The 72,089-nt window shown below is 37.7% G+C and overlaps 1 long non-coding RNA gene across 1 annotated transcript; it reads left to right on the forward strand.

The window, feature by feature from the left end:
• Positions 1-12,120: 12,120 nt before the first annotated feature.
• On the forward strand, positions 12,121-22,273 carry LOC134299115 (uncharacterized). Its single transcript, XR_010006251.1, has 3 exons — positions 12,121-15,599; positions 16,522-16,663; positions 21,211-22,273. It is a non-coding gene; the product is annotated as an uncharacterized LOC134299115 (long non-coding RNA).
• The last annotated feature ends 49,816 nt before the right edge of the window (positions 22,274-72,089 follow it).

Raw genomic sequence — 72,089 nt, forward strand, 5'->3', positions numbered from 1 at the left:
CCACTGAGCTGCTGAAATGCTGACTGAAAGGTCAGAAATTCAAATCCAGGAAGCGGGGTGAGCTCCCACTATTAGCCCTAGCTTCTGCCAACCTAGCAGTTCGAAAACATGAAAAATGTGAATAGATCTACAGGTACTGCTCCAGTGGAAGGTAATGGCGCTCCATGCAGTCATGTCAGCCACATGACCTTGGTGGTGTCTACGGACAATGTGGGGTCTTCGGCTTAGAAACTGATATGATCACCAACCCACAGAGTCGGACATGACTAAACTTAATGTCAGGAGAAAACCTTTACCTTTACTATGTTTTTTTCAGAGAGCTTGTGTGGTATAGTAGTTTAAGTTTTGGACTATGGTGACTAGTAGGGTTGGGCAAAAAATTCGAATCCTTTTCATGTCGTATCCAATTCATATGTTTTGTCACTTTTGAACGGTGTTTTGAAAAAGGTTATCCTGTCGTATGTATCCCACGATATCGAACCCTTGATTGCCAATTTTTCGAATGGTGTCGAATGTTTCGGAGGGGGCAAGCATTTGCAAAGGGCTCCTGGACTACTTGACTGCTTATGGGGCACTTTAATCCGGTTTTCAGAACGAGCGGCGGGAGGTCTGGGCGTCCTGGAGTGCTTGGCTGCTTGCAATGGGGCGCTTTAATCCGGTTTTCAGAACGAGCGGCGGGAGGTCTGGGCGTCCTGGAGTGCTTGGCTGCTTGCTATTGGAGCACTTTAAACCTATATCCCAGGATCTAGTTTCAGATTATCTGATTTAAACTGGATTATATGAGTCCACTCTGCAGATAATCTGGGATAAGAAGAAAAGTGATGGATCTGGACCAAGCTTGGCACACACCAGCTGTGAATCCTGGGGGGGGGGGGGGGGTTGGATGGTTGACCCAAGACTTTTGGGAATTGTAGTTCACCCATACATTTTCTCATGGGAGCATTCATAAAAAAAGAGAGAGAGAGAGAGAGACCATGGTGTAATGTAGTGCAGGGATTCATAGTCCCTCAGACTGTTGAGGGGCCAGACTGTGGTGAAATAGTCCAAAATTAGGATTGTTGTTGTTGTGTGCCTTCAAGTCATTTCAGACTTAAGTCAACCCTAAGTGTAAAGTTTAGGACAGGGGCCAGGTCAATGGCATTGGAAGGCCGCATCTGGCCAACGGCCCTTAGTTTGGGGACTCCTGGTGTAGTGGTTTGATAGTTGTCCAATCATTGTGGCTTCATTCCCCAGTCAGCCATGAAAACCCACTGAGTGATCTTGGGCAAGTCACATACTCTCAGTCCCAGAAAACCCAAACACTTTCAAACCAGGAACAGATTTCCTTATTCAAAGGCTGATGACCATCTGTCAGGAATGATTTGATGGTGTACTATGATTTCTGTTCCTGGGTGATAAATGTCATTTCCTAATTGGTTCTGTCATAGAAACATGGCAAAATCTATGACACTGCCTGAACTTTGTCTTTGTGCAAGGGACATGGAGCACATTATGGTTTCCTGAGTCCACCAATTTAACAAAGTTTTAGCCACAAAAACAAAGTTTCTGAAGTAGAACAATGACTTTCAAAGTAAAGACAACCCAATGAAACAGGAAATAAGACTTCCAAACCAGGAACAGATTTCTGCAATTATTATAAAATGGTTTATTATAAAAACTATAAAAATTCGCCAAAAATCAGAGGATAAGGGAAATGTTCTGAATTTTGGTGAGCTATCAGTGTTAAATGTGTTCTACCACTGTACCAAATTTGAAGAAGATAGCTCAAAAATGAGGGCAGTAGAGTCCTGTAATTCAATTCTCCCCCGGTGCTGTTTTTTCAGCCACTGCACATGCGCGTCTGCCATTAATGAATTACTTTTGAAATTAACGAATTTTTGTTAAATATCGAAATTTTTGAGGGCAAAATTCAGAAATGACATCAGAAACGAAACGCTAGCGCCCCCTACTTTTGAAGCGAGTTTAGAATCAATTTTTTCAGGGATCGCTCAAGCCTAGTGACTAGGGTTCGAAATCCTACCCTACTATGCAACTCATTGAGTGACCTTGGTGTAGTCACACTTGTCAACCTCAGAGGAAGTCAAAGGCAACACCCCTCTTGACATAAATCCCTGTGGTGTGTTCACTTAAGGGTAGCTCCTGTCATTCTTCTTCCTGAACTTTTATTTTAAATTATTTTTATTGGGGAAAAATACATATGTTATGGTGTCATTGGTATATGATCTGTCAGGCATAATAGGAAACATCTTCAATTATATTAAAACTCATCCTTCTGAGACAACAGCACAGAGACAACAATCTGTGCTTGTTGCTAGCTGCGGTTGTCTTACATAGTCATTGGACACATCTACACTGATTACTTAAATCAGTGTGATGACTGGACAGAATGTTTCTGGATTTAAATGGAAGTGAAATTACAATAAGATCCTTGTATCTGTGGGGATATATTTTTGGACTTTGTTTCGGTACACAAACCTGCAATGAACCATATTGAAATGAAGGACATCTAGTTCACAAATACCATAGTGGTTATCAACCTGTGGGTCCCCAGATATTTTGGCCTTCAGCTCCCAGAAATCCTAAGAGCTGATAAACTGTCTGGGATTTTCGGGTGTTGTAGGCCAGAATACCTGGGGACCCACCGGTTGAGAACCACTGCCATAGGATCTAGAGAATACCCTGAGAGTACATATTTTGTTAAATGTGGTTAAATGAAATAATAGAAACAGTTACCCTTATCATCCTTTTCTACAACATTTCAATCACCATCGTAATCAACAACATCATTATCCATCATTTGTAATTATATTGCCAGATATGTATCCCATATGTTTTAAATGGAATTATATGGTCGGTGCAGCTTATAATGCAGTTTAACTGCATTATGTGTGTCTACACTGACTAGATAAGTCACTTTCAACCTGCATCATATGGCACTGTAGATGGATCTCCAGTAATTCTAAACTAAATTTTGTGAGTTTCCCTTGAAATGCTGTCATTTCAGCCTGTGCAGTTGTATTCAAATTTTATGCTCCTAATTTTTTAATGAAGCGTTTTCATCTGTCACAGTGATTAATCGATTACTACTTTCAGGTCTAAAGTAAACAGATTACAAGAATCCAACAGAGCTCCATCCCTCCTTTTTGAGTAAAGCTGCCTTACAAATGTCTCAACTCACAAGGGGAAATAAAGTATTTCACAACACATTTTAAATTAAAAACAAATTCTCCCCACATGTCCTTTCTCTTCTCTAACCATACCAAATTTCCCTGGAGAGGCAAAAAACCCAAAACATTTTGACTTTTTAAGGAACCCTGGAACCACTATCTTTTTTTAAAAAAAATGACACAACACAAGGAAAAGCACAAAGAAAAGACATTATGAAATGAGGAATGAAAATAACTATAGGCCAAAAGAGACTTCACTGTGAGCAAACAGTGAAGAGATAGAGGATGTTTATAATTTAAAGTGGAGACAAAGAAAGGAACGGAAGGAAAACGGGGGTCAGGGCAGAGAAATGAAGCATAATGAATCAAATAGATGAGGTAAATTGAGTGCTCCTATTTACCTTATCTCTTAATGGGAGAAGAAGAAATAATTTAGAGGAACCAAAAGGCAGTAAATCTGCAAAGTAATAAAAAGAAAACCATTTTTACATATCATATAATTATACCTGTGCCAAATATCATGAAATAGCAAGGTCAGGAAGATTCCAGAAATGATTAGCCATTTAAAGCAAAGTCAAGTGTCAGGAATGAAAAGATTAATATGGCTGGATCCAAACATGCAGAAGAATGAAGTGGATGAACCACTTCTAAAGACACTCAGTTATCATCTCATTTATTTTTCTTTCAAAAAAATGTTCTACAGATAAAGTAAAAACTCCTGCAGGTAAAAATTAGTTTAGGACAGAGAAGGATAAACTATAGCTTTTCAACAAAATATATGGTTTTTTTTTTTTGCTTTAGTAAAGGGATATCCCAACAATGGTGTTAATCACCAGCAAACTGAAATGGCAGTTCCTCAGAATTAAGCCGTGCAGAGGTTGCTGGATTTGCCATGGTGTGTGGTGTTTCTGGCAGCCCATGTGGAGAGGTTGCAAGTCACCCACCAATTCTTCACCTCTACCTCTTTAGAGAGAAGCAAAATAAATAAATAAATATCTACAAACTCATTCTATAGAATCTTGTCTGTGTTAAGCAGTGATCTAGTGCCATATTCAAATTATCAGAAGGGAGAGAACAAAAAGCAATCTCACTATAAGAACCAAAGTTGCAAATATTGTTGCAAAGTCACTTGAGATCCAGGAGGGTTATGGTGGATACACTGGATTTTCCTGAGAGCCAGAAGGCCATTGCTGGAAGCTTGAGGCTGGATTCCAGAAAGCCACAAAGGTCATACAAAATGTACCCTCCCCTGCACAATTGTTTGCTGGGCAGGTCCAGGCACATATTATTGTATACCACTTTTAGATCCACATATGTAGAGTGGAATATAAATATTTGCATTAAAATAATAAATGTTTGTTTATTTATTTATTTATTTATTTATTAGACTTGTATACTGCTACTCCCAGTTTGGCTCAGAGCGGTTTACAGAAATAGATTAAAACAATACACTTAGCTTTAAAATAACAATAAAGACAATAAAAACAACAATAAAAACAACAATAAAAACAGACATAGCCCTGAGTTTTTCACCCATTGAAAGCTTGTTGGAAGAACAAGGTTTTGCAGGCTTTCCGAAAGCCAAGTAGGTCTCGGATAGTTCGAGTTTCAACTGGCAAGGCATTCCATAAATGAGGGGCTACAATCGAGAATTGTTGATGGTCCTACTCTCTTCTTGACTTTTACACTTCATACTTCACATTTCTCATATTCCAGTCAAATATCTCAGAAGTTAAACGTTCACCTTCAATCATTTATGAAGACTCATATGAAGAACTGCAAGCATCCATCTTTTAATTAGAATCATGGGCTATTCTGGTTATGAATTTATGACCTGGTGTCCTATATCTAGTACATTTTGCTTTGCCGATTTAGCCAATGAGCATAGACCAGTAGTACAAGCTAAGAATGATGTTATAACAAAACTTAAGATGTTCTTTGGATAAAATACTTAGAGTTGCCTGAGCCTGACACTGACGCTTTTTCATCCTGTCACTGATTGTTGGGAGAATTGTGTATGATAATTCCAATTCTGTGTTGATGAACACAATTCTGCACTGAAACAAACATCAAATAGAATAAATGCTGTAGCATATATCTGGAACTACTATGAAATAATGGTGATCAATTTGTACTGTTGCAGTCACATTGAAATGTTTTGCTTTGACCTATTGATTTTTGATGAAATAAAATAAATATGAATGTATTGCAAATCCCCAGTTATTTTTTTAATTCAAAAGCAAAGAGGTCTGTTACATGTTTTGGTTGGGAGGGGTGAGAAATCAACAATGCCAGTTAATGCACATCTAATTAGATGAGTTCATTAGGACTTCTCCTGAAGTAAACATACTGAATGATCAATGAAATGAATCAGTGAAACACAAAACTGTTCCTTCCGCAGTTATGAGATCCACTTAATGCTTTTTGGTTGAATCATTGACTTGCTGCCAGATCTATTTTATATCTTATGCAAAATAAAAGAGGTCTATTTTCAGGATATCTCTTATTTTGATTTTACCACTGCATTACTAAATAGGATAAAAGACAGGTAATTGGTGCTATATCTTTTAAAATAAACACAATAGACAAGAAAGTGCAATGGGTGTTATACATAAACATCATCACCATCATTGTTGTTGTATTTGATTAATTGAAATCCTATTTCTCACAATTAAAATGTATCCTAACATGATTTACTGCTTGTTGTAAAGTGGATGTCCCTAAATAAACTTTGATCCCATGCTTGGTCTCCCACTTTAATATTCAGTTTGGGAGTTGGTGATGTTGTTTTTGATAGGTTGGGTTCTCTCACATATGTGTATGCATAAAAATACTTATGCATCTTGAGCCTGATGAACCAATTAAACTACTTTATGTAATTATGATTTTTCCCTATCTCGGTTTACTAAAAATAAATGCTCAATGTCATTTTTGTTTTTGCTGCCTTTAAAACTCATAGAAGATTCAGTGAATGTAGCATGAAAACAGGAAATGAAAAGCTGGTGATAGGAAAGCCCATAATCGGTGTCAGGGATCTAAAATGTATTTTATCAAAAAGCGGTAGTAGTTTTGCACTTTCAAGAAGAAAATTATTTTCTTAGTCAAACTTTTATTCACTGTGCCCAGCAGTGCAATTTCCATCACATTGTGCATAGTCAACATCTCACATGCATGATGAGCACTGAAGAAGATTTGTAGGCGGTGCAGAATGAAACTGTAGTCATTTACTGAAGGCCCCTCTGATGAATGGACACAATCATCTTGCTGACTACTTTGTTGCAGCAAGCAAGGAATCCTACAGATCTGAAGAGGATGTATGTGTTTCCAGGAAACCACCAGTGTCTGCAAGCGTGAACTTGATAAAAAAAAAGATACTACCTTTGAAGTGGGAGCTTAGGATGCAGAACAAGAGCCTGGAATGCTCTGATCTTGCTGTTGGGCTCTAGGGTCTTAGTTCACAAGGCAGGTAGTCTTACCAACTTATATATTTGTAAATGAACAAGTAAATAAATGTCAGTACACTCCTCTTTGTTCTGGAAGGAGATAACAGATGATTTGAGCTCTCCTCTTTTCCAGGGAAAAGAGGCAGAAGAAGAATATATATTGTTGTATTTATGTTTTAGCAATATGCAATCAGGGCATGTTTCAAACAGTTAATATTTAAAATGTAATTATTTTTCACTGGATAGCATTATGTAAGATTTCAGATAATTTCAAATATAAATTCCAGTGGTTATCTGTTTCAGCTTTGGATTCTTGTTGTTTCCAATGACATCTGTAGTATTGGTTATCCTAGGTGAAAGCATTTCTAAACATTTAGACTACACTTTTAGAACAACGATAGCACATTCTTCCAGGGTTATGAACAAAAAAATTAAATTGCTGTTAAAGCTAAGAGAGATGTATAAATACTAATTAAAAATGCAAGATTGAAAAGAAAGGTCAAATGAATTTTAACTTAATATATTGTAATTCTTTGGGATGAGTACATCTGAGTATAAAAATAATACCTTTTCTAAGAAATGAATTATTTTATTTAAAGGTACTTGAGGGAAAGTTATTGTAACACAAGTGTAATACCTTTCTTCTGAGAAGAAAGAAATCCTCTCATCTGCACAGAAAATGTTTAGTTTCACCATACATTCTAGTACCCTTTGTGTTTCCTTTGGTATATGGAGTGATGGCATTCTAAGAGTGGTCAGATCCAGATGGCTTGAGACATAGATAAACAGGCAGAATTAAAATGTGATTTATTAAATGTTAACACTGTCATATCTATAGATTAATTACTGAAGAAACTGTGCCAGCAATTTGACCACCATTCAACCCTGAGTATACTAGATCTCATATGATTTCTGAAGCTAAGAAGGTGGGCCACATCTATATGGACACTTTATTCCAAAGGGATGGTGAATCAGCTCTGTTATGGCTACATGACACTTTGAGCTGATTCAGGTTAATATGGCCATGAACCATATCAACGAAAGTTATGCATTGCTCTGGTGTTTCCCTGAGAATCCAGAACAAACAGCATCTTTGGTTCTATGTAAAGTTGAGCTGGTTCCAAAATGGAACCAGTCATAACTGTTTACATGGACATCCCATATTCTCTTGTCTCTCATTAAAGAATTAACACAGTGATTGAAGAAGGAGATGGAGCAATTCTTCCTTTCCCCCCTCCCCTTTCAACCATCATTTTGGCACCATGGTCAGTGTCACTCTAGTCAACGAGCAACAGCCATCAACCATCAGTCATTTTGTGTCACGTGATCACCACTACAATGAGAATCAAAGGCAATGACATTGTGCCATGCCTTTGTTCAGGAGGTTCCTGGATTGCTAGTGGCAGCGGCGGCGGCGGTGGTGGGGGGTATGGTGGCTACTGGCTCAGAAGACCAGAATATAAGGAAGTGGTTTTGCTCAGTGCCCCCTGGGAAAGCATGTGCATGATATGTACTGCCCAGTTAATTTTATTCAAAGAGATAGAATTGCCTGGAGGCATTTATTTAGTTACTCTTCCTCCCTCATCTTATATTAAAAGCATAAGCTGGGGACACTTATTGAATAAACATAATGCAGATTAACCTTGATCTCGATGTATGTAAGTCATTCTGAAGTAGGTCCATTAATAACATGTTAGTGGTAGACTGGGAATGGATTTAATAATTAGTCATTTGGCTGTAATTTAACAGATATCCTTGTGAATCATTAGAGTGACCAACCAGGCTTTTTGATATTTTTTTAAATTATAGCACAACATCATTTATGTATGTATCTTGGGGAACATTAAATTTATCTGCAGTAGAGGGAAACACAAATGCAATGATATTAAGTAATTGAAAGATACATAGCATTTCCAATCAGTAAGCGGATGGATGATCTGGATAATGATTTTCCTGTAATTACAGAAAAGCAATTACATTCTTTCTTCTCTGGTGCTAATAATAAAATATTAGGTTGAAGTTCTTAAATCACTTATGCTACAATAGTTATGTTTTCCTTGTTACCACTGCCATGTATCAAAAGAATAGTAAAATATAGCTAAAAGTTACCAATCAGCTGATTTGCAATGCATATTAATAAATGTTATTATAATAACATTAATTGTAAATATTTAGAGGTTTTATTTGATATGTGTTAGCCTCTTCAAAAGCAATAACTTGACATGGTGGAACTTAAATAACCTTGAGTAATATTTAAGCATAATCCTTAACTGACCTTGAAAATATATCTTCCTAGTCATTTCAAATACTCCTTCATTCACACACACACCCTCTATCCTTCCTTTTGCATTCAATTTCATAGTCTGGCCCTTTCAGGAGAAAAAAAGGTAAAGGCAGTAGAGCTATAAAAATCTGTTTCAAAGATTGGGAAACCAGCTGCTTGTCCAATTTGACAATCGCTGCTCTGTCAGCTCACTTCATTAACATTGATTCATATAGCGGTTAGCGTGAACCTCAGCTTCTGTCAAAACATATCTGACCTATTCTCCATCACAGAAAACTACAATCATTCTAATGCTTTTTCCCCTCTCCTGTTTAAACCAATTGCTGCTACTCTTCAGAAATAAATCTAAGGCTTTTTTTTGCTTGGTTTGCTTTCATTGAACTCAGAAGGACATGCTTCTGAGCAGTTTTTTTGGCTAGGTCTTTCCTGTAAAGGTTCACTCCTATGTACTCAAGTGGTCCTGACAATCTGTTTTGTTATTCCTCTTGCTGGGAAATGTAGGCTCAAGAATATTTGGTGTCACTTCCTTCTGTCAAAGGTGGCCCAAGATGTTTTCCTGTCTGAGACAGAGAAGAAAATAAAATTTATCACTTCATTTATCACTTCATTCCACCACCCACAGTAAGCTCTCACCAGTTATCCGACACCCAGACACTGAAAAATCTGAGCCCTGAGATCAGAGCTCAGATTGATGAATTCTCTATATCCCAGTTGGCTTGGGAAGCAGGAAACATCTCCCTGCGTGGAAGCCCTGTCTGATTCTTTTTCTCCTCATTAAAACACAATAGGCACAAATTACCAAAATACACATGAAGATTTTCAGCAGCCAAGCCAGTAGGCTCAGTAATAAGATCAGACTGCAGTGCAGATGGTCAACCAGTCAGCAGCTGATCATGCAGGGGCACAATGAATTCCACCAAAAGTAACCTTGAAGTCCATCACTGCAGCTATGCTCCCCATTGTTTCATCAAACAAGTTGGAGTTGCAAATCCCATCGCCAGTCATGATAGCAATCAATGCCAATATTCTCTCCAGCCTAGCACTCTTTTTTCTCATGGGAAGCCCTTTCCAGCCTAAATGGGGCAGACTCGGATAGACTCTTGTTTTCCTCTAATGAAAACTTTATTAAAGTTCCCCCCATACACAATCTACAAATGACAAGCTGTAAAACATCACATCAATAAATATACATCAAACCAATAAAACAACAGATCGTAATTTGTACCAAGCAGAACAATATCATTTTTGAATGTCCATAAAATACCGGCGTCTGTAAATGGAGGGCATGTCAGATCTGGGATTATCTCCTGGCAACTTTTTTTGGCCATTAAAACAATAAAGTGATATCTGACTTTAACCTCATTTTTGCACGTCTTGGTTGGAACACATTGAAGCTGGCACACTGGGAATGGACCCCTGAAATTCCAGACAATAATATTGGCATGTCCAATGATAACACAAATTACATCACCTTATATCCAGTTTTATTTTTGGCTAAAATTCTTCACATTTCATTTGGGGTTTATTTTTATTTATATTTTTGAGGTATGTGGAGAACTTGTGGAGACAAAGCTACTGCATTTTGCAGGAATCTTCAGCCATTTGGGCAACAAGATTTAGTAATAAGCAACTGGTGTGAAGGTTTTCAGAACTTTTGACCATTTTTTCATGGGCAGCCCTATGTACAGTTCTATGTTCAAAGTAGCCAAATCCACTTTCTCATGAGGGGAAGCTGAGCAAATGTATTTTTATTCTTCACCACAACACTCACCTAGCCATTTTAAGGAGATTTAAGTATATGGGAATTTTAAGTATATGGGAATACCTCTAAACTGCACCCTTGGTCCTTCAGAGAAAGTGCAATGTCTGAACTGACCTTCAATTGATTGGACTACAACCTATTATTTCCTATAGTCAGACAGGACCTTTACATCCCTCATATTATCAGAGCCTTCCTGGGCACCTGAAAATAGTATATACTCTTTTTTTACTTGTGCCCATTGATATCTTATAAAGATGTGTTTAAATTTTAGCTATGAGTCCCAACTTGAGTAGGCTCATTGAATCAACATATAAGCATTGACTTATCAAGTTCTCATTAATTCTAAATGAGATTCATATTTGAAATTGGGGTTTGTATATATTTGATGGGTGGAAAAATAAGTTTCTTCTCATAAAATATCAATTGTTCATGAAATTTAGTGTAAATTGTATGTTGTTGTTTTGCTGAAAGAACGATATATCATAAAAACAAACTGTCTTAAAATCTCCCAACAATCACCTTCATTGTGTGATACTGGGTTCTAATATCTGAATATAGCTATGCACTTTCTCCACCATGTATTAATTTATGATTTTTTTAACACCCACATTGAAATAAATTGTACTTGTTTATCTAAATGAATATATATATATATTGGATGTTGTAGAGGAAGTGTGAATTTGCAGAGGAGGTGCTGGTTGTAAGAACTAAAGCTATTACAGTAAGATACTACAACTATTTGGCCAAGTTCTTTTTTTTAACTCTGTAAACTGTTGTTAAAATAAACAATTCCTCCGTCTTGTCACAGTTTAAATCTGTCACTGCAAAGGATCCTCAAAAGAGTAGAGATGTGGGAGTTTTATGAGTAAACATGGCTTTCATTCTCTATCTGAAGACACTTGAAACTATAGTCTGCAGATGGAAGAAACTGCACTAATATCTCTAGAGTCTTGGAAGTGTCCTTCATAGTTCCATGGTGGTTTAAAGCTATTGCCATTTTTATCTCAAAAGCTCTTCAATAATTCTCTGAAGAGTACAAGTGGGATATTTCAGCCTATCATCTTCCTATTAGTAGAAATGCAAGGAATGTTTTCATGGCAATTTAATGCATGTCTTTCACATTTTCAGCATGTTTTCCTAGTATGCTAATCTGGCCAGATTCCTATGCAACATTTTTCTTACAGAAAGAATGCCTGTGTAAAAGTCACATGTATGAAAGAAAAGACCAAGAAAGAAGAAAGAAAGTACAAAAGGCAAGGTTTTTGTAACACAAACACTACACATTTTTATTTTTGTAACATGAACCTCTCAACACCAACATCTTTATCTTCCCCCTCCCAAATCACACAATACTATGAAATATTTTTTTGGAAATTTCTTCTATATAGCAGGGTCCTTTTATTCTCTGTGTCATTCTGACATGTTACAATTCAAAGACATTATCTAAATAATGTTAGCTATCCATGGGCATCAAGAAGAGAGCAACCCTTTTCTTCTTGTAATGCTAGCGGATGGATTACTGAATGTTGAGGATACAAATATTTTCCCCACAACAGTGGCTTCATCAATCCCTGATAGGATTATTTTGCTAAAAGTGTGGTTTACATTAGACTGCATTATGCATATTGTATCCAGAGACAAGGCAGAGAAAATTGTTTCACTGTTTATATTCTGCATCAGTAGCTTAGGACTGTATTACTGCTAGAAATGGTAACTATCTATTTAAATATTTTGATTGAATTGTCTTTTCATTAAAAAACCAATAATAATAATAATAATAATAATAATAATAATAATAATAATAATAATAATAATAATAATGAATTAATAAGGTTTACAGGAGCTGCAGTGGGTTAAATGCTTGTGCCAGCTGAACTGCTGATCTGAAGATTGGGTTGCTGACCTGAAGGTTGCTGGTTTGGATCCACAAGATGGGGTGAGCTCCCATCTGTCAGCTCTAGCTTGCAGGAACATGAGAGAAGCCTCCCAGTTATCACATCCAGGCGTTCCCTGGGCAACATCTCTGCAGACGGCCAATTCTCTCACACCAGAAGCAACTTGCAGTATGTTCTTGAGTCACTTTTGACATGATAAAGAGGGGACCTTATCCAGAAAAATTCTCAATAACCTAATTTGCTTAATATATATGTGTGGTAATATTTGATAAAAAAAATCATGAAATAGAAGCATATATTTCTCAGGGAGGTTAAAGTATACTCCTATGAAATCATGATCATAAAGGGTAGCTGAATGACATGCTAAACCTGCATTTATTAACAATGATGAGAACCAAGATCTTGAATATCTTGCAATGTAAAACATACCTTCCCCACAACCAAAGGAATATAAAATTAAGAATTTTGTCAATTTTTAAGTTGGCCTTCTAAAATATAGTTTTCATTCAAATGATATTAATAATCTGATTATTGTTGATTTTGCTTTAGCACTCTTCACCATGGAAACATTTCCATGTTCACTCTTAAATATGCCTAGTTTCTTTGAGGATTTTGAACTTCTTTGCTTTCTGTGGCAAAATTTGCATATCCTATACAACTGACCTTATAAGAAAATCCAGATTTTTGTCTAGAGGCCTATAGAATAAATGTTAAGCACAAGTTTATGCTAATATACACATTAGACTGTAAGCTAAATGTTAAGGCAATACTTCAACAGTGCAAAAACAGAATCAAAGGTAAATGCCATTCTAATAGGGCAGCTGAATAAATATATACAGTGTAATATATTAAATCCCCCCAAAAACTATATTAAAAAAACACAAAAGGAACTTGATACATAGCTTTGGGTGTATGTATGTCCTCAGTGTAAAAGGGGGATTGTTAGCTGTGTAAACTTATATTTGCTAAGGGTGTGGATAATTTCATTTGCTCCATGTTTTTAAGTGAATCATACTAATCCATACTGTCCAGATCATAAATGAATCAGAATGTAGTCCCTTTTTTGGATTGCAAATTTCTCTACAATTTGTGAAGGCAACTTTTAAAACTAAATTGCATTTTACCCATGTAGAAAACTGAAATGAGATATCATAATACGTGTAAAGAAGAACTGGAGTAGACACAGGTAACACTGTATTCATTGATCGGAACCCCCTCTTTACTAATCAATGCTATTCAAATCATATTTGTGTTATTAATGAAAATATTTGACATTGCACAGGTTAAAAAACTATCTTCACCCCAAGACACCCTCTCTCTCCTCAGCTTCCTATTCCTCTTCTTCTGTTATTCCATCTCTCAATCTCTCTATCTACTAGTTTTCCTCTCTCCCCCTAAAACTAATTCACTCTATACAATATTTGCCTAGATGAGAAAGTGATTTGCTCCTCTTGCTGCAGTGCTGTTTCCATGTTTTTTTTTCGCCCACTTCTTTTCTTTCTTGTTTTTTCCATTTTCTTTGTTCACTACACATAATCTGGTGATAGATTCACACAAACCAAGTTTCATGTGTCTACCTCTCACCACTATGGAACTATGCTGGAAACATACAGATAGTATTTTCCATACCTTTTTTAAAAAGTCTATATCAAAAAGCACTACATGAATAAATTTAAGATACTGGATGTAAATGTAAGGTGCACAACTGTATCGATTAATAAATAGAGAATACATATTTAATGCAAAAGCATTTTAATACTTTGTCTGGAGTTTAACAATCACTAATATTTTTATAATGTTGAATACTAACTATTTTCATCTAATATGCATGTGGGGGTAATTTTAAAAGAACTCAAACAGCAAGCATCTCTATGTGACTAGCCCTTGGAAAGCAAGATAAAAAAAAATTGTCCGTGTGTGCTTGTTTGTGTGTGTGTGTGTGTGTGTGTGTGTGTAGGAATTGTCCATGCTACTGCAAAGAATGAGTTTTTGTGACATGCAGAAAACTGTGAGACAATCCATTGCCTATCGATGAGAAGATATCTGGTAGAGAGTGTTTTATATTGGACTCCATGTATTAATTCCTTTTTGTTTATTTATATATATTTTTTCTCCCTGATAGCTTGGTGTGCGGGCTTTTACTAATGCCTGTGTATATATTCCCCTCCTCTTCACATCTGATTAGTTGTATTATGTATACTTCAAAATGAAAAGGAAAACCCACAAAACCTCAACCAGATCAGGCTGGAATGCAGACATATTATGTTTAATAGCTACATTAGAAAGTCGATTATGCAGGGAAGCACTAATAAGTGAAATAGCTGAGATGGCTTTCTGCTTTTAGGCTAGCTTCATTTCTGACTCTGAAGTATATTCTCTCTCTCTCTCTCATGATTGAAGATGGCAGTATTAAGCCCAACTGTGCATGCAGACAGCTGAATTAATAAAGGAAAGCAATTAGGTTTGACCAAACTAGTAGGGGATGTTCATAGGGTTTGCCTAGTGCATGATCATAATAATATAGAAAATGTTTGTGTTTGGTGGGTGACATATATTATCTAAGCACATGCTCACCAAACACTTTTATTTCCCTTGGTGCCCACTTAACCCTATTGTTTGTTTTGTTTGGGTGGGGTGGAAGGCCTTATTCAATGATATGACAAACATATCTATGAAAGAATTCATGAGTGAAGTAAAAATGATCACCTGGTGAGGTTCAACTGGCACAACAGGAATACTTTTAAGCAGTTCTAAAAAGACTGTATTTTTAGTGGACTCTGAAAAGTGGAGGGATGGCCAGCCAAATTGAAACTGCCTAGGTAGGAGCAAGCAATCTCTTGAGCTATGATGAAACTTCATTATGACCTGCTTTAGGAGCACATGCAGCTTTGACATTGGACTTACTCTAGTTTGTGAGATTCTGTGTGCCCATCAAATATAGTTTGGGGTAAGATTTAAATTATGGGACTTACTTGTCTTCTTTTTCGGCATCCAACAAATGGGCTGAGTGGTTACGCCGGACCATCTGGCATCTGGATCTGGATCCATGTAAGTCTCTTTCACTGTATCCCAGTGTAAAATGTGACCTTTTCCATTCCAGAAAATGCTGTCTGTGTGGCAATATGTTGCAAGCAGATTATCCCTTTTAGCCAAAGTGTCTATTGCCAATTCTGTTCTTTACATTTTCAAACAAAAATCAAAATCTTGAAAGATGTGTGGTTTAATATTCTTTAAATGACTTATCATGATGCATAAAGGTTAGTCATGATATAAGAGTCTTTCTGTGACATATGAGTCAAGAAGGCTTTCATTTCCTCCATTCCCTTCCTTCATTTCGCAGATCTCCTAGTTGTTTTCCATCATTTGGATTAAGGTGAATACTATGAAATGGAGTTCTGAATCATGAAGTAGACCTACTTAACCATTAGGCTGGGTAGCAAAATATCTTTGACCTGGCCAGGCAGTTACAAATACACGTTTTGAAATTTCTTGAAAACTATAATACCTTTTTATATATCAAAAGTGAACCAATACTTTATCCCTTGGTAGAGTGGTTAAGTGCCACTATTTCAATACCTTCTAATATAACACTTTGTGTACTAAGAAATCATAAAGAACATGTTAAGTCATACAATGGCCTAAACAAAATATTCTAGCTATGATCAACTTCAATCCCTTGAGTCAAAGGACACTTTGATGACATTTTTACTTTAATGTCAGCATCTGGCCTTTCTCTCAAATGGAATTTTGTACTACAGACCAAAAATGCATTAGGGCCATATGCAATGAAACTTTTGTCATCTTGTAATAACATTCTCTCTGACTTTTCACCTGAAAAATTATTTTTAAAAGATGTAATATTTCACAAATTCCCTTGTGTATTCATGACCCTCCCCTTTTTCTCTCTCTACTCATATACTTTCTATCTAATCTAACTTTTCATATTCCAAGTTTGTCCCTTTCCCACCAGGGCTTGTAAAACAACTGTAAAAATGTATATATGTAGTGAAGCCATATAAAACTGAGATGGAATAGGATCTGGATCCCAGAAGATCATCCCATTATTCGTCAACTGGCATCAGAACACCAGTCCATTATAAATGTTCTTGAAGGTAAATTTTGTAAAATCTTCTCCCCAGTAATGAACTAGTTCATATGCATTCTCCTAATATCTCTAATTTAAAATTGTCTTATTTGTACAATACTAATGGGCAAAGTATCTTACATTCAATATGTGGCACAAAGATCATACATAAGCAAATCTGTTTAAATCTAGTATGTGTACAAGTTGTGTAAATGGGCAATTAATCCAGATATTTGATTGTCACAGAATTATTTCATACTAATCAGGCAATGTGAATAGGTATATTGGTCAAAGTGGATTACTATTGATTATACTCAGCTAATCAACCCAATATTTATCATTTTTATATCTAAATATTCTTATCAGTATAAAGAATGTTATGTGGTTCCATCTTTTTAATGGAATATTACAAGATGATCAGTTTGCATCAAGAGCTGATCACATTTACGGTCTGTGTCATCATGAACTCATTTTTGTTGATGATTTGCATTCCAATCCAATGTATTAAATGATTGTGAATATTGTACATCTAAGCAAAATATCACTGATTCTTATTTTGATTGACTACAAACAAAAATAATTTCTCTAAATCATACTGAAATTATAATGAAAATATTAAGCAAGATTGCTGATTTAATGTGTTGTGTGGTGCTTAATTCAATAAATAAAATCTGCAACCTTCTACATGCCTATCTTTATTCTATATTAAGCTGTTAATGTCCTAAAGCTAAACTTAGAATCTGTTCTCAAGTCCTCCTTGAGGTGTGCCATTTTCTAAAATGAGATGCCTATAATTACCTCCTATATATGATGTGGAAAAAATAACAATTCAGAATAATTATAAGTAAGCCATATATAGAATAGGCTATAAAGTGGCAGATTTCTCAGTTCTTGGGGAGAAAAAAATATTTGATGGTTCTCAATAACCATTCTTTAGTCCGACTGATAGTAGGACTCTTTTTTATATTGAGTCATATTATGACGCATCTAGATAAGTCTTGTCTGTAGTGAAGGGTAGTAATTCTTTAGGATTCCAGGAAGGGAACTTTTCTGACCTTACATGGAGGCATTAAGGACTAAACCTCATGATTTTGCATATCAAAAAATTGTTCTGTAGGTCCTCTGAAGACCACTTAGTCAGCTTTGTACAACCCAGAAAGAGACATGGGACAAGGAGGCGCTAAGATGTCAATATTGCAATGTGACCAGTGTCAGAGCATAGCTAAGAAAATATAGTTTTAAGTTGCCTGTCTTCAGACTCTTTTTGCAGTTGCTTGGTCCCACTCTTTTGTCCTGTGGATAAGTATAGGTGATGGCATGCCACTTACAAAGGCAACATAGGGAATTGGGGTTCTATCACATGATTAAACATACTAGAAATATGTAGCTGAAAAACTTTTGCCAATCTTTCTTTGGTGGCCAAAACATTCTTGGAATTTTTTTTCTGGATGTTTTTGTTTAACAATATCACACTGTTAGGGAGTGCAAAATATTGAGGGGAAGTTGAAGTGGGAATGATTGTATATAGAGTTGTTTAAATGTAATTGAGTTATAGTGTTGCAATGTGAGCTGGAGATTGCATCATGCTGTCTGCTGTCCACGATACGAGTGTGTAAAGAGTTAACTGTGTATTGCATCAGACAGCAGAGGTGGTTATAAATAGCTTGCTGTGTTATCTGTTCTTCCCTCTGCCCTCTGCTCTCTGCCTATTTGCACTCTGTATGTATATGTTGTCTTGAGAGTTTTCCGTTTGTCAGTAAATCTTTTGTAGAAAGCCAAACAGGCTTCAGCCTATTTATTGGTGCCAGTGATTCTTCGTTGATCTTCTGCTGCATGTGTGTTTATCCAAACTGCGCGCTCTGACAGGAATGTGAGAGACCCAAAATTGCAACTGTTTTATCAAAGGACAGATTTTCTGAATTGGCTGTTTGTTTATGTTGTTGTTGTTGTTGTTCCACTATATCTCCCCCAAAGGGGACTCAAAGTGACTTTGAATCCCCTTTGGAACTCATGTGTTAGTAGAAACCCTTGGGGCTTGGCTTTTGTCATCTCTCTCTTTAAAACAGCATGTTTGAGGGGAATGGGGATGGCATAGATCTTCTGAGGAACAGGGTAGCCACTATTGGGTTGTGAAACAACAGATAATAATAATAATAATAAAACTTTATTTATACCCCGCCACCATCTCCCCAACGGGGACTCGGGGCGGCTTACATGGGGCCATGCCCAAGACAATACAATAAACCATAACATAATACAATTAAATAATACATTACATAAAATAAACAGTACAACATAAGATCAAAACAGCAATATAACACGAGCAGGCCGCATGAATACTACATTTAAAAACTAGATTAAAAATTAAAACTCTGGATGAGAAAGGGATCAGAATAAAACCTCAAGGGACGGGACATCAGATAGTGAACCAGTCTAGAGGATAAATATCGGGGGGGGAGTAGCATAGAACATTTACTCTCCGAAAGCACACCGGAAGAGCCATGTTTTTAAATCTTTCCTGAAGGCTAAAAGGGTGGGGGCTTGCCTGATTTCAATGGGCAGCGAGTTCCACAAGCAAGGGGCCACCGCAGAGAAGGCCCTCTCCCTTGTTCCTACAAGGCGAGCCTGAGATATAGGTAGTGGCGACAGGAGGGCCTCCCCTGATGATCGGAGAGGTCGGGCAGGTTTATGGTAGGAGATACGGTCACGAAGGTAGGGTAGATGGGTAGCAGAGGCCAGGTATATCACCCAGGGTTGAAAAGGGGAGAGGTCAAGGTGAACCCTAGTCCCAACCATGGTTTTCACACTTCAGAGAGGCCTCATTGTAGATTAGGAAATTGCAAATCATTAATAAATCATGGCCCAGTTGATGCCAGATCACACATATTTTGCTCTTTATTCAGAACTAGCTTGGGGACCCGGCGTTGCCCAGGTTATTTGAAAAAGGCATTATTTGTCTTTGATTGTTAAGTTTTCTCAGTTTGGAGTTGGTGAACTCCAATTCCCAGAATCATGGATCAATCCTTCTCAAACCCTGCCAGCATTCAAAGTTGGTCATTTTCGGCCTGTGTACCAAGTGTGGTCCAGATCTATCGTTGGCTGGTCATCGCTTGGCTGCAGTGTTCTCTGGATGGGGTGAACTGCTACAACTCCCAGATTCCAGGGGCAATTGTCCCAAAACATCTGTCAGTATCCACAGCATGCAATGTTCAGTCTATGTGCCAAGTTTGATCCATATCCGTCGTTGGGTGGGTTCAGTGCTCTTTGGAACATGTGAACTACAACTCCCAAAATCAAGGCCCATTCCCACAAACCCCTGCAGTATGTTCAGTTGGACATGAGGCTTCTCTGTGCAAAGTTTGGTCCTAGTCCATTGTCAGTGGGGGTTACTGTTTCTTTGGATGCAGGTGAACTATAACTCCTTTCCCCCCAAACTTGTCCAATATGCTCTTTTGGTTATGGGGGCTCTGTGTGCCAAGTCTGGTCCTGGTCCATCATCGGAGGGGTTTGGAGTGCTCATTCATTGCAGGTGAACGATAAATCCCAGGATGTACTACTCCCAAATGTCCAGGCCAGTTCCCTTCAAATCTGGGCATATCAGGTATGCATGGCAAGTTTGGCCCAGAGTCATCATTGTTTGGGTTCATAGCATTCTGGGTGTAGGTGAACTACAACTCCTCTACATTCCCCAGTAGGAGTCACCTTGCTCTGACTTGATGCAGGGTGAACTACAACTTCCACCATGAGGAGTCAATCCCCCAAACTCCTCCAGGAAGTGTAGTTGCGTTGTGTTTGTTCTGCAGACAGATTGGAAAGGGAAGGGCAGTAGGCAGGGTCATGCAAATTCTACACCAATGGAGATCCCTGGGATGCCTGCTTATGGTGAAGGACAATGCAAAATCTAGGATTAAATGGTCTTCAAATGAAAGTATTCCTTGGGTGGTGGGCCGTAGTTTTGGGAAGGACACTGGCAGGGTTTGGGCTACATGTTCATGGAGCTCGCCGTAACTGCAATGTCAGTGGAAAAGAGTGACTTGCTGGCTCCTTAGCACTGGGAACTGTAGCCTGTTTGTGGAGGCCAGAGGCTGTCTGTGTGAACAGACACCCGTGCCACATACACACATATGGGTTTTCACTTTTATTATGGATATAGAATAGAATATAGAATATAGATATAGATACATATAGATGAGTTGGTGATATGCTATGTTTCAGTTCTTACCAAGCTAAAACACTTTATAAATAAATTATTGCCAATTTGTTTTTTAAAAATACATTGCCTTTGTATTTTTAAATTAGATGACACTTAATCTCTCTGTAACTACGCCACTGGTTGAAGGGACGATTTAATGAATCTATAAAATCGAGAACACAGCCACTAGCTTGTAATATATTTATCTTCCTTTGATGTGAAGCACGGCTTGACTCGAAAGTATAAGAAAGAGAGACTTAGATTTAAGAGAAACTTTAATAAGTTTATTGAAGTATAGAAGCTTAATGGTTTCAATGTTTCTTATCTTCTAAAGGTACATTCCTTTTCTTATTTACTTCAAAATGTGTTTCTTTCTTTAACAGTTCACTCCAGGTACTAGCTTATTCTTTCCCTCTGTTATTTCTGTTACAATAAAGACTCTTACTGGGTGTTGTATCCCAGCCACAGGCTGGCCACGTTCAAGATGATGACACTGAAGGGGACTTTGGTTTCCAAGATGGAATAGAAGAGGATTCTGGTTTTGGGATTTTGCAGCAGTCTGAGCCTCCTGTTAGAGACATGCAGTTTCACTTTGAGCAGGATGACCTGCTGGCCCCAGAAGAGTCAGATAACGATCAGGCTGACATTCTTCCTTAGGGGGTTTTTGAGGAGGATCCGAGAGTTGTGGAAAATAATGAGGAGGAAACTGGAGAACTGAGAAATAATGAAGGAGCCGGGGCAACTGAAGACCAGGTGCGAGACCCTGAGTTGTCCAGGCAAGACCGTTTGTCTTGGTGGGGCTCTGAGCTTCGCAGAAGTGACCGTTTGGCACGCAAAAGAGAGCTTCCGAAAGAATCAAGCTGTGGGAAAAGAAACACCTTCCTGGGTTGCTATTAAAAGAAGCCTGTGCAGACCATGCCCTTTGTCAGAGCAATTCATCGCTTCATCTGTTTGTATGTTTCCCTTGCTAGCATTTTGGAGTCTAGGGCCTTGTTTTGTGCTTTCTAAGGACAACTTTGCCTCTGGGATTACTTTGCATTCTTGGACCCTGCTCCTTGCCTCCTATGGATTAATACCTTGCTTGGTGGATTACTTATATCTCTGGACCTTGTGTTTTGGATCCTGTGGACTAAGACTTTGTGCTTTGAACTTCATGCTTTGGGATTTTATGGACTAAGACCTTGTGCTTTGAACTTCATGGACTAACTCTGTGCTTTATGGATTATTGCTATTACTTTGCCTTTTGAACCAATGGACCTTGCCTTTTGGACTGATGGACATTAATGTACTATTGATTCCTTTTTACCTTTGGACTCTTTTTTTACAACATTAAATTATCTTTTGATTGCTTGCTTGATCTATATTCTGCTTTGCTCTAAATAAAGACCTTAAAAGACTATTTGTGTGTTGACTGGGTATCCTAGCAAGGTGAACTTAGCCTGAGGTGCGACACTGGGTTTCTCTTCCCTTTTTTTTTAACCTCTAACTACTAACCTAAATAAGTCAACTTGACCTATCTAAACCACACAGGCTAAAAGCCTAAACCTTCTTGATTCTCAACACAGTAGAACTGACTTTTCCTGCGGCTCTCTGACCACAGACTGCCTATTTAAAAATGCCTCTCTTGCCAAGTGGCAGTTGGCTCCTCCCCTTTTCCATGGCAACCCATCTCAGATTGAATTGAGCTGGCCACCATCCCCCCAGCCATGCCACTTGAAATACTTACCTCTTCAAACACCCACCCACAATCACACATGACTGTAGATCAAAATTCACACTTCACCACACTCTTCCCCATGTTAATTCTCTATATATTAAAAAAAGAAAATAAAAGAAAGCAGTCATCAGTAAAAAAAAATGCATGGAAGATAATATCATTTCCAAAGACAATCCAGAGTTACTTCAGTGTCTATTGCCAATAAAATTGGTCTTCCTAGGAAAGTCAGGCCATTTTGTCAGTTATAAATTTCTGTCACAAATCTTTTCTTATTGTTTTGCCATATTATTCCTTATTTTATTCCTCTTCTGAAAGGATAGATCTCATAGTAATAGATCTTTTGAGCAATTGACATAGTACTTCTTTTGTACAATGTTAATCCAAAAAACCGATAGATATAATAATTTGTTCATTCTTAGGCTTCCTTCTTGATCTTCCTGTTTCTTCCTGTTTCAAGGAAACATGCTGAAATATATGAGCCAAAAACATATTTATTAGCAATGTATAGATGATTTCAGAAATACCTCAAATCCCCTATATGCATTCTGTAAATGAGGAGGTGCTCACTTGACTATTGGGGAGTGAAGCAAATCCATAATTTAAGTCTCATATGATTTTACCCACCACTGATATCCTTAGATTAGTCACGGACATCTTCAGAAAGAAAGACTATTTACTAAAATTCTATATTACCATTATGGATTCATAACCTACTGGTGCAAATTCAGTAAGATGATGTAAATGCCCTACTCACCCACCTTAACAGCCAGCAACTTCATCAGATGAAGATAAAGGAAATCTGTTCAGCTTCTGATCATGAAGCAAAAAAATGACGATGTTTCCTGCCCCCTCCTATGTTCATACGCTGAGGCTGCAAGAATCAAAAGTAAGATCCCTGTCACAATCTCTTGTGGCAGCTTCACTCTCTGGTAAGAGGTAGCTGGAAATGTGGATGCCCTTGTTTCCCAGTTGGCAGCTGAACAGACACCCTTTGTCCAATGCTGCTGCTGGCTGTTAAGATAGGCTTGGAGGATTGAACTAGAAGATATTACTTAGGAACATCAACATTAAACACAGGTTGGTGGGTGATTCAATCAACCTCACAGTGATAAAACACATTGAGTTGACCTGGAGAATCTCTCCACTTCAGGCTGTGAAGTGGGACCAATATGCCTGATCGGGTCCACTTTAAGGGTAAGTGTAGAAGGGTCCTTAGTTATTCATAAATACACAGACAATGTAGAATATCAGTATACTTGTTTAGATCAGCAATCAGAAAAATGTCATGAAGAGCTGGAACCAGGTCCAAGTATAATTTTAAGTGGCCTACAGACTTCCTCTACACAACTGTAATTCCTATTTTCATATACTGTATATACATTTTTTAAAAATCTGAAATCGCTGTTATATGTTTTACATTTTTGAAAAAAGAGTCTTTCTTTATTACATTTGTTTAATAATACAACTCAACCTGAGACCTGCTAGTTCACTAAGTATCTTTTAACTTTTCTGCCATTAAGAAAGAGTTTTTCTGTAGGTGCCTTATCATTTCACATAGCTTTAAAGCTGTATATTTCTGGCCCCCTTCACTGCAAAATCATGAATTTGACTCTACATGCATATACACACACAGAAAGACTCACACATCTTTTCTGTACTAAATAGATAAGATATCTGAGTGGTTTCATTGTTCATATGCCATTGCAGATTTTGATACATGACCTTGCTCAAAATTCTACCAGCTTCTGCCACAATCACTGGCGGTGTCTGATGAGGATAGCTCATTATCTTCCAAAAACCAACCTGAAGACTTTTTTCAGGTGAAATACTTAACAACAAGAAGAAAAAAAACCTTGCTGGTCATGAGGGTATCTAACATCAGCAAAAGTGATGGCAATGGACAGAAACTTGGACAGATTTCCATAGACAGCCAAAAGTAGCTTTGATGGTGAAACAGATATGATCACTTCTCTTTTCCTTGCATCAATGAGCCACACTGGCCTAAAGCCCCAGGACATGCTGGAGTTTTCAATGAAGTGTTATACCACAACATTGCCTGAATCAAACTCAACTTTTGCCTGAACTTTGTTTACTCTGAAAATAACCCCATAATATTCATTGGAACCTGCTGTGCATCATGAAGATAGCCAGTGGTTCATTTGCAATAAGTACAACTTTTGGTCAATATAGAGAGTTTCTACATTTCAGAAGATAGTATTGGGGGATATGTCCCATGGTCAATTCTCTTCATCAGGGTCTCCTGACACTAAATAAATACATTTTAAAGCCATTTAAAGATATTCTTTCCATCCCTTTTGCACAAATACACTGAAGCCCCAGACAACAAACTCCTACAAAAAGCATGTGAAGAAAAGTGTGTAATGTCAATCAGTGCTCTGTGGTTTGTGTAAACACCATATGGGCCTCAGATGGGTTCCCGGATTTTCTATGTAATCAAACTGCACAGCAAAACCCCTTTCTTCAGTACTGGTTTGAAACTGCATTAAACGGCCTGTGTAGATGTGGCCTCAGGCTCAGCAGTTTAAAATGTTGCTTGATGTTGTTCTGATTTACTCCAGTAACAATCAGAAGAGCCAAACAACAGATATATAGATAGACAAGGAACACTTTTGTTATCCTCCTTCTGGTAATGTGCATTGCAATCTCGAAGGGTCTCCTCTGGCCCATTTGAATGTCTAGAGACCACTATAGTGTACTCTTCTTCCACACAATTGAAACCTAGTAATCTAGATTTCTAAACCCCAGGGAAGCTTATGTACTCAGGCATATAGGAGATAAGACAGGACAATTGTGCCATTCTTTTTCTTTGCAGCAAGAACTCACAACACTGATATTTTAAGGCTACACACATTACAGACTTACTGGCCAGATGCCTAATAGTTACAATGGGTGATGTTCACATCAGCAAACTTCAGTGGTTTGTGGATTTTTTTATCAATCTGTTGGTCATAACTTTGATCAGACCTGCATTTTAAATGATGACAAAAGTTTCACTGAAATAACTGGATCAGAATAAAGTGTCAATGTTTGTAACAACAGAGAGCCATAATAATAATAAAGTGCAAGGCTGTGTAATAGAAACAAATGAAGTGGAAAATAAAATAATAGAAGTACATGACAAGCTAAATGCTTTCTGCAATGCAGTGTTCTTGGAATGAAGTACATCATAAACAAAGAGTCCCCTTCGTGTTTTCTAATTTTGTACAGGGAATATATCTAGCCTGTCAGTTACCTGCTTAATGATATTTCATTTTATCTGGTTTAATGCATATTATTCTTAGGCCTTAAGCTCAAGGTTTATTATCCAGGCCATTCACATTGTGTCAAAAAGCAACTTGCAGAAACGTAAATGGAAATGTTTGAATTCTGGTCTTGTGATAACGAATTAGTTACCTGGCTTTCTTTTAACAAACATAGATATATTCATGTAGCAATCATTTTGATCCTTTGAAAATGCCATAGCAGGTCAGAGGAGAGCCTAACAATTGCAAATACATAAGCAGTAGAACAAGGTAGCAAACCAAGGTGCAGCTATACTGTAGAATTAAGTTTGACACCACTTTGCCATAGCTCACTGCTATGGAATACTGGGAACTGTAGTTTATTGAGAAACCAGCATTCTTTGGCAGAGAAGACCTTGTAAAACAATTCATATGATTCAATAGCATTGAGTCATGGTAGTCAAAGTGATGACAAACCACATTACTTATACAATGTAGAGGCATTCCCAAAAGAAGCCCACAAGCAAGTTAAAAGCAATTTAGTACTCTGGGTAATACAAAACCAGAATTCAGGTTTAGGGGAGTATCCTGCCTTCTACTCTAGTATGTCCTGATTCTTTTATTGCTGCAAATTATGTTTAAGGTGACTTTCCACCTCATCACAAAGAGCTAAAATTGGTGGCATGTGCTGATTTTAGCCCAGGTCACCCATGGAGCCAACTGGCTCTCATACATGATGCTGTGCTGGCTCTGTGGGTGAAGGAGAGTGAAGACAGCACAAGCCACTGGCAGAGCAACATGGGAGAGCTTCCATGTTGCCATACAATCTATGTGGGGGAAGCCGTGTGCTCACAATTCCCTTCATCTGATCGCCCTCACTTGGATCTGGGTGATGCAGAATGTGGGTGGCAAATTCCCCATGCCCCTCTACGAACCAGAGCACTGCTTGCTTTCGGCCATCTGATGTGGTCATTTGATTTATAATGACCCTATGAATGACAGACCTCCAACTCACCTTATCATGAACAGACCTGCTCATGTCTTGCAGTATAAGGTTGTTGGCTTTTTTATAGTCTCTCCATATGTAATTTAGTCGTTCTCTTTTTGTACTTTTTGTACTGACAGAAGGCAGTATTTTCTAATGGGTTATGTCACTGTCCAACTTTTACAATCATGCAAAGAAATATGCTGTCAGAAATATGGACAATTCTAATGTTGATATTCAGTGATATATCTGAAGATCTTGTCTAGCTGCCTTTCCAAGTCCTAGTCTTCTTAGAATTTCTTTGATGATTGAACTAAGATATAGGAAATATTTGACAATGTCAATGTATTCATTATCAAATTTAAATTTATGCAAATCATCTGTGATTATTATTTTTGTTTCCCTATACTGCTTTCCTTGCTTTCTTATACTTAAATTTTCAATATCTGCATGCTTTTCAACTGTCCCAAATTGTCAGACATAGTTCCAGTTAATTACCTGGCATTCTACTTTTGCTGTTGCTTTTAAAATGTCCCTGTTTTTCCAGTATCCTCTTTGCCCACAAAGCTGCAAAAACAGTTTGAACTCACCTGATTCTACCAGGATTACTGGGAAAGAAGGAGACAAAATCATATCAGTTTGACTGAAGCCAAAATCAAATCTCTTTGCTTGTGTGAACTCACTAATATTTCTTTTCCCATTATGACCAATTACTGCTGTTGCTTTGCCACACTTGTCCTGGTTTTCATCTCTGAAAGGTTGGAGCAAATGCAATTGTTAGTCCCAAGTAAAGTAAATCTACTGACTCAAAAGATTTTAAATCACCCTTAACTTGTGAAGTTCTCATTGTGTCAATGGCACACTATACTCAATTGCGGACTAACAATTGGATTGGATCTTTTATCTCCACCACTGTTTCAAATGATATGTGAGTGAAACAGCCAACAGATAGCACTTGACTAACAGTTTGGGTCATCAAACTCTTTTGCATTGATTTTTGTGGTGGGTCAGGAGGATCAGTACTTGGAAGCATTTCCATTTCTGAGTATAACTCTTGCTGTAACCATTGTCTGATGGGAAGATTTGCTGATTCTATTCTTGTAGGAGTATAGTAAATTATTAACGGAAAGAGGGAAGATGCAATAATCTTTTTTTGGATGTAGACTGCAGAGAAACCCAAGGAGCTAAAGGTTAACATTTCCTTAGCAGTTTATATATACCCACATGGAAATCATTGAAATGGAGGTCCTTCAAGTCTGTATGCAGAAGACCTTTAATCACCTCCAAGAAATCAAGAAAACCATAAATTTTGCTTTCTGTGAATGAACTCTCATGGGACCACAGAAATGCTAGATTTCTGATCCGTGCACAGTTTGGCTGATGTTCCAGGTAAAATTACAGTAAAGGTTCGGGTGAAGACCTCGCTATTGGACGTTGTGGTATTGAGTTGGCAATATATCTGTCTAAAACTTCTCTTACTTTTTGCCTGAAATTTATTATACTCTGCTTTAACATTATTCAATTTGTCAGAGTACAGTGGCTAGAAGTAGGCAGGAATCAATTTCAGAATAGAATAGGAAGAAATAAAGGTCAATTTTAAATGAAAAAGGACAGTTCAAATTTTTATATCATGTCATCAACATGGTGCTACAATTGGATCGTGGAATCCTGAGTTTTGATCCTTCCTCTGCTAAGAAGATCAATTGATAACATTCAGCTAGTCACAGATCTTGTAAACGTTATTATTTTGAACTACAGACCCCAAAATTCACAAAAACAGCCTGGGAAATGATTTCTGTGAACCAAGAGCCAAAACATAACTTACCTCCAGAGTGTCTATCAGGAAAATCCAGTATTCCTTACCTTCTATTTCTCTTGCATCTCCTTCCTCTATTTTTGATTCAGTTGAGTATGAGGAGAGCAATCACATTTGGGGCTGAAATACCTGGGTGGAAAGTAGAAGGTAACTTCTTTTCCTCATAGAAAGTGGGTTTTTTTTTAAAAAAAATCCCCTCCTCGTGTTGATATCGTCTTTTGTAAGACAGTCTCTACAACTGAATGTTTTCAAGTATCCCACCATATCTGTGAATAAGAGTAAAGCTTTTACTAAAAAAAATCTCATCTACTTCTCTTAGTTAGGAATGTGAGGTCAGACAAGGATTTTCTTATATTTCTCTTGCTTTTTCTTTAATGTGTTTTTCACAGGTTCTATTTTTAATCTTTCTGCAAGAGTTCTGTAGGGTTCATAGGTGGGCTGTTTTCTCTTTACTCTTTATGTTATTTAAATTGATCTCAAATCCTTTGATTTGTGCTTTCATACTGAAGGCATGCCAATGCCTCATAATAACTTGTACATTTTCATGGCCTGTTGGGAAATTTAAACAAATTCCTTTGAAAAGCATGCACAAGAACCCCCTTCTTTTTTTGAGCATTGAACTAGGATGTGATTAACCATTGCCTTTTTTAAAAGGAAGCAACAAGTAATTTTAGAAATTTTCTTTCCCCTGTGATAAAGTCTTTGAAACCCATTTTCAACATCACTGACAATCCTGTTATCCTTTTTTTTTTTGGGAGGGATGGGTGTTTTGCATAGAGAACAGCATTTAATGTTGAAAAAAAATTTCTGTGTAGAAATGCTGTTTGTGTGCAGAAAAGGTTGTTTCCTGCACAACAATTTTTTATCCAAATCAGTCATATGCAACTTTTGTGACTAATCAATCTCCAGTTACAGCATTTACTGTGTATAGAATTCCACAGTGAAACAATATTTTATGTGCATTATTTTAAATGCCATTTTCTGAGAAAAGGAAAGGAAAAAGTCCAAAATGGAAGAATCTCTTAGTCTAGGATTCTTCAGATTATCATTAGAAAAACATCTTTTCTGCCAGTTTTCAAATATTTTTCAGTATTATGTCCATTCTTAAAACAGAGCTATTTATCTGATAGGGAATGGTTATTCAACAGTTCGCCAAACATAGTCAAATTGTGATGTTCCTGAGATAGAAAAATTAATAAATTGAGTGCTAGAAAAATAGTGCTTGGAAATTTCCTACAATCTGTTCACCCCTGTGCCACAGATTGCCAGATTGTACAAGAAAACTAACATTCTGGGTTGCTGTGAATTTTCTGGGCTGAATAGCCATGTTCCAGAAGTATTCTCTCCTTAGAGATTGTGAGGTCTGTTGGAAACTTGGCAAGTGGGGTTTTTATATCTGTGGAATGTTCAGGGTGCGAGAAAGAACTCTTGTCTCTTTCAGGCAAGTGTGAATGTTGCAATTGACCAGCTTGATTAGCATTGATTCGCATTTAATGGCCTTGCAATCAATGTAATCAAGAAGGCCAATTGCACATCCTCACAACCTCAGAGGATGCCTGCCAGAGATGAAACATAGGTGAAACGTCAGGAGAGAATGCTTCTGGAAAATGGCCACACAGCCTGGAAAACTCACAGTAATCCATGGATTCCAGCCATAAAAGCCTTCGACAACACATTGAATAACATTATGTCCTTCCTCTAACCACTGCTTTTTTGTCAGAACTTCTTTCTATCTGAAGAATTCAGAAAAGGGATGGAACTAAGTAGAGTTCATCATGATTAATACTTGATGGTAGATGACCAATGGCTACAAGCTGCTATATGCTACATTTTAGAAGAAGAAACTGGCAAAATTACTCCTGAGCATTCCTTGCCTAAGGAAACATTATGAAATATATGAAACTGTCATGTGTCAACAGGTGACTTGAAGACACATACACACAGAGAAACAATATATGGAAAATTATGGCAGGGGACTGAAAAGAGTTTCAGACACAATGACAACACATGGGGATAAAGGCCATTTTTATGTGATTGTTATAAAAATACCTCCTTTTTTGCAGTATTTTAGCCATTTGCATGTGCAGTTTGGATTTCTACAAACTTGAGCTTGAATAAAAATTTGGGGATTTCATCAAAGCTCACCTTAAAGAGAAGTAAGTCTTTCAAACCTGAAAGTAGGAGTGAATTTCCTTGTAATTTTTTTCCTGTGAAATACAATAAATGATGTATTGTATATATTCTCTCCACTATCAGGATGCCTTCCAAAATTTTTGTCATTTTTAAAGATATTCTGTTAGTTCAGAAGGGTGTTTTTTCTCTTCACAAATGCTCAGTTTTCATATGATTTCTCAACATGGCCTCATAGATAGCATGGATGCATAACTGGGACCTCAGAAAGTCCCAGAGGACACCAACATCACTGTGCTTCCAGCTATTAGAACATAGTGGATAATCCTCAGATCAATTTTGCCCTCCCAATCTCCCAATGTTTGATTTGCATGACAGATTAGGATATTTAGATCCTAAAACTATGGGTTATAATTCTATAGCCATCTAGATGTTGGACTACAATTCCCTGAAATCCTCACCATTAACTATTCTTGCTAGGACTACTGGGATTTGCATTCCAGCAACATCTGGCCCTCCACATGATCTACAGCAAAAAAGTTAGTGCTTGACTAAAACTTCCCTGATTAAAGCAAAGACAGTCACACAATAGATTCATCTTAGGGTCACCAGAGGGAAAAAGATCTATTTGAAAGGCACAGAGCAACAACAAAACTTCCCTGAGATATATATCTAACTGAATTTAAGGCAAGGGGATCAAAACTACTCATTGCTTTTCCATTTCTTTGTTGGCACTGTCCATATTTTGTCGCAGATGGCAATGATGCTAGCACCTCACCCCAGCAGCTACAAATATAGTAGCTGCTATTTTCATTTATGACTCATTACCATCATAACATTGTATTATGAAAAAGGAACTTCTCAGTGTATGAGCAAATGTCATTTTGGACTGCTATTCTATCCCCCCAAATTCTTTCCTGCATGATACTATGTCACAGCACAAAGAAGTTCACATGACCTCCAAATTCTGATTAAACACACAGGGGATGGGAATGTAAAACTGTGACTTCACCATTACCACAGACACTTTCCACATAGTTCATACTTGCCCTTCATTGTGGACAATTTTATTCCAACAATGGAGTGAATGGTGGCAGAGGATGGGTGATAGCACCTTAACTTACTTAGAATTAGAAATAAGATGAGCAATGTATTATTTTAATATTACAGAAAAAGCTTTCTTATTTATAAGCATTTCCCTATTACCTTACTTTGTTCACTTTATCAGAAGACTGTCAGTATTTTTGCACTGCACCAAACAGTCTATTCTTTCCTAACAAGTAGTCTTTTTATAATAGCAAGATATGATTGCTCATACATAGCTTTGAGTACCATTAAAGGTAATAAAATTATTCAGCCTTTTCCTCACTTATGCTACAGGCAAAGCATATTATTCTCTGCAATCACCATTTACTTTTACCCATTTAACACTGGTGAAGCTACCCTAATGGCTTTGCATGGCATTTTCTAAAGGCCAGACTTTAGATCAAATGGAAAGATGAACCTCACTAGCAAAATAGAGCTTCAAATATTTATGAAAAAAAAGAGATGATCGGGTTTGTCATCACTGACTTTGGTAAATAAAGTTCCTTGCAAATTACATAAAGAAATTTAACTCTTTTTTGGTCATTATTATTCACAGCCTGAAAACTCACTAATGTGTGCTGAAAATGAAATTGACTTTGCTTCTGGGAATTTGGAACTGAAAATCTGAGTGCTTTCAAAAATCCTATTTTCTCATCCAGTTCTGAAATTAAGTACTTCTTGGCATGAGAATGCCTAGTTGCATACAGTAGAAATAACCATGGGCAAAAGAATTCATAAGATTAACTGTTTAGTGCCATATTTTGCATATTTACTCAGAAAGAAGACCCTCTGAATTCAGTGAGAATTAACTCCTGATTCACTATGCTTGGGATTGCTGTATTAGGGTGTACAAGCACTGTAATTTGATATCACTTTTATTGCCATGGCTCATCCAGGATCAAGTCCTTGATCATACGTATTTTTCCATTTACTGTCCTAACATTGAACAGCAACATTTTGCAGTTAGAGGTGCCTGTTTCTAACAACAACAACAACAACAACAACAACTTCTATCCTACCATCATCTCCCAAAAAGGGACTTGGGGTGGCTTACATGGTAACAAAAGTGCAATACAGGACATATAAAATACATAAAAGTTTGTCCAAATCAATGAAAAACACCAAATAACATAAATTAACAACTTGGAATATTTCTGACCAATCATCAGTGCTAATCCATGGCAGAGGATGAGTACATCAAAAGAAGGTTTAGATTTCAACCAACTCTACTGCCACATTATACATTGGGTGATATATGACTTCAGTCACATTTTCTGATTAACCTCCCTGTGTTCATTAGCTGTTAATCAGTGGAATTGAGCAGAATTTTTTTCCCCAGGAGCACAATAGGCCCACTTGATTCTGGATTTCCCCCTCTTTTATGGCATTACCCTTCTTTCCAGTTTCCCTTCACTGTTAAGTCATGTGTTTCTTCTATGTATGATGAGTTGACATTAAGACATCAAATTCTATAGGATGACTTCCTAACCTGCTGTCTTCATGTTCCACACAGGTTCACACTGCAGTGGGCCCCCAATGCAGCTGCCTTATCAAGAGGCATCAAGTGGCAGGAGGGCTAGACACAGTGATTTACTCAAGGCTCTTTACAAAAATCTTCCCAAAAGAAATGTACTTGGCAAAACTGTGTCCATCACCCCTTACAATTTGAAAATGCAGTTCAGTTCTTCCTCCCTCTTTCCCTTGTGTTTCCAAAGTCATGTATATTACATGAGTAAACAAAGAAAGAGTTGAAAACTGGGAAGAATCTGCAATAAATGAACTCCCGTAAATTTGCAAGTATTCAAAATGATTCCTGGATCTTCTCATAGTGTTATTCTTCTCAGGATCTGTGCAACACCTCTATTAAAATGTATGTGAATTTGGTGAAAAACAGAATCACTTTTGATTGGCTGGCCAAGGACACAGGAAACGTTATCTGGAAATACCTCTGCTGGTCAAATAATGTAGCTAACACCTACACTGAATTCCATTAATGTCAACAATAAGTGTATCAGGATTACTGATTAAACTGTTGGGACTTAACTGATTACCTGCCAGATAACGGTTTTTCTTTTCCTTTCATCATGTAACCTACAGCTGATATAGACAGGAAATGCTAATTATAGGGAAATGTCACCTTTCTTAAAAGAATGATCAGCTTAAAGATTCTGCTATCTTTCTTAAGTGGCAGTTATCATGCACATCATTGCCTTTTGTTAAACCAAGTACTGCATTAGGTAATGTTTTTCAGGATGTCCAGTTGGGTACACTTTGTTTGTAAGATGTCTATTTTAGAGAATAGCTTGATGTCATGATACTTTCTCACTTGAGATGCTTTAAAGAAATTCAGTAGTAATTTTTGAAATGAAGTGCACTTAGTTTGGTCTGGTTGCCTGCCTTCTACTTCTGGAGGTTTCAATGACTGAGTGGAAATTCCAACCATGGTTTCCAGAGGCTTGCAACCTCTTCACATGGCCCTTTTGGACTGTTCCATTGTGCGTGGCACCCTTTCCCTCCGCCCATCAGATGACAGAAAGGTTGGCAACACATGGTAATGTGCATTGCCCCAATGCCATTTGATTTCCCACTTTTGGGAGAAATGCAGAAAATGAAAAAATAAAACAACAACAACAATAACAATAAGGATGATGCAATGTATAGTCCAATGTGCTATGAAAGCTCACAGTTCCCAATATTATTTTGTATACTTTGCATACAAAATAGTTATAGTTCTTATCACAAGGGGAGAAAATTGACAAGAAGAACACCATCCCTATTCTTGACACATTAGGTTTGATATTTAGATGTGTTGACTATTCTGTTTAGGGAGAGACTTTATCTAGCTTCACTTGGCATATATCCTGCTCCAAAACTCGATTAGCTGCCAATAATCACAAATCAGAATAAACAGTTATTCTAATTGAAACCCTGTTGCTTGGTAAGCAGCCTTGAAAAAGTCTTGGTACTATGTAAGCTGTTAATGATTATTGAATCATTAGCGTCTAATGTGTCCCAAGGTGGTCTGCTGTGGATTCACAAATAAAATGCTGATTCCCAACATTTTGATTGTTCAGTTTGGAGACACCTTATTTGTCAAAAGACACTGAAAAAAATAAACCTAAATTTACTTGTAATTCCCAACTGTGTAGATGCACTGAATCAATTACTGAATAGTAAATCAACATGTATCCCATGTTTTCGATGCATCGGTTTTAGCTGAAACAATTCCATTTAAGGCATAGAGAAGTAGGATGCTATTCAGGTTGCTGCTTCCAAACTCATCTATTCCTATAATCCCTAGCCATAGGTCGAAGTCTCATTCGACTCTCACATTGAAAACCCCCAGGAGGATGATTTTGTCCTCCTTAGGTATCTCTGATAAGATGGTGTCCAGCTGACAGTAAAATTTTTCCTTGATGTCTTTGTCAGCATCTAGTGTTGGTGCACAGGCACTTAGGATAGTTGCCAACATGTGGCCAACATGAAGACTCATCCATTATCTGCATAAGTCCAAGAATGATCTCTGAGAGAAGTGCTCTTGTGGAGTTATATTTTCATTCTTCTATAGAACATCCCTCCATAATACAACAGACATACATACTACAACCGTTTCCATATTGATTGATGTGAGGATTTATTCTTAGAAGTAAACAGCTGACCTGCAACTTGGGTCTCATTCAGTATTAATCACATGGATCAATAAATCTGTATATTGAGACAGGAAAAAAACAATACCTACTCCTATAGATTAGCTATACACCAAACATGATTTAAATATGCTAATGTTGTTTATTGAATGCATCTACTAGATCGATATCTCACCAGAATATATTACTCAGTCCTTTACATGATATTATGAAACAGGACATATACTTACTAAAGTGATTAAGAGCAGCATATAACTTCATGTTCCAATTAAAATTGTAATTACCATTTCCTAGAAAGAGATCAAAGGTTGTCTTCCGCCACATTTCTAATTCATGCAGGACAAACAGACATAGATATATGAATGTTTCTATGCATGTAGGTAAATGTAGCCATGTGTGTGAAGTCATAAGTTAGGTAAAAAAGAATTTTTTTTTGGAATATTCAATACTTATGGCTTTTAATTGTTTATTGGCATATAATTAGTTTTCTTGTCCATCACTGGAATATATCTAGCAATGGTGGAAGAGAAAAATGGTAAATATTGACAGTGGTTATCTGTTTTATCCACATGCAAAATGTGTGTGTGATTGTCAGTGTAAGAAGATCTCTTTCTCTCTCTGTGAATACATATATATGCATGTGTGCAGGGACAGTACATATTTCTGTTTTGAAAAGATTGATACGGAAACACATCTCTGTATATATGCACAGCTGTAGTATACAATTAATATATCCATATTATTTGTGAAAGTCTTCCATACTTAGACATGTAAACCACTGGGAAGTCAATCCAGGTCCAGTCTGCAGTAGAAATACACACTGTCATGAATCCACAAAGGCAATGGGTCAAAGTCCAGATGGTGTAGCAAGGTCAAGATCACATCAAACCTGCTGGACCACTAACTTACTATCTTCAAAATCTTCCAGCCCTGCCCCCAGGTGGCTGCAGAGTTCCATGTGAGCTCCTGGACATTGTAAGTGTCATGTCTACATGACCAAAAATAAAGTATGTTGTGGCCATCAGTAGAGGCAAGGGTGGCAACATGGGCATTGTTTTGACCCCACAAGCTGTTTGCATGGAGGTGTCCTGATCTTACTAGGAAGAGTTGACATGCTCAGAGGAACAGTTCATAAAGACTTTGATAAACAAAAGCAAGATTCAAATCTCAACTGTTGCCTTTTCTTCTTTGTTCTCTGTGTCTTCAGCAATACTACTTTGCTTACAGAACCAACTGTTCAACTATTTAATTGTTTGGGTTGTTGTATGTTTTCCAGGCTGTATGGCCATGTTCCAGAAGTATTCTCTCCTGGCGTTTCGCCCACATCTATGGCAGGCATACTCAGAGGTTGTGAGGTCAGGAGATAATACTTCTGGAACATGGCCATACAGCCCAGAAAACATACAACAACCCTGTGATCCCGGCCATGAAAGCCTTCGACTACATATTTAATTTTTTAACTTGTATTGATCAACCTTGATGTGGAATATTTTTAGCATCTTCACTCTTCTGACACCTCCTGGTCTAATGGCTGATTTCCAGAGATGCAATTGAGTCTAGCTGAGAGGCTCCACCCCTGGGGAAGATTCTGAAAGGGGAGGGGGAAGGGGATATCTTAAAGGGAAAGGGCAAACTCTGGATCCCTCCCCTAATGGCTATTTACCATATTCAGGCTAAGCTCTCTTAACTAAGAAGGAAAACAGAGGAGGTTTCTGTGAGGGCCCAACAGACACGATACATTCCCTGCACTGATGAGTACAGGGAAAAGGGGGATAGCATCTGTCCAGTGCCTTGTGTTGGTAGTAGATGAGTTCTGCTCTACACACTGCCCCAAAGTGGTGTGATTATCAGCTTAAATCAGTTTACCCTACAATACCTACCAGAAGTGCCAGGATTGAATTCACAGTATGCATTAGTCTTATTGCCAATGTAGATGATCTCCATGAGTAGCAAGGCTGACATTATGATTTGTATACACACTCATAATGAAAAAAGTAATGGTTTTTAACAAGAACCATAGTGGAGTTAAGAGTGACATGGACAACCAGATCAGGTTATAGGGCAGGATAAATGGAAAATGTTTATAAATTAGTAAATATGGGACCACATAATACCCCGAGATGGTACATAATCCTTTTTGAGGGGCAATAAAGGGATGTCTGAGGTCAGTTTGTGAATGAATGGAGAAGGAACACAAGAACTTGTTCCAAATATATATAATTGTTCCCACTTATTTGTTAGCACAACAAATGATATGATCTGTCAGTTCATCTACTTTAAAAGATGAAAGCTTGTAGAAAGTCTTTGTATATGAACAACAATTACACATCAATTTATTTAGTAAAGTTTAGCTTTCTTTTTTCAAAACTATAGTCTTATGATTAGTCAAAGTAGCTGTAAGATGAAATATGATCAAGGGTGTTCACATTAGAAACTCTACTGAATACACAATGCTTTGATTTATAATGGATGCTTTATGTGTGTTTCTTTTCTACTGATAAATTTCAAGTTGTCAGAAAACTATGTTAGTTTCTGCAAGGGCAAGGAAAACTGGAGAACTGAAAACTATATTTTAAGGTTTTTATTATGTCAAGTGATCCATATAATGAACTCTTAACTTTCCAACAACTTTTTAAAGTTAACTTTAGCTTTCAACAGAAAAGTTTGAGACATGATTCTGAAAGCTGCATTTTGGTTTCGTGCTTTAAATGCAGTACAGAAAGGTAATTCCGGGGGAGGGGGGGGTAATATAAAAACTTGGAAATTGAATTTCTTCCCCTCTATCCATACATATGTGGTTCTTGCTATGAATAAATAGATTCTGAGAAGATTTCCATGAATTGCTAGTGCTCAACAAGTTGCTGGCTGTTTGTAAGAAATAATGTATAGAATTTTTTAAATCATAAATCAAAAAGTAAATAACTTAACAGTAGATGGCACTCAAGAATATGTAGACTAAAACTGAGGGGTTTATTGATAGTCCAAAATGATATTTTTAATATTAGGCACCATTGCTGAGTGGAATCTGGCATATGTACATCATAAACATCTCTCTCTCTCTCTCTCTCGGTTTTCTGACAGTCTTAGAGAATTAAACTTGAAATATATTAAAGTAATCATAAATGAAAGACAATAGAGTTGTTGATACTTATTGATATAAGGAATATGAGAACAGTAGGTAGGTGGAGCAAGATGTTATCTTAAAGAGAAAAATGGCAGAAAAGGTATAATCAGGAAAGGATGGACCAAGTCTGAAAGTGACTGATATGAATATACAAGAAGCATAGAAAAAAAACAAAAGCTTTTTGTCCAAGAAACATAGCTCACAAAATTGAAATGAATGTAGAAGTGAACATTTTGGAATAGAAAAAGAAATGAAGCAAGCAAGGCATTAAAAGAAAAGAAACACGTATTCAACCTAAATGGAAGATTTGTTTTGTTTTTCATGAGGACAGGTATACAATTTGTTTCAGGAAGCTTGACACCTGCAATTTAGCTGCTAATCTCATAAAACCAACTGACTGATCGCATGGTTCTGAAAAGATGTCAGTCTCTAAACAATTGAAAAGGGAATTATTGCACCAAAGTGCACACCCTTTTAATGATATTACTCTTTACTTCCTCTTTAGGATCCTTCCAACATATCCATGACATCCAATGCTCTGTCACAAAAACTCAATCATTTACATATCATATGTTAAGGGAAGGCAATCCCTATTTCAGTACGTTGGTACAGAAGCAGAGCTACAATTCACTCCTAAACTATAGGATCTTGCACACCTCTCACTGAGCCAAGGCGTTTAATTAGTCTTTTTTGATGTCTTTTTTCTTCTTTTCCCACTACCACTGCCAATTTCTGACATCCACTGTCTTTGCGTAGGAATGTAGCAATGGAGAAACTTCCATTGGGAAAGATATTGGCAGACATTTTGCATGTGTTAAAGTAGTAGGCCAAAAGATGTGTTGTGTTTTTGGCATCCTTAGAAGTTCTGGAATCTCCAGATTTTAAGGAAAGATCATTTATTTCTGTTCATTTGTATGGTATCTTTCTCCCAGAGCAGCAACAAGGCACCTCATATAAAGAATCATTATGTGGGAATCATTATGTTTTAAAATTATTCTGTATTTTAATATATTTTAACTATAATGTTTTAATTGTTTAATCTCTTCTTAATTGATTTAACTTTATTTATTTTAAATGATTATAAACCAATTTGGATGTCACTTTGAAAGAAAATTGGGGTATGAATTCAATACATCATAATTTTTTTTTTCGTGTCAGGAGCAACTGGAGTTGCTTCTGGAGTGAGAGAATTGGCCGTCTGCAAGGACGTTGCCCAGGGGACGCCCGGATGTTTTGATGTTTCACCATCCTTGTTGGAGGCTTCTCTCATGTCCCCGCATGGAGCTGGAGCTGATAGAGGGAGCTCATCCACGCTCTCCCCAGGTGGGATTCGAACCTGGCAGCTTTCAGGTCAGCAACATAATAATAATAATAATAATAATAATAACAATAATAATAATAATAAGTTTATTTATATCCTGCCTCCATCTCCCCGAAGGGGACTCGGGGCAGCTTACAGCAAAATCAAAATACAGGTGATGATAAAATATGAAACATCAAAGGACAACAACAAAAACCAATAATAAAATATACACAATAGGCGAAAAAACACAACACAGAATGAAAACATCAAATTAAAAACAATGAGGTTGCAATAGTGGATAAGCAAGGTGCACATTATGAGTAACAAATCAGGAATCAGGGGAAGAGCAACCAGTACAAAAGGTCGAGAAGCATAATAATTGTGATGGAGAAAGGTGCTCTTAACCAAAGGCCTGGGTGAAAAGCCAAGTTTTCAGGCTCTTCCAAAATGCCATCAAGGTGGGGGCTCGCCTGATCTCCCCAGGCAGCGAATTCCATAACCGGGGGGCCACTACAGAGAAGGCCCTCTCTCTTGTCCCCACCAACCGCACTTGTGATGCTGGCGGAAGCGAGAGGAGGGCCTCCCCTGATGACCGAAGAGACCGTACAGGTTCATAGGGGGAGAGACAATTCTGAAGGTAGATGGGCCCCAAATTAATTACATTCATTTAATTAATTTAAACCCTAACAGCAAACATTTTAAAACAATTTAAAATCATGACCTTTTTCCCTAGCATCAAACTGAGGATTTTTTCTATTCACTCTGCTACTATTGTGTGTGTGTGTGTGTGTGTGTGTGTAGCCACCTCCATCTCCCCATCTCCCTAAGACAACAAGCATCACATTAAAAAACTAATTAAACAGATCATAGTTTAAATAAACATAATTTGAAGCAAAAATATTAAAACAATCATCAAAGGCATTAAAAGTCCAATATAGGACGACAATATGGGCGACAATAAACTGATGAAGGGAGTGTCTATGTCTCATTTCTTCTCCTGTCTCAAACATGTAATATAACATCTGAAAGTGTATAATGGTCCATATGAAAAATTATGTTCCTATCCATTGTATCAGCACAATGTTATAACACAATACTGACAGTGAATCTTTCTTAGTGATATGGGATGCATTTGCTGGCATCCTGTTAGTGGCATATGCAGGCATACATCAACCTTATGCCTGAGCAGCATATCTGTTTCTGGTTACTGAGAAGGTTGATATTCCCTTCATCCTTTTGTAGAGACCAAAGCCCTCCCATGAGACCTATCATAAAGTTGTACAAGTGCCCCCCCCCCCAAATGTTTATTCCATGGAAAGATCCCAGTGGACCTCAACAGATGATGTAATCACTTCACAACTGGCCACAGGACATAGACATATGGTTCTTTAATCCTTCCTACTCATGGAATGGCTATGAGGAGGAATTCAACTGCTCAACATTAGGTCTTAGTGGTGGTCAATGGCTCAGCAGAGCATGTAGATCTATTATACTGTACTAAACCATGAAAGATTACAGACATAAATATGTGAGCTATATCCAGCGAAGTCAGAGCTCTTGTTACGGTTCAATGTAGTATTTTTTTTCTACTTTCGTTTCTTTTGTGAGCTTTTCTTTTTCCTCATCTTAGAAACACAACATCTCCCAGAAGGGGAAAATACATTTCTAACCAAGTTCTAAATATGAAAAATCCAAGGCGAGCATAATACTATATCCTAACAGGCAGAAATAAAATATTTGTTAGCAAATATTTCTTCTAACTTTTCAATATGTATTTGGTGAAAATTCAATAATGTTCATTAAGTATATTAATGGGAATATTATAAAAAGGATTTCCTACCCCTAAACATGGTGATTCATAATCCAATGAGTCTCAAAACACATTGCTTTGAAGGAAAGAACTTATCGTATGGAAGAAAAGGTTCATAAAAATGTTAATTATTCAAGGACTATAGACAGAAATAAACTAATGAACTAGAACAGTGTCTCTTTGTTCAGAGTCAGCAATCATATTTATGCTGTCTGGATCTTTAAAGAACTTTTTAAAAGAATAACTGTAAATAATGCAAAGTGTGCAATACAGACAACCACATTGCCTTTGACTTTTGTAAAATGATTTTTTTTTTAATCCAGCGATAAACCTTGTGAGATGTAAAGAAACCTAGGCAGATGTTTGGAAGCACTTCAAAGGCATAAAAATATTTCCAAGGATATACAGCACAGCTCAGTCTTCAACAGTGACGGCCTGCCTGTCAAAATTACTCTTTTCACAAAATTAATATTGAATTGAATCAAGGAACTGAATTTCATTATCCACTTCATTTATTAAAATATCTAATTTCCTACAGTTTGTGAACAGCACTCAAAAATGTATGTTGGCTGATTTCTGAATTTTTAAAAGCTCAAATGTTTACATGTACACATGCAAAAGAAAGAAAGTTAGGGAAAAATAAAGACTGGGGGGCTTGCAACATGTTTTCGAAGGTTTGTTTTTTACAAAATAAAGTTTAAAATGTTATAAAGTTTTTCTGTGTGCAAAAGAAATCTTTTACATTAACAAGTGCAAAGATAAAAATGTGCACTATCTTACTCAGCAGGAGGAGACTTTGTAATTATTTATTTTAGTATGCAAAAATAAAATAAGTGGAGATTTAAATACTTATTTTTTGTGAAGTTAAGAAAGAAAGAAAGAAAAACCTCTCACTTTAGGTAATCTTTTACTCAGGATTTTAAAAAACCTATGTATGTATGTATGTATGTATGCACTTATTGCTAAGATATTATACAATATCATTGGTTTTTTTCTAGATGTACCTTAGATTGAATATGCTTTTCTGAACCTAATTGGCTAAAAAGCTTCTGGTAACATTGTAATATATATTCCTGAAAGAAGGCATATACAAAATCTCTCCCCCAATCCCCATCCCAATCTGCTTCTTTGAAAACTGATGTTTGCATTTTCTTGATTCAGTGCTGTCCTCTGCCTAGAAATATGACAAAACTGTTATCAGACATTTGACCCCAAAATTATGAAATGTGATTCCATTGGAAAATATAGCTAGATACATGGACATTTCTGATTGTCCTACAGTAACCATTCTATGAAATTCCCTGCAAATTCCCCAGAATGGTACTTCAGCTAGCCCTCACCCAGAGGAAATAATCAGAATCCTCACACAATGAACTGAGAAGAATGGGAGAAGGCAAGCAATGAATCTGTGTCAAAGCCTTTAGGTCCACTTTGTCTGTTTTACCTGATATGATCTGGGCTAGCCTGGGAATGCTCCTTTTCCCAAGTCTCCATATTGGACTCTTATGGAGAGACCTAGTGACTTGACCAACAGCTTGATGTGTCCTATTATTTATAAAGTTTAACATCATTGTCCACTCTGGAGCTGAAGATATGGGGACCCATCAAAGCCCTTCTTGATTGCGTCCCTCTCCTGGGCAGATCAATAAAAGGACTGACACTTCAAGAGCTCTAGTGACAGTATCAAATTTCCTGCCACTACGAAGAACTAACCAGTGATGAAGCTGGATAGTGTTCTGAACCACTAAAGATGTGGGTCCTAGCTGAACAGTTTCTAAACCATTCAGGAGCTTGTGCAGGTTTCTTGAATAGCTATCAGAATAAAACAGAAATGTTCTGTATTTGCAATTGCAATATGTCAGTTCTTTGGAGGGCTATTTTCACTGCCATCATCTCTGGCCATTGAAAATAAAGCCTCTGATTTTGTCTTCAACTGTCTGTGTCTTATTTGGCCTTCTAGGAAGCTAGATATTCCAGGGCTTGAACCCATGATATTAGAGCTAAAATCACATAATAAATTAATTCCAACTGTCCTTGGTTGAAAATGGCAGTGGCAAGACCTCCTGGGCCTTGAATGTGCAACCTCTCCCATTCCATGCCTATAGGTTTTCAAAGAAACCTATAGGTTTTCAAAGATAAATAATGAAGGAGAAGGAAGGGAAAAACAGGTGACTTGTTCATATTCTTTCCTACTCCTGTTTCTATCATGGCTTTGAAAAGGCATTCTGCATTTTGGATTAGTAAGGAGCCTTTCAGCAGAACTGTGGCAAGGGCCCACTCAAATTAGGAGGTACATCTTGCCCAATATTATGAATCCAGAAATAAAACAAGAAAATTTGCCAATACAGAGTTATTCCAGTTGTAGAATCTTTAGATTTTTTTTCAATCCTTGCATACAATCAGCTTGGCACTTTCTTTCAAATTGGTCTGTCTTCTGCAATTTGTATTTCTTTTTCTTGATGGATTCAAGTTGGGCTATTCTTATGTATAGTGATGACTGATTCTCAGTGCAAATACTGACAGCCTGTTAACATACCCCAGGGTGCTAATTTTAAACAGATGTGGGCTTGGATTACATACAATCAGTTATAAACTTGTTTTAGAAAGTAGAATTCAATCATGAAGAAGAAAATGATAATCAGATTGTATAACTCTTCAAAAGCTTTATACCTGCTTGGGACACTAAAAGTTAACCCATAAAATATATCATAATATTATAAAATAGCATGAACTATAATACAATAGAAATTACATATCAGATCAGAACAAAAAGTAAGAACACATTTCTGAAGAATCAGGATGTTCCCAGAAGAAGAAGAAAATCCAAAAGTTCGTACAGTGCAGAACACAAAGGACCCTCTTCAAAAAGACTATGCCATAAATAGTCATACTCTGGTGACTTGTTTGCTAATGCTACATTTTGTTATGAATTTTATTTGAAATGGTTTCAACTGTAGTGAAAAAGTGAATCAAGATCTTTAATTTCAGATATTATTTCTAAATTCTTAAGAAATAAAGAAGTTTCAAGGCTTTAAGAAGACCTATTAAAACCCTGAGAAGGAGGCTTTCTATGAAAAAACTATATCTGTCTTTGTGGAACAGAGACCTATCTCTGGGTACCTCATCACATAAAGTTCCAGAAGCCAGGGGGCAGCAAGGGACAAAGGGGAAAACCATTGGGGCAGCTTATCGCTTCATGCCCTTACTATTGGTGGTCACAGAATCCTTTCTCATGATGTTTCCCTGCTGTCCCCTCCTTCCTCCTGGATCCTCCTTCTCGGTGCTGCTGGCATACTGCTGGCATGAAGCCCAACAGAGCCACATCAGAAGTATCCCTGTTTCCTTTGATGGGCTCTATCTGAAGAGAAGACACTTCTGAACCTCAGTTTGATGAGGTCCTGGGTCAGGCTGGTATTGATAACATTTGAGCTCACAGTCTATGGTTATGCAAGTAGTCTCTGGTTATGGTATGCAAGAATAAGGCTTTTCTGGTATGATGCAGAAGAAAGTATTTAAGACTTTCTGACCCAGTTTCCTCCTTTGTTCAGGAAAGCAGTATTAATGGTCTGAAGTGCTCTTCCAGCTTTGTAGTGGCAAGGAGGAGAGGGGGCAAGTAGCATCCATCTACAATTCTGCACCCAAGAGATCCAGGAGAGTGGCATAAAGTCTCTTTTATATGCTATAGAACTGCAAGATAGATGCTGTCCAGATCTTTGGAGCTACACTTTGGTAGGGATGAAAGTGTAACGGGATATATCTACAATATGCTTTACCTGTACAATGTAGGGTCACAAACCTAAGGGGAAATAACTCCTTCTTTGGAAACAAAGGTGCCCTTTTCTTTGCTTTTTAACTACAAAAATACATTCTTTCTTAATTTAAGGGGTTTACGTTTGCTAAAGAAAATAGAGGTGGATCTTTCCATTTTAAATCAGAAAGACCAATTTACATAGAATGGTTAGGTTGGATCCCAACGGAGAGGATAGGAGTCACGACAAAACAAAACCAAAAAGGCTTCACAAAATATTTAATTTGGTTAGAAGTCTTTGCATGTTTATGGACATTGATTGGTAGTTTGTAAATTCATTCTCTTTCTGCATCATTCTAACCATCATTCTTTAATTTTTCACTCCTCTCTAGACCCTGTATTTTGTTATGAAAATGTATTCTAAGTAATCTGTCATGATACATCATGCTCCTATCAGGCAAGAGGCTATGTTGATGACAGCACTACTGCTGGTAGGGTATCAAGCAGTACTGCAGGAGACCCTACCAACAATAAACAGTCTTTTGCTGAGAAGCCAGATTAAGTGTGCTAAGCAGCCGCTTCAGTTAAGGACAAACAAGAAGCAAAAGGGGACTGAAAAAGGATCAGAACTCTGAATGTAATTGTTCAGCAAGTTTTGGACAGGGACAAAGAAAATTATTATATTAATCAATGCAGAAAAATAGAAGTCAGGCGTAAAAAAAAATGGTAGAACAACATACCACTTTGAAAAATCCAAAAATTCAACTGGAAATTTAAACCAAGATGCTATATGACCAGGAAGGAGACATATTACATGTTCAACAGAAATGACAGGACAATAAAATTAATAAAAGGTGAAAGGATGACAAATTCATTCAAGAAAAAACCATGTGAAGATGAACCCATTATTTTAGAAAGTGAAGTCAAAACTTCACACAAAGCACTTGTTCAACATGAAGATATGGAATCAAAAAATCCTGTTTCTAACTACACAGAGAGAATCTATTCAAATTCTGACTAAAACCTGCCAATGAAAATAGAAAATTAAACTATGGCAGATTGCAAACACACAGTATTAATCTCAATCCCCAAGGTAAAGAGCATTATCAGTTTCAGTACCACTGGACCATTGTATTAAGACGTCATCAAACGGGCTGGGGAAAAGCAGGGGAAAGTGGAAAAAACCACCCTCCTTCATTACCTACCATATTTTCCTGTCTTCTGGGTCGTCCTCCCATCCCACATAGTTTCCCATTTCACCAATGGGGAGAAGATGCAGAGAAGACTGTGTCTGGTAAGGTTTTGCAGAAAAGACTCTTGCCATGGTAGAGAGCAAGAAATGCCAGAGGTTCCGCTGAGTTCAGGAAAGGATGAGGCACCAGGGAATGTACTGTAAATATAAATTGGTTGATATAGTTTACCAAAAAATGGAAAAAAAGAAAGAAAAAGAAAACAACCTGTGTTTTATAGCAACCTGTGTTTTGATTGTATAGATAATGGACTATGGACCATTCACAAAAGAGGATGCCAAAATATTTGATTGTCCTTATACATAACCTTTTTTCGGGAGAAGGGGCCACTGTCAGGTAGGATGTGGAAAAAACAGAATGGTTTCCAACTGACAAAGGAATCAAACAATAAAACATTTTATAATTCTATCTGTTTAACGTGCACTAACTATAACATACATAAAGATGTATTTCATTCAGAGGAAAGAGGCATGGACATTAGACGACAGAATATAACAATCTAAGGTATGTTGAGAACACTAAACTACTAGCAGAAAATAGCAGAGGCTTAACTATTGAAGAAAATCAGGGAAGTATGTTTGTGAAATATGAACAGTAAAGAAAGCTTACAGAAAAAAATCAACTAATTTAAACTATAATGTTGAAAAATATCAGGGACTGTCAAAAAGACAAATACAAGGGTTGAATGAAAAGAAATGCCTCCATCTTCATTACTTGGGTTTGGATGGGAATATTTCAATAAATCAAACACAGAAATAATCCTTAGAATGTGCTCTTTAACTACCACTATTCACTTTTCCACATAATCACCAGACAATTGGATACATTTCTGCCAATGATGAACAAGTTTTCTGAAGCCGTCATGGAAGAAGACAACACTCTCTTTCCTCAACCAGTATCTCACAGTTCTCTCAACGTCTTCAACAGAAGCATAATGATGTCCCCACAGATCTTCTTTCATTATCGGGAACAGATGGAAGTCAGACGGTGCTAAATCTGGATTGTATGGAGGATGCTGTATAGTGGTGAGATCCAGTCTCTGAAGTTCTGCTGTGGTGGCATGTGAAGTGTGTGGTCTGGCATTGTCATGCTGCAGGAAAACATTCCCCTTTTCCTTTCGGACCCTTGTTAGTCGTCGTTTCAAAGTTCACAGCGTTGTGATGTAACGCTCTGAATTTATTGTTGTTCCACATTCAAGGAAATCAACATAGATAACACCATCTGCATCCCAGAACACTGTTGCCATGGTTTTTCCAGCTTAGGGCTGTGTCTTGAGTTTGTTTTTCTGGGGCGAGTCTTTGTGTCGATATTCCATAGACTGACACTTCGTTTGCGGGTCATAATGGTGTATCCATGTTTTGTCTCCTGTCACAATTGAATGGAGAAAGGCATCACCTTCATTTTTGTAACACAAGAGGAGTTCCTGGCAAATTTTAAGTCTGTGCGCTTTCATTTCAGGTGTCAGCATCCTGGGATCTTCCGGTAGCCAAGCAAAGCAATAATGTTACCCACACGTTCTTGTGAAATGCTGATTATGCTTGAAATTTCTCTCTGAGTGATACGACAATCATCCTGAATCAATCTGTCAACCTTTTGCTTGTGAAACTCTGTGGTTGCTGTCACAGGACATCCAACTCTTTGTTTGTCACTTAAGTCAGATGTTCCCACCTCAACATCTTTAAACGTATTCGCCCAACTATGCAGAGTACTCACATCAACACAATCACCATAAACAGTTTATATTTTCTGATGAATCTCCTTTGGGGTGACACCTTCTGCTGTCAAGAATTCAATGACTGCACGTTGCTTAAGTCACATTGACTGACCATCTGCTCAGGGTTCCATACTTCGCATTTTAACAACACAACAGTTCAATGCTAAGGCTTCCCACCCAATGCAACTGTAGAGGAGAGTCTACTGAACAAGCGAGTACCTGCCGCATACCAGTACTGCCATCTGTTGAGGAGTTACCAAGGTGGAGGCATTACTTTTTATTCAACCCTCATAAATGGCTCTTAAAGCTGCCTTAACTCTCCCTAAAAGAAAGATGACTAAACTAAGACTGTCATACTTCAGAAATATAATCAGAAGACATGACTCAGTGAGAAAGACAATAATGCCTGGAAAGGCAGAAAGCAGTAGGAAAAGAGAAAGATCACATTACAGGTGAAGAGACTTAATCAAAGAAACTATTGCTCTGAGTTTGAAAGACCAGAGCAAGGTTGTTGATAACAGAGTGAACTTGGAAGTCTCTCATTCATAGGGCAATTATCATTGGCTGAAGCTGACTTGATGGCAATGAATAGCAAGCACAATAATAAATAAAGTTCCGTTTATATGTTTTACAAACAATTTTTTTTCATGGTCTACAGGCTGTGTGTATGTGGGTAGGTAAAGAACTGATGTTCAGTTTCTACTTTAGCAATTTGATTTCTTTACTCCAGAGATGCAGTATCTCTCACATTTTCCAACTGCCATATTGCTGTTAAAGAATATGTTTGCTTGTTTCTTCCCACCACCAGAACAGTAGAAAACGGTAAGGCTACATAAGTATGGGACTTGATTATTTCCAATCTACACAAATCAATTTTTTTCAAATGAATGTAGGGGGACATATGTTTTAATTAGCACAGAAAGGAATTTGCTGCAATTTCCTAGCAATCAGTGTGCTTTGGAATCCACAAACTAGGGACCAAACAGGAGACAGTAGCATTCAATTACATTGGTATGACTGAAGCCTTTGTCTTGAACAAAAGCAAAGGAACAGCTGTTGGAATCTGACTGGTAAAATGTTGCTGAAAAAAACCTGAAATATATGAACTTTAGGTTTGTGAGCTGCAATATTCCTTGCTATGGAATATTAAATTACCTCTGCCAGTTGGCCTACAAAGGTATCACTGTGCAATAAATGTATTTGATCCAACTATATGAAGCAAATTGGTCTAAATCCCTTTGTTGTTCAGGGAATCACAATGTACCATGAATACAATTCTCCTCTCCAGGTGACTGTAAAAAACACAATCTGAAGTGTTTCTTTTTTAGAGTGAAAAACAAAACACAATTGTACAACCCCTGGCATCAAGATTAAACACTTTGTTGGGGTCCCCTGACAGTTTGCAGTTATTGCTCTTGAACAATTGTAATTGGGGCAAAATGAAATTGAAAAAAGTTTTGTGAAATAGTTTTTTTAAAAAAACAACACAAAAAAGCCTTTATGAAGTGTACTATTCTTTTTTGAAGGAAAATACGGTTTATTATTCCGTAATCCAGGAAATGACAAAATATCATTATCATTTCTGTTGAAATTGTTCACATGCTTGTGGATTTAAATGGCTTCTCTGTGTAGTCTGATGATAGTCAGTAGAGTGGTCCAGCATTTCTGTGTTCTCAAATAATATACTGTGTTCAGGTTAGTTAATCAAATGCTCTGCTATGGCTGCCTTCTCTGGTTGAATCAGTCTGCAGTGCCTTGTTCCTTGATGTTCCTTGATTTGTGTTTGGGCAATGCTGCATTTGGTAGTCCCTATGTAGACTTGTCCAGAGCTGCATATGGTATACGGTAGACTCCTGCACAGATGAGAGGATTCCTCTTGTCCTTCGCTGAATGTTGCATTTGTTGGATTTTCTTAGTGGGTCTGTAGATAGTTTGTAGATTGTGTTTCTTCATCAGCTTGTGTATGTGGTCAGTGGTTTCCTTGATGTATGGTAAGAATACTTTTCCTCTGGGTTGATCTTTGTCTTTACTCTCATGGCTTGTTCTTGGCCTTACAGCTCTTCTGATGTCTGTGGTGGAGTATCAATTGGCCTGTAGAGTGTAGGTTAGGTGGTTTAGTTCACTTTGGAGGAGATGGGGTTCACAGATTCTTTGTGCAAGGTCTTTCAGGGCTTTGATTGTGCTTCTTTTTTTGACTTGGGTGATTTGGAGTTTTTATGAAGGTATCTGTCCATGTGTGTAGGTTTCCTGTAAACTCTGTGGCCCAACAGTTGATTGGGTTTGCGGATGACTAGAACATTAGAAATGGTAGTTTTCCTTCATTTTCTTTTTCCATGGTGAATTAGATGTTTGGGTGGATGCTGTTGAGATGGTCCAGGAACTTGTTTAGTTCTTCTCCTCCATGGCTCCAAATGGTGAAGGTGTCATCCACATATCTGGACTTTTTTGGTGCTGTTTCTAGGGCTTTTTTTCTAAGTGTTCCATGTAGAAATTTGCTATGACTGAGCTGAGAGGGCTCCCCATGGCAAATAAAAAATCAGACTCTAAAATCAGAACAGTAAATAAGGAACAACACTCTGAAAATAGAGGAATTCCAGACATGCATCAATCAGGGGCAGCTGACACCTCTGAACAAAGGATTCCCCCAGGCAAGAAGAAGCCAGGATATGAAGCTGACAAGGCCACACAACAACCGTGTGATTCCGGCCATGAAACTTCGACAGCACATAGGCCAGTTAAAGTCAGGCGAAATATCTGGGACCAGATTTAGTTTTTAGAATAGAAAAGGCCAAGGAATTGGGTTTTTTTGACACAACTACTCTTAGTAGCTCCATGCAGTCATGCCGGCCACATGACCTTGGAGGTGTCTACAGACAACGCTGGCTCTTCGGCTTAGAAATGAAGATGAGCACGAACCCCCAGAGTCGGTCACGACTGGATTTAACGTCAGGGGAAAACCTTTACCTTTTTTTTTTTTACTCTTAGTAGAAAAAAAATCTTTCCACTGAAGCCTTTGAGCCTCATTCCCTTCCAGGGCAGGAATGCCAATGAAAAAGGAGTCATTGGAACAAGAAATTAAAGTTAAAATGAATATCCATCCACTGGTTGCATCATCTTTTGACTGACTTTTATTGATGATGTGATAACTAGAGCAGTGTATGCAATAAGAGGAATACTTGACAAGTAACTTAAATGAGTTTATCAATTAATCTGGCATTAAGATTATTCATGTGTAATGGCCATTGCTTTGATATATCAATGAAGAGTACCTATTGATTTGCACTTCATTCCTGAGCTATGGTGTACATTAAGTTAATCAGTAATCAGAAATATATCTATATGTTTTGAAAGAATGGGTGTAAGGTTGAGATTTTTTTTTTAAAAAAAAAAAGTTTATTCCAGTACATTGAAAAATACCATGTATAATTTCAGATTCTGTGTTTCATTATTACTGGCACTAATAAGGAAACAAAGGACGATGGCTATCACTTTAAAAAGACCTTCAGTTTTTGCTTCTTTATTTGTGCCAGAAATATGTTCTACAACCTATAAATGATATAACACTTTAAGAATAGAAACAAAAATAAATCACATTGTATCTGATTTAAAATCATATATCGGCACAGGATTGCGTAGCTGGAATCTTACTGGTACTATGTTGATGTAATGCTCATAAATGTCTTTTTTTTTTGGTCATTCAGAAAGTGGTATCCATTTAAAGGGCATATTTTCTCAGACAATCCATGGCTGTTATTGTCTGAGACTGTCATGCACCAATCTACAGTTTTGTAGCCAGAGAAAAGGAAACTATCAACATATGCTGCAAGTCTGGCAGAGTAATGTTTGCTTCTTTTTCTCCGCTGCAAAACTGCATTTAGATGATGCCTGGGAGCCTCCTGTGCCTATTGCCCAATGCATGATTTTGGAGAGACCTTTTCCAGCAAATTCATAGTAGCAGAGAAAGTGCAGCAGAAGTTCAGTGATATTCATTTTTCTCTACCAGAACGATGCAGGGTTTTGACCAGTTGTTCAGATTCTTCAAGTATACCAGGATAAATCTTTATTTATTACTGTATCTCAAAAACAAAAATAATACTGGTTGACTCACCATCTCTTCCTAAAAATCCAAAGAAAAAGCAGTTGCAGACTTTTTGTATCTCTTATCATATTATTCCACCCAAACTGAAATATACATAGAAATATGTATGACTCATTGATTTTTTTGAGTTATGCTATTGGATTAAAGCTATGGGGAAAAGGTAGAGCAATAATTCTAGAGCTGCAGCTCATAAATGTTCTGTTGCATTTTTATATCCAAACTAAGTCTCCAATATGAATTAATAAAAGAGAAATATCTGATTTTTCCCCCCACAAGGAGTAAATTAAAGTCATCTCTCTCAGCAATCTTTGGCAACATATCTTGACCATCAGTTTGTTTCAATTTAATATCTAAAAAGAAATTGCCTGCACATTGCTAGTAGAGTGTTATTACAATAACTTTCCATCAGCTGTGTTCACTAAGACTGTACTGCCTTTACGTCCCCTAGCAGGAATGTAGAACTTCATAGCTTGATCAATACCATTGCACCCCATCCTTTAGTATCTTTAAATGAATTTTGATGCATAACAGCAGAGCCTATGAAGTCAAATGTCATCTATTATCCAATTTATTTCTCTCTTTTGTTACTAAAATAGCCTGCATTTCATCTTGAAAACAAAATATATATGGCTCTGCTGTGAAAGAATTCCAATAAAATATTGATGCATTTTTATATTTTTTGAACAACAAAATATTTTAAAGAACCTGATGGTGGGAGTGAGGGGAGAATAAAGTTTCTTAGTATATAAAGTACAATACCAATATAATTCTTATTCACCTTTTGCATAAAAATCAGCTCTACAATTTAAACAGAATAATTGCGTAAACCAGGTGATCGGAAAAAGGTGTATAGAATTATTTTCACATGCTAAAATAATATAGAAGAGGATCACAGCTCCCCTTGGACTTTTCACACCCACACTTTCAGTCTTTTCAGAATTGGTAAATACACAGCCTCTTCTAATGTAATATAAATTTACTGAGATTGGCATCAGAGCAAATTAGAAAAGCAGGAGGTGGGGCTAATATATGCCACCATGCAATTCCATTCAGTATACTTTCAACAAATATGTGCAGTAGAAGGATTTAACCCAATATAATTTATCTGGTAAAATCCACATGATGAATTCAAACTGATGGGATATCACCAGAAGCTATTATTGCCTAATTTTGTATATCAAGAATACATTGTTATCATGAAGAAATTGTTCATTTATTTACCACAATTTTTGGGAACTACTTCACTGAGGTATTTCCTTTTGCTAATTCAGTAATGTATGTAGGAAAAGAGAACTGAATATTAACACACTCTCACATAATTGCATATTGCTTAGAGAAGCTTTCATATCTTCATGATGTACACACAAAATTTCTTGATATTAAGCCTCCTTATTTGGCTTTGAAGAGTAGATTCTTCACTCACCCAGTGCCCTTCGGAGGTCTGAACATGTCCACGAAGGTGCCATACACTGCTCCTTCTGCCAAAGGTAAAAGGTAAAGGTTTTCCCCTGACATTAAGTCTAGCCATGTCTGACTCTGGGGGTTGGTGCTCATCTCCATTTCTAAGCCAAAGAGCCAGCATTGTCCATAGACGTCTCCAAGTTCATGTGGTCAGCATGACTGCATGGAGCACCATTACCTTCTTGCCGGGGCGGTAACTATTGATCTACTCACATTTGCATATTTTCAAACTGCTAGGTTGGCAGAAGCTAAGGCTAACAGTGGGAGCTTACCCACTGTCCCCACATTTGAACCACCAACCTTTGGGTCAGAAAGTTCACCAGCTCAGAGGTTTAACCCACTGTGCCATCGGGGGCTCCACTTCTGCCAAAGGAACCACATAAACCGTGGAATATATTCTGGGAAATTGAACGCACAAAGAGAGTTATTCTAGGGAGTTAACTTTCAAATGATGGATATGGGACACATAAATCAGTTTGAGAGACCAAAAATTGTTGGGGACTTCTCAGTCAAGATATAATTCTGGAGAGAAACAGGAATGTTTTTAGAAGCCATACAATTAGTATGACTTTATATATGCTGTATGCACATATACAAAGTATATACATGAGTTTATAATCAGAACATATTTTTAAAAAAAACATGTGGTCTCATGGGACTGAATGAATAAACACAATTTTCCCAATATTACTATAAATGTTCCTAGATTTCTACTGGACCATAACAAAGCACTTCTGACACTTTTGTGGTTTTAATGTGTTGTCGAAGGCTTTCATGACCGGTATCACAGGGTTGTTGTATTTTTCCAGGCTGTATGGCCATGTTCTAGAAGTATTCTCTCCTGATGTTTCGCCCACACCTATGGCAGGCATCCTCAGAGGTTGTGAGGTATGGAGAAACTAAGCAAGGAAGGTTTATATATATCTGTGGGAAGTCCAGGGTGAGGGAAGAACTCTTGTCAGTTGGAGGCCAGCGTAAATGTTGCAGTTAATCACCCTAATTTGCATTGAATGGCTACATCTACTAGCTACTTTCTGCCTGGGGGCATTCTTTGTTAACTGCCCCTAGTTCCCATGTCTCAGTGTGAAGCTTCTTATTTACTCTTCTGATTTTAATACTGGTAGCCAGATTTTGTTCATTTTCATGGTTTCCTCCTTTCTGTTGAAGTTGTCCACATGTTTGTGAATTTCAGTGGCTTCTCTGTGTAGTCTAACATGATAGTTGTTGTAGTGGTCGAGCATTTCTGTGTTCTCAAATAATATACTGTGTCCAGGTTGGTTCATCAGGTGCTCTGTTATGGCTGATTTCTCTGGTTGAGTGTGATGACCCATGGGCCTTGTAGTCCTGCTCATGACATTGTGATGCCTGATGAAGAAGAAAACTTGGGTTTTTTACCTTCCCAGTCAGAACTGGATTCTTCCCAGACAGATTCTTCCCAGCCAGATCTGGGAACCTTGCACCTGCAAGAGGGTTATGTTCCAGAAGTATGTCAAACAAACACTGAGGCTACATCTCCTGTGTTTTCTCGCCATGAGTTTTGTAAACAACAGAGAGGTTTGGAAGCGGCCTCGCGCAGGAGTGCTAGAATAATTGCTAAGAATTTAGCCAATTAAGCCTGCTTTCCATGAGAATCTTTAAGGAGTCAAACATCTGGTCTCAGAGATTAGCTTTCGTTTCTGGTTCCCAGAGAACTGCTCTCGGCGGGAAAGTTAGACTCTATATAGGTGTTTTACCCGCGGAGTAACTTTGCGGAGTCAATTCGTCAGCCTCCGGAGCGAGTTGTGTCTGGACAGCGCGCTCCGATCCAAGCCTCGTTCCTGTTCAAGCCTTGTTCTTGTTTTCAAGCCTTCGCTCCTGTTTCCCAGCCTTGTTTACCTACGGACCTTGCCTCGCCTTTCAGGACTAAACCTTGCCTTGTTTCACGGATTTTACCAAGTAATTCCACGGATCTTGTTCTTGTTCCTTGTTACCTTGTGCCACGATTCAAGCCTTGTTTTCAAGTATCAAGTTAATTCCTAGCCTTGCTCAAGTTCATGGACTAAAGGACCTTGTCATCTCCCCTCACTTTGCCTGGCAAAGTGAGTGTTTCGGTTATTGGATTACAACTTTGGACCTTAATATTTCATATTGGACATTGTTTCTTTGGACTAATTTTGACCTTTCCTGAAAGGTCTGCTTCTGGACTAACTTTTACATTTGCTTTTATTAACTTTATATATTTCCTTAATAAAGATATTAGATAGAATCTGGCCTCTGCGTATGGTTATTGGTGCTCTGTAGCCTGGGTCGTGACATTGAGTTAGTCTGCAGTGCCTTTCATGTTCTTCTCGTGCTTCTAGAACATGGCCATACAGCCCGGAAAACATACAACAACCCTGATTTGTAAGTTTTATTTCTGTCTCTCTACAGATCAGTAGTGAGGGGTAATTTCTCTGTGATGTAATATTAACAGTTTAGGTTCGCCCAATTTTCCCTGGGATAATTCAGGAAAAGTGTTTTTTCCTCTAAAAATTCTCAAAGTGTTCAAAATATTGAGTCATCTTGAGGGACGTAGTAATCTAAGGGAAGGGAGCTGCTGGTCTTTGCTCTCTAAAATTAATTCTGGAGAATGAGAGCAGGAGGAAAAATTGTGTAGAGCACTTATACATATGATGGAAACTGTATAACCAAATCTGGAACCCTTGACCTGGATGCAATGCCAAAGGAAATGTAATTTTCTTTGGAGAGTAGAGCTTCCACTCATTTCCAGTTCTGTTCATTTATCTGAGACCCAATGCTGCACCAAGGTATTTTGCTATCTTGGGGAGCAAAAACCAAGGCTGCACATCCCTGAGAGCTATGTTCTGCAGATGATTGGAATGGCCATGGCTATTCAATTTCTCTTTACAATCGGCAATTAAAATGGTTTTTCCATTATGCTAGAAGATAGGAACCTGAGGATTCAGATTAAATGCTGGACAAACACAGGACCATAGGATAAATGACTGAAAGAGTACCACTACTGCCTTCTAACAACCATCTCCTTATTTTGTCTAATGGTAGCAACTGCCCTGCCTTAACCTCATTCATTCTGTGAACTCTTCAGTTTGCCATTCTGAGAGTTCTAACTATGAATTTTGGCACTAGTTCTGTGTTTTAGTACTAAATGTTACTTTTTATGTTGTGATTAAGTAAATTCTAATCTGTATCAGAGTCTTTTTGGTTCATAGGAAGACAAGGGTAATTGATCCGTGGCTCTCCAAACTATGTTCTACACTAGTTACTTACCATCAACAGTAGCCAACATAACCATAGGGAAAGATTGCAGTTTGAATTTTGAAAGGTCTCACAAATTGCCTTTCCCGTTTATAGGCAATAACATACTATTAGATGTTGAAATTCCTTTAAATATCTCATTTTGTATGTATGAATGAAAAATGTGAAAGAAAGTTGTGAACATATAGAGAAAGAAGATTGTACATTGCCCTTGTTAGGATAATGTTAATGAACTGGGAAGATGGAATCCAAAAAGGGTGTTGTTGTTGTTTTTGAAGGATTTGAAAGAACAATGGAAGATAGCCAAAGTAATACTGCTGGCAAGAATATTATGCATTTTGGGGCTTTAATACACTCCTGTGAGGGTTTTTTTTTTGGTTGTGACATATTTTAAAAATGGAAAATTGGGACAACAAAATATGACTCATTCGGGCCTATTGTTTATAGCTCATACAATTAAGTCAAATAGTATGTCTGCTAGATTTGATGGGGACATTGTCAGTAATAGCTTGAATAAGAAAGTGTTTAAAAGGAGTACAAGCCTCTTTATCTTTACAGAATTAGTCCCACACTGTCGAACTCGTTTTCTTTGTAAATTGGAACAAGTAACCTGCCCTCATTTTATTCCCCTCAGGGTATTATGCATCATAGAATTTTAATGGATATTGTTTTCCCTACAGGAAAAAAATGTTTAAATGCTGTTTTAAAAAAATCATTGCTGAAAGCTGTATTCAGCCTTTTATTTTCATCTCCCTTTCCTTCCCCTGAAGGAATAAACATAAACTATCCATAATAATATGATACATTTAAGATCTGAGATATCTTATTTATTACACTCATGGATTTTGGAGTGCTGTGGAGTTTTCCCATACACTTTGGTCTGAAATTAGTTAATAGAAAATAACATAAAGGCCCTGGGCCATCCAGCTTGCTAAGATTTTCATCCTTTATTCTGATAGAATGACTGTCCTAGCAATTGTGGTTTATTTATTTAGATAAAGGTGAAGACTAGAGAAGTTTCCCAGTTGTCTGTCAATGAAAACTGTCTTCTACTCTCTGGAAAAATGTTATGCAAGCATAAAATGTTGGACTCTGTATGTGTGTATGTGTGTGTGTGTGTGTGTGTGTGTGTGTGTGTGTGTGTGGAGGTGAATTCAGCATTATCAGTGCAGGAGTAAGATGCCCACAAAATGACGGGAATCTATGTACAAATATGGCCTCATGACAGCCAAGCTTGAAGTTCTTTACTATTGTGATTTTCTGCTATTTGGTAATGCCACTCTAAATGACTAGTTTTCCATTCGAGTCCTGCTGGTCTACTACACCCACTATCTTTCTCCACCTAACATCTATGGTCCAGTCATGTTGCCACATTTATCTTGTCATGGAATATGTAGGGCATGGATATAACTACTCAATACTGGAATATGTGGGAAACAAATATAACTGCCATCTATGTTTCCACCCATTGATTACTGTCACATTTATGTTGTCATGGAATATGTAGGACACAAATATCACTAGTTAGTTTCAAGCTAGATTGAGCTGAAAGAGTCATGTATATGTTATCAGATCCCCCCCCCCCAGCACATTCATGTTTGTTTTAATTATCTGGGGATAGGAGCAATCATATAGTAAGTAAAGAAAGACATAGGAATTGTGATGCATTCTTCTTTCATTTAGTTATGGACAAAACCAAATAATGATTCAGGATCGATTTGATTAATATGGAAGTATTGTGCTTTGGCAAGTCTATTTTCAGGAAGCCCCTATTAAAAATGGTCACCCACTACTTGATTCTATCTCAAGTGCCCAAAATGGCTGCTCACATTGCTTCTATGAAAATGGTGAGTAACAAGAAAATGCAGAGGTGTTGCCTTTCTTTCTCCAGGTTGGGCAAACAGGGGTAGTAGGGTGGAATCTTCTCTTTGCCTCTTTTCACTGTTTTTGTACTGGATATTCTAGCATTGATCTATACATAAGTTACCTAGATTTAAAAAAAAAAATGGAGGGGGGGATTTTTTTGTTCACATTTTTAAAACTTATACTCAAGTATATATGGCAATAGATGTAGAATATAGGTTTTGGATAAACATGTAGAGAACATTCTATAAGAGTTGTTTGTCCAATTATCTAGCAAAATGATGGTCTGACTATCACTAGAAGTCAATCAATGACTGGTGAAAGTGGTCTTTCTCTGGATTTCAATCAGTGGGTTAATATATTGAAAAATGAGACCCTTATCAGAATTGAACATAATGGATCAGGGAGCTAACCCTCATAAGGAGAATGTTTTCTTCTAATTTTGTTTTCTGTCTTGGCCTCAGTCTTTCAAATTTTCACAAAGTATTCTATGTTTTGTCTCAGGCTGTTTCACAATCACAGCAACAACAATACAATCCTAGCTTTAGTATAGTTCTCTAAGTGGGTGGTGATTTTTATTATTATTATTCTCTTGCCTTCTTTAGTTTTATATAGTATTGATGAAATTGAAAACCAGTGACCTGACACAAATGAAATAACACAGCATGAAGACTGCTGCCATGATTTCACACTGTGTTAATGTGAGGATGTCATCCTATCTTCAAAATAATAATAGCATTCTACTGCTGAATGTGCAGCATTCTATTTAGAGTTAAGAAGAGGAGGCATATGGCATGACTATTGTTGTATCTCTTTGCTGAAGAATCTATACATGATTAAAAGGGAATGGCTACTGTAAAATAATGTAAAATATAAGGTTATTTCCATTTTGCCCATTGTGGAGAACTATCAAAATGACTCTCATGTAAAATTGATTTGGCCAAGATATTTTGCAGGCATTCACTTTGATAGATCTTTTCTTTTCTTTTCTTTTCTTTTCTTTTCTTTTCTTTTCTTTTCTTTTCTTTTCTTTTCTTTTCTTTTCTTTTCTTGCAACAGAGTTCTAAAAAGAGATCCAAGCATTGTACCAGTTCTGTGGGTCCACCATAGTAAGAAAATTAAGACTTGATAAAGATTGCTCACTTTCTTTGTCTCTATTTACATACAAAAACTGGGATCTTTTCAGATCCAGTCCTATAAGTAGACAGAGCAAAATCTCCAACAGCAGATTTTGGCTGTCCTGAAAAGGCAGTAAATTTTGATTTTTTATATCATGGCTAGGGATGGGAAGTGTGGGATTTTATATCTCACTTGTCAAAATACCATGTCTATCCTTGACTATAAGCACTGTGTCTGTATAGAAGTGTGTCATTTGCTATTGCATCTCAGGCATCAAAATGTCTTAAGATGGTTTGGCCCTTTGCTTTCTTGCCAAGGACAATAAAGGTGAATCACCCTGACTGTTGGCACTGTTCCATGTTCTTCTTTCATCTCTCCCCTTTCATTTCCAGTATCTCGTAGACTTCATTCTATCCCAAGATTGACATTTTAAAGCTGATTTCAGAAGCCCATTCTCTAGACATCCCAGAATGCATCGGGATAGTGGCATTAGTGTCATTTTGTTTGGTTTGGAAGCACCTACATAGATGATAACATTCTGTGAATTAGTTTATATAAACCTTCACTTCATTTGGACTACCACAACACTTCCTGGATCCCCAGATGCCTTTTTAGTAAGCTGTATCATTGTAGTGCTTTGTATCTCAGCTTAGGGTTCATCTACACCAGGCTTTTTGCCTTGGGGCCAAGAGGGCTGGGCCAGGAAGGAGAGCAGCTGGGCACTTGCTGGGTGAGATGAGCCCAGGAGGGAGAGAGCCTGTGAGAGGGTGGGGCCAGGAGGGGGCAGGACAGGGCCAGTGTCATCCTCAGGTTGTCCTCCTGGCGTAAGGACAGGGATGCTTGCACCATCCTTATGCTGGAAGGGAAACGAGACATGCAGTAACTGTCCCGATCTTCCTTCCCGATCCTCCTCTCCCAATCTTCGGGCTGTCCTCTTGGCATTATGCTGGGAGGAGGGTGAGACCGACGGCTGAGGAAGCTCCAGAGAGGTCTCGGCTGCTGCATGCTTCCTCAGGCCATCTTCTCAGTATAAGGACAGGGCTACTTGCACCGTCCTTATGCCGAGAAAAGGGTGAGACATGTGGTGGCTGAGAGTGCTCCAGGGAGGCTCTCAGCTGCTGCATGCCTTCCTCCCTTGTCCTTTCTCCATAAGGATGCAGAGGGCCACTGTGTCCTTATGCTGAGAGGACAGGGAAAATGAATAGGGCCTGAGGTAAGTGCCCAGGGGGCCGCATCAGGCCCCTGGGCCTTACGTTGTCCACACCTGAGCCACATGGTAGAATTAAAGCAGTTTGGCACCACTTCAACTAGCAATGCTCAAGCTTAAGAAACCATGTAATATAATTTGGTGAGCCAACAGCATTCTTTGACAGAGAATTCTAAAGACTTTGTAAAACTACACTCCCTTGATCCCATAGTATCAAGCTGCATTAATTCTAGAGTGGTCTGTGGTTGCCAATGTGGTCTGGGATTGCAAAAAATGCAGAAAATATTATGGAAACTAACATTTTTATATGTGACTAGCTATGCCCGGTCACGCGTTGCTGTGGCGTTGTCTGGTGGTGTTGGTGAGAACTTGTTGAGGTAGTGGTGGTATTGAATGTCTGTTGTATGGTTGTCTTTATGTTTAGTATGCATTTGGTTGTTTGTGTACTGTGAAAGTGATGAGGGTAGAGCAGGTCTATGTCCCTGTGTAGTATTGTATAGTATTTATACGTTGTGCATGTGTTGGGAATGCTTGGATTGTGTCCTGCTGCATAGTAGAAAGGGTTGGGCTGGATGGCTCTTAGGGGTCTCTCCAAACTCTTGTGCCTGTCCCCTGGGCTGAGTGCGTTGCTAGGAGACCAAGTGGGCAGAGCTTAGCCCTCTAACTGGCAGCAATTGGATAAAAACAATTATTCCTCTCCCTCTAATTAGGACTTTATTTTTCTTTTCTTTTTGTTGTATCAACCTAGAGGTGTGGATGATGGGTTGTGTTGTCAATTTTCGAGGTTGGGGGGCCTGTAGTTTTGTTGTTTTGTCCGCTGCCCTGATGCCATCACTCTTTTTTATATATAGATTTTTAATTTTAAAAGCCGAGTGTGTTTTTATTACTATTGCTATTATTTTATTTTTCTGATACATTTACATTTTTCCTTATTATTTTCTATTTTTATATATGCTTAATTCTGCATTTGTTTATTTTTCTATTATATAGCTGAACTGCGCTATTTTTCTATAATATTTGAAAAAAATAGAGAGAGAGGTGTTTAGTTCTACAAGCTACTTTTTTGCCTTGAATAAAGGGATATAATTATAATTACTTAAATATAATTACTACTGATAATATATAATAATATATAATGATATACTGTTTTATTATTGTATATTTGTTTTAAGTTGTAATGCTTTTGATTGTGAGCCACCTTGAGGCTCCATATGGAGAAATAAAGCAATATCTATCTATCTATCTATCTATCTATCTATCTATCTATCTATCTATCTATCTATCTCTATCAGTAAGGTAGTAAAGGTTTTTAAATATATATAAATTAAACAAAAACAATAAAATATAAGTACTGTATCATGTTTATCATGTTTTCTGTTTTCTAACAAGTTTGTTTCTACATTGGAAACCAGTTTGGTTTTGTGGTTTTAGCATTGGATTGGGATTCTATGAGACATAGGGCTCTTCCACACAGCCATATAACCCAGAAAATGAAGGCAGAATATCCCACAATATCTGGTTTGGACTGGGTTATCTGAGTCCACACTGCCATATATTCCAGTTCGAAACAGATAATGCGGAATTTTATTCAGCTGTGTGGAAGTGGTCTAAATGATGGAAACCTATGAGGCCACCTCTGTTAAGCTGCACTTTCCCAGTCCCAAAGCAAAGCAATAAGAAGCCTTCTCTGGAGAAATCTTCCCAAGAAAACTATATAATAAGTTCAGCACAGGGTTGTCATAAATAAGAAATTAGATGAAGACACACAAGAACAGTACTTGTGCATTAGGATCCATTTCTCAGTTCATGGAGTACAGTAACAAAGTTTTATTGTTATATCACACTATTCATTTTAGGGTCTAGGCACAAAGGGAGATTGGATGTAGAAACTGATATTGCACATGAGAGATGATCACAGCCACAATACCCTTTTTAGTAGGCGCACAGAAACAGGTATTAAACAAGAGCTCACTTCTCTTAGGGTTGGCACGTCATGCTCTTTCTACAAATATGTCCCTTGTAGTATTCAGGTAATATTGCAGTCAATACTACTAGTTTGTGACAGGTTTTTATTTATTTCGTGTCAAAAGCATTGCATAACAAATACATTTAAAAATGATGAAAAAAATAGAGGAAATCACAAACAACTAAATAGTTTTAGACCAGAAACGGGCAACAGCAAACGCATTGTCCGTAGCTTTAAACAACTCCTCCTCCGTGCATGAGGCAGGACATTGTGGGCAAGCATACGTATGCGGAGTTGTTTGTTCTGCTCCGCAGTCACACAAGGTGGAGGATTCCTCCAGGTAGTGCCACCTTGCCAAGTTGTCTTTAGATCTGCCCACTCCACTTCTGAGTCTGTTCAGGGACTTTGTCAGGACCCAGGCTACAGAGCACCAATAACCATACGCAGAGACCAGAATCTATCTAATATCTTTATTAAAGGATTATATAAAGTCAATAAAAGCAAGTGAAGAATATAGTTCAGAAGTAGACCTTTCAGGAAAGGTCAAATATAGTCCAGGAAAGCAATGTCCAATATGTGATATTAGAGTCCAAAGTTGTAATCCAATAACCGAAACACACACTTTGCCAAGCAAAGTGTGGGGAAATGACAGGGTCCTTTAGTCCAATGGAGCTTGGCAACAATGCTGGAAGCAAACTAGATTCTTGGCAAACAAGGCTTGATACGTGGCAGCTTGAGGCAAGAAACAAGAACAAGGTCCGTGGCGAGGTCCGTGGAAACAAGGAAAGCTTGATGCTAGAACAAGGTCCGAGAAACAAGGCTTGGAACTTGGTCCTGGAGGCAAGGGACTGGAGTAGCGTAGTCCACACACGATCTCACTCCACAAGGTGACGAATTGACTCCGCAAGGATTTCTTTGCGGGCAAACACCTATATAGGATCTTGTTTTCCCGCCAAGGAACACTTTCCCTGGGGAACAAGAAACGAAACCCATACTGTGTCCAGATGCATGACTCCTTAAGATTTCCCAAGGGAAACAGGCTTAATCAGTTAATTGTCTGGCAGCAATCCTGGCGCTTCTGCGATTCGCCTCCCTAGCGCCTCTATCTCGATTATAATAATCCCGGCGAGAAAATGGGGGAGATTTCTGCTCAAGGCTTGTTTGGCTGACTTCTTGTGGGCAAACATCTTGCAGGTGCAAGGGCTCCAATTCTGGCTGAAACGGTGGGAAACCCAAGTTTTCCTCTTCATCTGCCACAATAGTACTAGGAACGGGACTACATGGCCCATGAGTCATCACAGACTTCCAAGTTGCCCATTCTTGGTTTGCCCCTGGAGGAAGACCCTCATGGGGGGCCATCCAGTTAGAATTGCCAGGTTTAGCTGCCCAGAGGGACACCCTTGCTGCTGCTGGAGGAACATCAAGAGGAGTGGTGGTAGGAGGCTGATAGTCATGCAGTGGGTGGCTTTCACAATGTTCAACCTTATTTCTCTCACAGTTAGCAGCAACTTTCCGTCGCACGTCAGGAGGGGCAATGCCAGCTAGCTTGTAGAGTTTATCAACAGGTGTAGGTTTAAGGCATCCCGTGATTATTCTGCATATTTCGTTTAGTGCTATGTCCACCTGCTTTGCATGGGCAGACTTGTGCCAGACAGGACAGGCGTACTCAGCAGTTGAGAAAGACAAGGCCAGGGCTGATGTTCTTATTACTTGTGGGTCTGCACCCCATGAGCTGCCAGTCAGTTTCCGCAGGATGTTGTTGCATGCAGCTACTTTGTGCTTGGTGTTCGTGCAGTGTTTCCTATATGTTAGTGTTCGATCTAAGGTGGCACCAAGATATTTAGGATGGAAACAGTGTTCAAGCTCTTGGCCTTCCCAAGTAACTTTCAGTTTCCTGTTGGCTTCACGGTTACGTAGGTGGAAAGCACACACTTGTGCCTTGGAAGGGTTGGGCTTCAGGTGGTTCTCTTTGTAGTAGCGAGAGGTCTTTCAAGGCATTAGTGAGTTGCTTTTCAACTGTTTCAAAATCTTTCGCTTGTGTTGTGAGGCCAAGGTCATCAGCATATATAAAGCTCTTTGTGAGTGGTGGTAGTGGCTGATCGTTCGTGAAGATGTTAAATAAGGTCGGTGCAAGAATGCTGCCTTGGGGCAAACCATTCTTTTGCCTCCATCATCTGCTTTTCCGGCCCTGAAACTCCACATAGAAGCTGCGGTTTTCTAGGAGGGTCTGGACAGTTTTTGTAAAGTCAAAGTCCCGGGTGATATGGTAGACTTTATGCAGCTTTTTTCTATGTTGCACCGTGTCATAGGCTGCCGTAAGGTCCACAAAAACTGTTCCCGTAATACAGCCTTTCTCATAGCCTTCCTCGATATGCTCAGTCAGATGAAGAATTTGACCTGTACAGTTTTTCCCTGTACAGATTCTGAGTAAGGTGACAGGTTCTGAGTAAAGACTCTTTATTGAATCTTTTTGCAAAAAAATGGGTGGAAAGAATTGGTTTTCAAGTACTGTATTGAGACAAAAGAAAAAACCCGAGTATGGTGCATAATAAATGTCAGTAACCACATTTCATTTGCACCTATCCTTATTACTAACCCTTTAATGTTTGAAAACAAAAAAGTAAGCCCAAGCAGCAGTAAAGAAAATGTCTAACATATCTATATTATATTTTAGCACAAAAGTGTCTTGTATGTTACCTTCAACCAGGTTAAAAGGGTGTGTGTGTGGCTAAATGAGGGATCGGGTTAAGAGCTAAAAAGCATGTGCTAAAAAGGTATGCTTAAAACCTGATACAGCCTGAAAAAAGCACACCTTTGCATAACTGTATATCCCTGAAGCCATGCAAAACATGTGCTTTTCTTCCCTCCCCCCTGTGTAGATTGCTCTAGGGCACATGTGCTTTTATAAAGCCCGAAACAACTGATCACCTGATCAGACTGTTGAACGGACACACAGGAAGCACAAATGGAGAGCAATTAGAACTCTCTGAAACTCTTTATTTTACAGTTTATAATCTTAAACAAAGATTGAATCAAGAATTGGGGGAAAGGGAAGATCTGATGGAAGTTTTTTTAAAAAAATCCATCTGTTGTGTGCTGGACCTCATATGTGCACAATGTGAATCTGCTGGTGTTAATATTAAGATATTAGCATGAGTGCATATACAGTCCAGCACATAACAGAGGGATTAAAAAACCCTTTTGCCAGTTGTTCCCTGTCCACCCTCCATCTTGAGCCATTTCAAAAGAAGACTGTGAAGATGGCAGTGGACCATATCCTGAGACTGACAGGTCTGTGTGTGGACCTGCTGTTAGGTTCCAGGATTTTTTAACTCAGTTCTAAAACATGGATTTTGGCGCTGCTTGGAAGTGCCCTTAGACCTTGGAAACAACCTGTGTTCAGAAATCTCATGCTCATTCCTCTTACATCTTTGGGTCTTTTGTATATTTTTCTTGCATTTTCAAGAATTTTCTAATATGGCTAATCCTGAAATTCAGTTGTTTTCTACTCACCTTTCATGTTGTTTGATTTTTCTAACACTTTGTTTATTCTGGAAAGTGGCCATTCTATTTCCATTGCAGCAATTTTTACTATATTTTGCTATGCAGTTCCAACTGATGGCCTTCCTGCTGTTTTTTATTATATTGTTGGAGCTTTAGTATTAGCTCCGCTACACACTTGAATACCGTCCATTGGCTGCATACTCTACAGGGAGAGCAGGTGCTCGATCCATTCAGTTCTAATGCCAGATCTAGTCCATTAGCTTACAGTTTTGATGGGTTCTTTTCAGGTTGGCTGCGTGTACCAGCAAGATTAAGTATAAAACAAATCTGCTGCTTTAACTCTGGACCTTTCTTTTTTGAATTATGTCACTGTTGAATTGTTCCTGCATTTTTATTGTTTGCTATGCACAAATGACACATTTTAAGATTGCTTAAATAAAAAATGTGTGTCTATGTTCTTAATTAGTTATTTTCTTAGAATGCCGTTGTTTGATCAGCAGACACCTATTTTAATTTTAAACCACTCTGCCCCAAAGTGTCATAACGTGCTACTGTATCATCATCATCATCACCTTTATTATCTTTATTATATTTATTTCTTCTCATGGAGACTCAAAGTGTCTAACAATCCACACTAGACAAGTTTAAAAAGTGTAATACAAAAGTAAAAATAATTAAATAGTAACAGTGTGGTAAAAACAGAATTAAAAATATAGTAAATACACTTAAAATGTCCTTTAAAACTCATATCCCTTCCCAATCCCACCCAACCTCCCCAGAGCTTGCCCCTTCCCCTTTCCCAAATGCCTGTTGGCAGAAGAAGGTATTGACCTGCTTGCATAATGTATGTGTTTCTAGTATCTTCTGTTATTAAAGGTCATAAGCCTGATTTATAAATGAATGTGTGTTACCTGTATACTAACAGTACTAGTGGAACTGAATAGGTGTAATGGCTCCAGTGGAATTCACTACTAGTGGTACTAGCTACACCCAGTGTCATTTTCCTATGGAAGCTTAAGATGTTCACCTTCTGAGTGTCAAAGAAAAGTTGTTCCATTTTCACCTAAATATGCTCAGAATCTTTCATTGGATTTGTAACATCAACAGTGCAGTATTCCTAATAGCACAGAGTTTTCTATGCACATTCTGTTAAAGTTTTCCCCTTCATACCTTCTAATTGTACAACGTTCTAAATGAAAAATACCTTGCCCCTTTAATCTGCAGTTTGCACCTGGAGATATTATATGGAGAGCACTGAGTCAATCAAAGAAGGAAAAGAGCAAGGGAAAGATTATTCTTTCTTCCCTCTCTTTCATTTCTTTGTCACTCCAGATACTGAGTGCCATTTCTAGTGTCATTTCTGTTCCCAGTGAGCACCACAAACAGCAGATCCATGAGGAAAGGTAAGGGCTGTGGAAAAACAACATCAAAGCAATTCACCACTCAGCTACGCGGCTGCCATCCAGCTGCTAGGACAACTGTAGCCCACAGTGATGCTGATCTGAAATACCCCACTTCAGATCAGCATCACCATTTCTGCCCTGTAAAGATGAACCCTAACTCTATTTCTTCAGATGCACCCAAGAAAATAGACTTAGGGCATTTACACTGTATAATTAATGCAGTATGACATTACTTTAACTACCATGTTTCCATGCTATGAAATCATGGAAGCTGTAGTTTTACAAGGACTTTAACTTTCTCTTTCAGAGTGCTGGTGCCTCAGCAAACTTTAAATCCATAGCACTGAGCTATGGCAGTTAAACCTTATTAATTTTACAGTGTAGATGCAACCTTAGTCTACAAAAGCTTGTACAACCAACTTTTGTTTGGCAGTTAGTTTCTAAGATGCTAAAGAACCCCTTTGCATACTGATATCCCATACTAACATGGCTAGGTCTTTGATATTTTGATTAAATGACAGCTGATTAAAGTGTGATGATTTATTGGGCTGCCATTGTCTTGTTGCTGCATCATTGCTTACGATGATAAGAGACCCATATTCACAATCACTTATTATGATAATCCATTATGTGTCATATGATTGGGTGTTTAGCTAATAACCAAATGATCATACAAACAAGACAGTGTGTCAAAAACTCCTTACCCCAAGAATTCCTGTCAATCTTAATGGATATAATTGCTAAATAAAGAGTTAGATTGTGCATTAAAATGGGATGGAGAGACATGCTTCTTTTAAATAAATAGCAAAACCAGCTAGGGCAGTTCTCGTAAAAGATGCCAAATAATGAATTTGTCTCTTCTCCATCTCTGCAAGGATATTCCACCAGGCATGCCACCTAAAAGCAGTGTTTTGTAAGCAAACAAAAGTGCAAAATTTCTATTTTGTCTTATTACATTTTAAGCATTACAGAAATTAAGCTTCTTTCCCTTTTAATTATCTCTTGCAGAAGGACTGTAATCTCTTAATCTCCACAAAGCTTCTTTTTTAGCCTACTCACTTGAATTCACGTACAGGACATTGACACCATACAAATCTACATCTACAGATGAGTATCAGTATTCAGCTTTTGGGCACTACATATTTGACACAAAATTATTTGTTACATGCAGGTCATTTCAAGAATAATTACTGTTTACTGGGTCTGAAGGGCTAGTTCACTCAGAGATAATGGTAGTAGATAACTGATACTTTAATATTCTGTACTGTATGAAAGGTGGCTTCCCTCACCTTATTCAAATTGAATAAGGTTCCTAAAGAGTTACAACTTCATTGGCCAACAAAAATGTAGAAAATACATCTTGCAAACTTTTGATGCTTTACAGCAGTGTTTCTCAACCTGTGGGTTCCCAGGTGTTTTGGCCTACAACTCCCAGAAATCCCAGTCAGTTTGTCAGCTGTTAGGATTTCTAGGAGTTGAAGGCAAAAACATCTAGGGACCCACAGGTTGAGAACCACTGCTTTACAGTCTTCTTCAGCAGTTAGAAATCATACCATAGAACAAAAGTGACAATGTTAGAGTCACAACGAGGCATACATTTCATGCCATGTTATTTCTGTTGTCATTTCTCTACTTTTGGTGTTCCAAGTATTTTGAACTTCAGCCTCAGAAATTCCAGACAATTTGCCAAGCTGGCTGGGGATTCTGGGAGTTGAAACACCAAATACCTCAATGGCCAAAAGTTGGAAACCACTGTTCTATAAGGATATCAATGTGAGCAAAGGCCAGTCCCCCTTTTGATCATTTGAGGTCAATAAAACTCACTTATCAGATTATTAAATTGACTGCAATTGAATTTTATAGCTATTTCTTACACTAATATTTCAAACTCTGAGCAAAGTATGAAGTCTGAAATGTTTGTGGGACTCCTGCCCTACTATCTGCACTTCTTATAGTCAAGACAGCTATCTGTTTCTCTTTTTTCTTCCATTGACAGCTCCATTTCTAGTCTGTCGGCTAAACATAGAGTGAGAGCTGATGGCTCTTTGATATTACTATGTCACTGTCCAAGTGGTTGCTGAGAACGCCCCCCCCCCCTTTTTTTTTTTTTTTTACAGAGATACAATGAGAAAGATCTGGCATGGTTATCATACATTCTGCTTGATTGCATAAGACAAAAGAAACGTACAAACATCAGCTACATGACTATTCCCTTAAGCAAAAATGGAGACCACACTTGTTTGAAAGTGAGAGCCATAGAAACTAGAGGAACTGTTACTTGAAGAAACATTTTAGGATTATGTTTGTCATCCCAAGCTCACTCCATACATATATGACTCTAAATATGGCTTTACAGAAAATATCTTCCATTTGAGCCATGCTGAACAAAGTGACTTTCTTTGAATAACCTCTGCAGCCACTGACCTTTTTAGAAGTATTACACTGTCAGCCTTTCAAAATAATTCTGTTAAAAATTCAGGAAATGACAAAATATTGAAAATGTAGTTTTCATTGACAATTGTAAATGCAAAGCAAAAGGAAATTCTTATCTTATGCCATAACAATGAAATATAAATGAAAGCTTACAATTTATTGCACTGCAGGCCAGTATTATAATGATGTTAACTCGGAGAATGGTTGTCTCTTACATTTGATAGCTTTTTATGTATCCCAGTTTACTCAGTTAAATGTTTCCTATTTATTTATTTATTTATTTATTTATTTATTTATTGTTTGCTTTATTGATCGGACCATTTCTCTATTCTTCATTAACAGCAAGTCCTTTATGTACTCTCATGAGAGTGCTTGATGTACTATCCCTGGTACTAATTCTCTTGTGCATGTTGACATACAAGGTGTCCTCATTCTGCAATGTAAAGTGAAAAAGTGACCAGCCATTTCTCTAGGCTTTGTGTTGTTTGATAGCTCAAGTTGCCTGCTTAATGGTCACTGACTTGCACATTCTTAAGTTTCTTTGGGACCAATGAAAGACTGACCTTGCTAGGAACACATTCAAAAGTCCTAGAACAATGTTTGCCATCATCATGGTTTCTTGTACTGCATCTGTAAAGCCAAAGTAAATTGGGAAAGCAACAACATAGAATTAAAGCCCCAGGCATGAGTCTTTCTTACAAAGTAATAGAAAGAAAATTTATTGGCTTTAGAAGTATTGGAAAAGAATTGTGCTGATTGTATTTTATTTAATTGTCCCACAAACTGTGGGCAAGAATTGCCTTTTTAATTAATTATCTACCAGAATTCAAAATGATTTATGTAGTTTAAAACTATAGAGGGTTTTAAAACTTACACACTAGCTGAGAACATTTTATTGCTACATTTAAAAGAGAAAGCTTTTTTGTTGAAATTAACTGTAAAGTATAGGATCTATATGGAGAACAATAAACATGGCTCAAATAATCTCATGTAAGAACATGCATATTTGCTGCTGTTGGTTCAGACTCACAATCCAGCTAGGAGAATAGTTTATTTCCCATTTGTAACTTAGGTACAAATGGGAAATTACATGATCATTACATGATCATGGCTGATGATGTAACTTGTTTCTCAACTGTAACTAATGAGGTCCTATGAATTACTTGACCACCCTGTTATTGTTAGCTATCAGTATATCTGTTCCTTGCCATGTACTCACATTACCATTAATCCACCAGCACATTATTTGTCAATTACTCAAATGCAAGGAAATGAGACTGGTAGCCCTAAGCATCTAGATAAACATAAATGGGGACAAAAATGAAATATAGGCTTGTGTTTGTAGGCTACCATTAACCACTAACCACTTCCACAAATGAA

The sequence above is a fragment of the Anolis carolinensis genome, chromosome 5 (genome assembly GCF_035594765.1).
Source record: "Anolis carolinensis isolate JA03-04 chromosome 5, rAnoCar3.1.pri, whole genome shotgun sequence".
NCBI classification, from domain to species: domain Eukaryota; kingdom Metazoa; phylum Chordata; class Lepidosauria; order Squamata; family Dactyloidae; genus Anolis; species Anolis carolinensis.